Source organism: Chelonoidis abingdonii, chromosome 22 (assembly GCF_003597395.2).
Source record: "Chelonoidis abingdonii isolate Lonesome George chromosome 22, CheloAbing_2.0, whole genome shotgun sequence".
Lineage (NCBI taxonomy): Eukaryota > Metazoa > Chordata > Testudines > Testudinidae > Chelonoidis > Chelonoidis abingdonii.
Window position 1 is genome coordinate 17,342,588 of NC_133790.1, and position 71,193 is coordinate 17,413,780.

The 71,193-nt window shown below is 47.8% G+C and overlaps 2 protein-coding genes across 10 annotated transcripts in view; one reads left to right on the top strand and one right to left on the bottom strand.

The window, feature by feature from the left end:
- GNB1L (G protein subunit beta 1 like) overlaps window positions 1-99 on the top strand; it is a 49,618-nt gene extending 49,519 nt beyond the window's left edge. For 3 of the 4 annotated variants that reach the window (XM_075059842.1, XM_075059840.1, XM_075059841.1), the window contains one exon: window positions 1-99. This exon is cut by the window's left edge and continues 1,727 nt beyond it. Coding sequence is in view for 1 of the 4 variants with exons in the window: in XM_075059843.1 (XP_074915944.1) it covers window positions 5-34 (30 nt within the window). In the remaining 3 variants the exon portion in view is untranslated. The other variant, XM_075059843.1, reaches the window with a different exon arrangement.
- Window positions 100-16,742: 16,643 nt separating this feature from the next.
- TBX1 (T-box transcription factor 1) lies at window positions 16,743-41,422 on the bottom strand. Of its 6 annotated transcripts, none has more exons than XM_032777151.2 (9): window positions 41,094-41,422; window positions 35,170-35,292; window positions 33,111-33,534; window positions 27,220-27,321; window positions 24,266-24,437; window positions 23,121-23,276; window positions 20,180-20,247; window positions 19,833-19,933; window positions 16,743-17,232 (listed from the first exon to the last, which is right to left on the bottom strand). In XM_032777151.2, the coding sequence occupies exons 1-9, from the start codon at window positions 41,116-41,118 to the stop codon at window positions 16,814-16,816; spliced, it is 1,590 nt and encodes a 529-aa protein (XP_032633042.1). In that variant the 5' UTR covers window positions 41,119-41,422; the 3' UTR covers window positions 16,743-16,813. The 6 variants fall into 6 exon arrangements, with proteins under 6 accessions (XP_032633042.1, XP_032633069.1, XP_032633060.1 ...); XM_032777178.2 differs by lacking the exon at window positions 41,094-41,422 and adding an exon at window positions 35,439-35,749; XM_032777169.2 differs by lacking the exon at window positions 41,094-41,422 and adding an exon at window positions 35,424-35,749.
- Window positions 41,423-71,193: the final 29,771 nt, after the last annotated feature.

Sequence of the window (71,193 nt, forward strand, 5' to 3'; positions counted from 1 at the left end):
CAAGCCCCAATGTTCTTCCAATTACAGAACATAAAATATACTGCAACAAGGCTTTTACTAATAAAACTCTGCACTTTCCGTTTAAAGTGGTGTCACACACTGAAATGTGTCCTGCATTTCTTTGGTTATTTTTCTGTCTATAGTCAGCTCTGTGGAGGTTTATTCTGCAAGTGTGAGTCAGATGAGGCCTGATTCTGGCATCTTTGAGCCAGTCATTGGGAATTGCAGACGCTCATTACATCTAGACGGTATACGTGTATATGAAACGATCATGCCAGGATCTCTACATATCTTCCACTTCTCAGGCAGAAGAGAGGGGTCTGTGCTCAGCAATCTCCATAGCACCATGTTCCTGAGATCCACAAGGAGCCTGACTGAATTATACAAGTTTCGGACGGATTGCCATGTTAGTCTGTATCAGTAAAAACAACGAGGAGTCCTCTTTGAATGATACAAGGAACCTCACAGTTTTCCTCCCCACAAAGCAGGTGGGGACTTATGATGGAAAAAAAGCCACTGTTTCTTATTCTTTTATATTAAATTGCAGTGGTACCTCTCTGATCTCAGAGACTCACCTAATCCTATAACAGGACACCTCTTGCTGAATTCACATGTATTAAGGCCTTGCACCTATTGAGATGAATGGCAAAACTCCTACTGACTCCAGTTACACATGATTAAACCCTAGGAGGTCACCCTTCTCCAGGAAAGTCCTTGGTTTTGATAGAAGTTTTACCAGATTAAAGATTCAGGGCCAGACTCATAGTTGCTGTTTGATTTGTAAATAAACAAATCAGATAAAGAGGGGTTGGGAGTATTAAAGTGAATGCTAAGGCTGTGTCTCCACTGCCACTTTCAGTGCTAAAACTTCAGTAATTTGGGGGTGTGAAAAAACACCCCCCGAGTGACAATGTTTTAGAGCTGAAAAGTGCCAGTATAGACAACGCCGGGCTCCCAGCAATAAAGCTACCACCCCTCATTCAGGGTGGTTATTTTTTATCACCGGGAGAGCTCTCCCCTGACGATAAAGCGTGACTACACTGCCCATGTCACAGGGCTGCCTCGGCCACGCTATAATGTGGGCAGTGTAGACATATCCCAACTTTCAGACCCAATTTACTTTTCTCCTCTATGTAGTTAATGTTTCCTATGTAGTTGCTGTCGCTTTGTTTTTGAGTTGATGAACTCAATCCATGTCAATAGAAAGTGAGCCTTTGTTCATCTGTGCTAAGATATTCCATCTGCAATGGAATCTTTAAAAAAAATACTTCCAGCTTTTTAAAGAATTGGAGTTGCACTGCTGTCTCTGAAACATGCTCGAGTATGTCAAAACCTGATCCAGTACTTGCAATGGAAATTGTAGGGTGACATGACACCTAATCTTATTGAACATTCTTTATTCATTAACAGCTCTTTCAAGCCTTCTCCAAGCAAAGATTAATAAGCAAAGCACTTGCTAATTGAGAGTATTGTTCGATCTGGGCTTGTAGTTTAATCTCTGTTCACTGACAAACTTACCAGCAGTCTATTTTTCTCTGGCCTTAAAGGCAGCCTTTGTAGTCAGAGTTCACTGTCTATCATCGTTGTGGAGATGCTCAAAGGATTCTTAAAGTAGCCTGATATTTACTATTTACTAGCTCTTTGCAAATATTCTTATATGTTCCTTCATGATCAAATTATCACCCTTTGCTGCAGTAGATGTTTATATTTGTTTGACTAGGTAGTTTAAAAAAAAAATCTCAATCCTGCATAAGAACAAATTAAAATTAAGGAGATGAACACAAAACTTCCATCCCTCAAATAGCTACACCCATCAGGGCATGGAGTGTTATTAACTTTAAGAGGAAGGAGGACCTGTATGTGCAGATCGACATGCAGGAATAGGATTTGTATTTTGCCTCTTCAACCTGCACATAGTAATGAGTACTTCATAGGTGAAAGAGTTAATCGGCACTGTACATTAGCAATGATATTTTACTTTCATCATCCTAATCAATTGTGGGGGGTTAAATGCATTTTTTAGTTTCCATCTAAGTTACTGGATCTAAAGATTTGCTTGGATACATTATCTGACTGCACAGTCTTGATCTGGATCACAACTTTCCTGAAATTTATAAAGTTATTTACTTCAGGATCAAGACATAAATCTCAGTCTCAGACCTGAACTTTCCCAAAGTAAAGACGTGTTCAAAACAAAGTGTTGGGTTGGGCCTGTCTCCAGGACTATAAAAATGTCACATCTACCTGATCACATCCAAGAAACTAGTATAAAATATTCCCAGAAGAGTTAAAATTCCTTCTTAAAATGTAATATGGTCATGTTTATCCCACTGAAGAATTCACTTGATTCATTTGCTATCAGGAAGGTTTTGAGTAAAGAACCACCACAAACCGATGGAGTTAGCCCCTGAATCTCACCTGTCAGAGAGGAATAGGACTAGCCTGTACTTGGCTTAAAGGAGTCAGGAGTGAAGGTGATGACAGCTAAATTGTTGCAAAAAGGCTTCCTCCCAAGAAGTGGTGTATCTGTCACCCTGGGGGAGGGAGTGGGAAGCAACCAACATTCATAAGCTAATTGAAATAAATCCCAAACACTAGCATTTGTACAGCAATTACATGGAATATTTATCACCAATGGGATGAATGCTGACCTCTGACCCTCAGATGTTGCCTGTAAATGAATCCGTTAGTTCCAAGCTCTTCCTCTGCTCTGAATGTGGTGAGCAGGGTGTTCTCCTTCGAAGTGGAGATGAGCTAGGGAAGAGGAAGATAGCTCACCCTAGTCAGTGTGAGGGCCTGTGAAAAGAGCAAATTGTAAAACCTTCCCTCCTGTACTCTGAAATTGAAATTAGTGATTACTAATGGTGGCATAAATCACACACTGTGGATCCCTACTGGGACTGTTGCAACTTTTTTTAAAGATGGATAGCTTTAAAGTCAATGCTGTGTTATGGTTTCTAGTATGTTTAAAATGCACCTTACAAGACTTGATTTTGTCCAATGCTAGCAAACAAAACTACAGACTCATAAACTTTTTCTTCTCTTCAGTGTCCCCAGTAGAGCTAAAGAGGTGAAATAACTCACTAGTGCAGCAGCCAGGTTAATTATCTGAGCAAAGTGCAAGAATTGCTGAGTGGAAGATCAATGCATTTCCTTACCTAGCATTGTCACTGTGGTGTGAAAATGTGGATCACTGTGTCCTGCTTGGTTGAATAGGACATGATGTGTTAAGACAACAATATGTGTTTCAGCCAAGTGGTGATGCATGCAAAGCCTTAAAGCATGACTTTACAGTGTGCTCCCACGTGAATTATGGAGATGAGTTGGTAAAAATGCAGGGACTTTCTGTTATTCACACACTGTTTGGAAATTCTAGTCTGCGTCCCAGTGCTGGAGGCATTTTTCCAGCTGAGCATGTATCTTTCCTTTGCCACATGGCAGCATCAGTTTGGCCTTTGAGAGCAATTAAATAGTTGTATGCAGCCACAGAGGACAACACACTCCCCAAACAGCTCTCTCCTATTATTCACACCTGTTAGGCCAATTTCATAGCTGGTGTACTGTCACTGAAGCCAATGCGGTCGCTCCAGTGATGTAGTTGGCCTATAACTCCAGCACTCTTTTGTAGCATTAGAGGTACTGAAAGCATTTCAGACACCACAGCACAGACGTTGTGTGACTAAGGTCCCTGAAGGAGCGGTTAAGTGCCTAAGTCAACATTTAGGCACCACTGGCTTGCACGAAACCACTGTTTAGCTGCACCAAATCTGTGGGCACCCGTTTCTGCCAGAGGACGTATGCACAGCTGCCCAAGTCCTAACACTGCTGAGCAGCCTGGCATCAAGCTTATAGCTAAGGCTCAGAGGGATTCCCAGACCAGGTGGCTCCTTACCTGCCTGACCTGTGGAGCCTGATTTAGGAGGCATGCTCTGAGCACACCGCACCTGCACAAAAGATGGGGAGGGGGCGGATTAAATATTCATTGGAGCAAGGATATGACTCCTCCAGAGTGCCCTCACCACCAGGCTATAAAGTCATTCTTGCTATCACTTTCTGGGCTGATGATGCCTGGTTTTGCATTTCATGCAAAGTGGAAGAGATTGTGAGCAACCCATCCCAGAATAGCCCTGGCAGCCTGTCTTTTAGGGTCAGAGTAGCAGCCATGTTAGTCTGTATCCGCAAAAAGAACAGGAGTACTTGTGGCACCTTAGAGGCTAACAAATTGATTTGAGCATAAGCTTCTGTGGGCTACAGCCCACTTCACTGGATGCATAGAATGGAACATATAGGGAGGAGATAAATATACAGAGAACATGAAAAGGAGGGAGTTGTCCTACCAACTCTAAAGCTAATGGAGAGAAAAAAGAAAAGTTTGTAGTGATAATCAAGATAGCCCATTACAGACAGTTTGACAAGAAGCTGTGAGAATACTTACATGGGGAAATAGATTCAATGTGTGTAATGGCTCAGCCATTCCCAGTCTCTGTTCAAGCCTAGATTGATAGTGTCTAATTTGCATATTAATTCAAGTTCAGCCGTTTCTCTTTGGAGTCTGTTTTTGAAGCTTTTCTGTTGCAGAATTGCCACCTTTACGTATGTCTTTTAGGGTTGTCAACTGCATCACCGCTATGGTGCTTGTTTTCATTTGGTCCCTAAAAATGTTTGCATAATGTTATCGGATACCAGGATTATTTGGGTTGAAGCAGCTGTTTCCTCCTTTTGTTGGTGTGTGTGCTTCTTAGATTCAGCTGCATTTACTCAGCCTAGTAAAAGGAAAATCTTAGACTGAGCAGTTTGTACCAGAGAAATGACACCTCTATATTTAAAGCACATGCCTGAGGAGGTTCATTCTAACTTTTAGCTATTAGTGGTTTATTCCCTCTCAATCCCATCCATCATGCAGCCTTTGGCACTTTAATGTATTATTAAACCACATAGCTGGGATTGTAGCAACATAATCCCTGAATTGTGAATGTTTTGCCCATGTGATTAATGGTGTGAAATATATCTGTGCATGTTTTACCAGCGTTATGATGTGTGTTGCTTTATTCTGACTTTGCCCCAAGGAATCTGATGCATAGTTCAGTACTGTGGCTACAAATATGTCCCTTAGGTGATCCAGAGATCCTGGGAAACCTTAAAGGTTCCCAAAACAAACTAATTCTACAGTATCCAGCGGTACCAGATTCTGATCACAAGCCTTACGAGGAGCATTGAGGTGGGGAAGAAGTCTAGCTAGAGATTTGTCCTGGAATTTAGCTGTCCTTTTGTACCAGTACACTAATTCCATCTTCATACTCATTTGCTCTCTTTATTATAATGTTTTCAATGTATTAAGAAATGGTGCAAATTGCAACCTGAAAAGGGTCTTTTAGAAACCATGGACACACATCTAACAAATGGTTCAGACAAAACTGTACCTGCCTGAAGTTGCCACTGTACTGCAAACAGTGGCAAATCCAAATGTTACAATAATGTTGGTAATAGAATTCATACCTCCTACCCCAGGCAGCACAGGTCCAGCCACTTGCACTACAGGAGAATCTCCACTATCTCTTAGGAGTGTAGGGCCTATGGCACACTCTTGAGCAGTTCTGATGCCTTCCAGTAGGAGAGAGTGGTACGCGTTTGGTAGCCAGTTTGTTACATCATGTTACAAAGCCCAATATGGAATAGATGAGAGAGGCAAATTATGCTTGCACCTTTGTGATTAAGAATGTTTTGTTTAGAAGTTCTAATTTAACAACACTTATGAAAGCTAGAGAATATGGGACACATTCTGCTTCAATTAAGTTTCCCCCTGAATGTACATTAGAACTTCAAAAAAGCAGCATTAATCACATCCCAGCATTCTGGACAGCCATGGCACTATCCCTCTCAGCTCCCATCAGGAGCAGAAGTAACCTGTGGACATGTGGGATTGAAGCCAGATCAGAGCATATGCAGTTTGTGCCAAAATGCACAGCCAACAAAAATCAGGAAATAAGACTTCTGCCTGTTACCAGCCCGAGCCATGGCTTTTCTCATGATGCATACAATCCCCAGTTGTGTAGCAATATCTGCTGGAGAGACGTCCAGGCATACGTATCGGAGGCAAGATTAATGGTTGGTTTTACACAATCATTTTGACATTGTAGAAAATGCAGACATGGCATCTCTCTTGGTTGTAATTAAAAAGCCTGTAATTAAATCTTAAGTGGATCCCCACCTACACTGCTTTTAACTTAATGCCTATTGTAACCTTTGTCTTTTACTTTTTGCCTTGGGTTCTCGATGGCATGCAGCCTTGGCACCAAACTCACCAGAGAGCGTGCATCTTTAAAGGGTTAGCACGTGTGCCCATCTGGTTTGAAGCAGCGAACAGCAGCAGGAAAGGGAATTGATTCAGAGACTCCCTTCATGTTTGCTGACATGTGCAAAGTGATGCTGAAAAAACAGCTTCCCTACTCCATTTTCCCAGTGCTGCCCCTCCCCTTTAAAGGGGGTGAGGACTAAGGAGGAGTGGGCTTGTTCTGCCTCATTTTGAACCCATCAAAACATGATGGGGTTTTAGCACGTGACCTGACAGCTACTACTATTGAGCTTTGCAGTCTGCACCAGAAGAAGTTGGGGAGACACTGAAGTACTGGGGCAGAATAGAGAACGAAATCCACGGAAAGGAGCAAGTGACTGGGCAGGGAGCAGCAGAGTGAAAGGCAAATAACAACGTAGAAGTCTTGACCAGTTTAACTAAAGCCATCTAAAAATTGATGTTGCAAACTCCGGATGCAGATGCACTTCCTGATGCATCTGATGAAGTGGGTTTTAGCCCACAAAGCTTATGCTCAAATAAATTTTAGTCTCTAAGGTGCCACAAGTATTCCTGTTCTTTTTTCTAACAGTTTTAACACCTTGCTCATAGGGATTTAGCTTACTTTGGTAACTGATGGGCATGCAGTTATAGACCAAGGGGCTCAGAGCACTTTACAAAGACAGATAAATATTAATGCCCATTTATGCTGCATGAGGACTTCATGACTCCACCATTAAAATCACCTGTTGTAACTTCTAGGGAAACCACCTTCATATTATGGTCACCTTCAGTGTGAAGTATTTGCATATAGTTCTCAGCCTGCCAAGGCCCAAATGTGGGATGTGCTGTGGGACAAAGATCCCAAATGAGATAGATATGCAGGAAACTTAAAATGTGGTGGGAGCTATTCATAGAAAGGACTTTTCCTGAGCTCAGTTTCATTATTCTTTATTTCTCACTCCTGAAAGGTGTGAAGTGCTGATCTTTGAATAGGGACCAGAGAGCTCAAGTGCCTGCTTTATTTCAAGCCAAGTGGAAGTCCCATCACTTTAATATATTCGAGCATGTGCTCCTGCCTTGTTGCATTGGGACGGAGGTCATCAGCCTTACAGGGTTGAGCCCACCTTCATTTTCAACAATGAAAGTGAAAGGACACCATAAACTCAGGTAGAAGGCAGGGAGCAATGGAACTAAAATGAGTGGTAGCCCCAAAATGAGTATGGGCATATGGCATGTTTTCTCAGCCTCACAGGGGTGATATGCAACTTAATTCATTATCATCTTGAGATCTTCAGATAGCAGTTCAAGTGCTATGATAATATAGCATTCAGTCCTGCTAGAAGTCTCATTGACTTTAATGGAAATTTTGCATACAGAACCTTTGCAGAATTAGTCCTTAAGTGTGAGTTTCCTGGCTTTTGGTCTCTGTCCCTTTTCTATGTGAAATGTATATATTTACCATGAGTACAAGAGTTTGCTTATTGTAATTATTTTATTAAGACTGCTCTTCATAAGCTTTTCTTTTTTTAATCTGGAAACATTTTATTTCCCATATGGAAAGAACATATTTATCATACTTTACACAGATTATATTTGGCTAATCCTTTTGCATATATATGCAAAACGTGACATATACAAGGCTATTTGAATTTCATAAAACAGAAAAGCAAGGAAATGAGATATAATAAGTATATTACACAAATGTGTGTTCCAATTTACTAACCTATAGTATCTTTAGTAAATGATTTCTGGGGTTTTTTAAGTGTTTTTTTTTTTGGCACATGAGGTTTTTAAGCTCTTAACCACTGAAATCAATGGAAGTTAGGAGCTTAAATACACACTAGCCCCCAGATCCTCAAAGGTTACTTTATTGACAAATGATGGATTTAAATACACACTAAATTCATAGTAATAGTCACTGTTGAAAGGTAAAGATCTGTTTGCTTTTATCAGATCATTTCAGCCCCTCTGGTAAATTATGTATCTAATTTACAGATGAACTGGACAATTAGAAATGTAATTAGAAATGGAAAAAAGTTAGTTACTTCTGTATAGCGCAATTTATCAACGGCTTGGTTCTTATTTGAATCATGATGTCATCCCTCTGAATTTTTTTTAATAACACGAAATAATGTATGAACACCGCTGAATATTGTTGTATGGAGAGTTATTCTGGAATCCTACACAAAGATATTTCCTTACTTAGACATCTTTGAAAGACTACAAATCTTTTTGTGTGTCACATCATACCTTGTTAATATGTACGTTTTTTTCAAATCAGTTGTGTACATCTGCAAATTCATGGGAGATGCAATGCACAACTTGCTCTGTAGCCGGCGTTTGCTCTTTAGCCACAGCTCTGCGAGATAGTTCAGTTTTCAGAGCCAGCCAACAGCACGAAGATAGGGTGGGTGCGTGGGTGTGTAAAGGGCGCTTTCTTTAAGACAGCAGTGTGACTAGGTAGAAAATAACCTGATGTTCAGAACTCATCTAACTACGGAGGCAGTTCTAGATCTGACAGTGATGTCAGCCACAGCAGCCACTCAATCTATTCTCAACTTCTAAGGCTGAGCCAGGAGGAAGTAAAAGTCGCAAGAATGTGGAGGAACCCCAAGGTTGACTTTTCTCAGGCTGAAAAAGAGATAGACAAAGAATAAAACTAAATAACCTGAGATGCTTGGGTGGAACAGGCTAGAAAGGTGCTTTATAATTAGCCTTCCTAGCCCCCTCCGCGCCCCGGCTATTAGCGCCCTTTCACCAGTGGAGACGGGTCCACAAAGCGGTTGTGACTTCCCCATGGTAGGATGTGACTGAAGCGAGCAAGGACCTTCCCCTCTGCCCCTGCGGGTGTTGGTAAAGCCCCATGGCTGGTGCTGAGCCGCTGCCTTTGCTGTGCTCCCGGACCGGCAGGGACGCGCCCCGTCTGGAGCAGCCTGCCTGGGGGCGGGCCATGCCGCGGCGCTTGCCGGCCACCGGCTTCTCCTGCCGCCCGGGCACGGGCCTGGGGCCAAGGCGCTGGTCTAGCCATGGGGACGGCTCGATGGGCCTAGCAGCGGCCAGGCCCGGCGGCGCCCGCTGGCTCTTGCGCGCGGCAGGGTGGCGCTTCGCTCCCTCGAGAAAACGCTGGAGGCCAACGGGTCGCCGCAGCGTGGCTGGTTTCCGTCCCCGGATCGGCGCGTTCCGCCTCAGCCTCGTGCCCCGTACACAGACCCGAGACGCGCCGCAGGGCCGGGGGCCTGGCCGCCCCGCTGCTGGGGGAGGGGGCAGAAAACGGCCCCAAGCACCTGAGGGGGGCGGGCATTGGTACCGCCTCGCCCCCCCCCGAAAGTTGTCTGCCCTTCCCCCCACCCCGTCTCTCTCCCTCACACACACCCCGTCTCTCTCCCTCACACCATTTTTCGCTCGCTCTCTCGCTCACACACACCTGTCAGTCGCTCTCTCAGCCCCTCACACCTGTCAGGCAGAGTGTCTGTCTCACACACACTCCCGTCAGCCTGTCGCGCTCTCATTTGCCCCCCTCCACTGTCACGTGTCTGTCTGTGACTGTCTCTCTCTCGCGCGCGCGCGCACACACTGTATCTTTGTCTCTCTCGCTCTCTCGCTCTCACACACACACACACACACACACACACTCTGTCAGTCGCGCTCTCAGCCCCTCACACCTGTCAGGCAGAGTGTCTGTCTCACACACACTCCCGTCAGCCTGTCGCGCTCTCACCCTCCCCCCCACTGTCACGTGTCTGTCTGTGACGGTCTCGCTCACCCCCTTCCCCCCCCGCTCTGTCTGGTTCTCTCGCAGAACTACACACCTGTCAGGGCGCGGGTGTGTTCGTCTGGCTCGCTCGCTCTCACACCCCCGTCAGTGTCTCTCCTACCTCCCGGGTCACCCTGGCTGCCTCACACGCCCTCGGCGGCGGGCGGCCCTTCCCCCAACCGCCCAGCCGGGGGCAGGGGGGGGGTCTCCCGTGGGCGAAGGGGGGAGGACTGGAATGGCGCCGAGCAGCGCCCACCCGGGGGCCCCGAGGGGGCGCCTGCCCGAGGCCCGCTCCACTCTGCACAGCAGAGCTGGGAGCAGCCGCCCCCCTACCCAGGCGCGGCGGCGGCGGCGGCAGCCAGGGGAGGGAGGCTGCAGCACGGCCTGCACCCCTCGCGCCCGGCCCTGCGCCCAGTAGCCGGGGCCGCGGCTTCCCGAGCCCGCCGCAGCGCTGCCAACAGGCCGGGCCCGGGCGTGGCAGAGCTAGGGAAGCCCCGGCTGGAGCCGCGAACACCTTGCTCAGGCCTCGTCAGCTGAGGGGGACGAGCCCCGCCTGGGGTTGGCTCAGGGCCTCAAGCCACCTTTGACTGTCAGCGATCACGGGAAACCACCGCCGCCAGGGTGGAGCCTCCGGGGCTCGCCGGCCGGAAAACAGCGGCCTTCCCGCCACCCCCCAGTAAAAGAGCCTGGACCAAACTTTTCAGAAGTGGGGGCCTGAAGCTAAGCGCCGATTGCCGTGTTTAGCCAGTGAAATCGGGAACCTAGTTGTCAGCGCTGCTGCGCGCCCACCAAACTCAATTAGTACCGCTGAGCGTGGCACCTCCCAAAGGGGTCCGGCCCATGCCCTAGCTGGCACATTTACGTGGCTGTGCCTTGCGTGCAGCGGCATATTTCCTCAGCAGCAGCTAAATACGGATGTACATTAGGCATCCACTTTTGGAACGGTCCCCAAGGTCTCCTGGGAGAGTTTTGCCATTGACAGCACCATACAGCTGCATGAGTGATGGGCAGCTTGATATAAATAGGGTGTGTCTCTATAGTACAGTGTAATAGTTGGGAACAATCAGCATGTGCCTTTGTAGTGTACATCCTGCTTAAACCAGCTAGTGAACAGCTAGACAGCAGGTCACATGGCTAGTGTGATCTTAAACAAGTCCCTGGTTCTCCACACCAAAGCGTTGCTATAACATTTCAAAGGCTTATTATTAGGGCAATGCATAATATAAAATCGTAGGGCAGCTAGTCTAGCCTCTCCCCTCATGCTGAGGGAGGAACAAGTAGCCCTAGACCATCCCTGACAGGTGGTTGCCAAACCTGTTCTTAAAACCCTCCAATGCCTGCGATTCCACAGTCTCCCGTGGAAGCCTAGTTCAGTACTTAATCATCCTTATAGTTAGAAAGTTTTGCCTAATATCTTCTCCCTTGCTGTGGATTAAGCTGATTATTTAGTTTCTTACCCTCAGTGGACATGGAGAACAGGGCTTCCATTTAGGCAGCCTAGGCAATCACCTAGGGCGCCAGGATTATTGGTGGGCGGCATTTTGCAGGAGGGGGTGGCAGGTGGCTCCGGTTGACCTGCCGCAGTTGTGCCTGCGGAGGGTCCGCTGGTCTGCGGCTCCAGTGGAGCTGCTGCAGTCGTGCCTGCGGACGGTCGGCTGCTCGCGCGGCTCCGGTGGACCGCCTGCAGGCACAACTGCAGCAGCTCCACCGGAGCCGCAGGACCAGCACACGGGGCGGTGAAATTGCCGTGCGCCTAGGGCACTAAAACCCCTAGCGCCAGTCCTGATAGAGAACAATTGATCTCGGACATCTTTAGAACAGCCTTTAACATATTTGAAGACTGTTATAAGCCCCTCCCCCGTCTCCTTTTCACAAGACTAAATATGCCCAGTTTTCTTAACTTTTCCTCATAGGTCAGATTTTCTAAACCTTTTTATCGTTTTTGTTGCACTCGGCTGGACTCCCTCTAATTTGGCCACATCTTTCCTGAAATGTAGGGCCTAGAACTGGACACAGTGCTTCAGCTGAGGCCTTACCAGTGCCCAGGAGAGCAGGACTGTTATATCCAGCATCTTATATGACACTTCATCCCCCTTAAATGGTATCAGCCTTTTTTGCAATTGCATCCCCTTGTTGGCTCCTATTCAATTTGTGGTCCACCATAACTCCTAGACCCTTTTTAGCAGCACTACCACCTACTCAGTTGTTCTCACTTTTGTATTCATATATTTGATTTCTCCTTCTTAACACTAGTACTTTGTACTTATCTTTATTAAATTTAATCTTAAAAAATTGGAGAATTGGTCCAAAAACAAAATGATTTTGAATTCTAATCCTGTCCTTCAAAGTGCTTTCAACCCCTCCCAGCTGCAAATTGTATTTGCATGCACTCGCTCTCATTACCCATATCAGTGAAAAATATTGAATAGTACCAGGGCCAGGAAAGACCCACTGTGGTGCCCTGTTAGACAGGGCTTCACAGTTTGACAGTATAACATTGATAACTATCTTTTTGTGTGTTTTTTCCCAACCAGTTGTGCAGCCACATAATCATTTTATCAGACCACATTTCCCAAGCACAAAGGCTTCCATGCTCTCTGTGTGTAGCACAGAGGGTCTCTAGGACAGCGCTAGATAAGCCAATGTGCTCACTACATGCAGTGTGTAGAGAAACAGCAGCTGATATGCTAGACTTTAGAAGTACCTGTTGATTTAGGGATGCAGTACCCTAAAAATCTCTTGCCTTATTATCTGTTGTGAAAGGCATGGCCAGTTCCTTCTAGAACAATCCTGTGTTATAGGATGGACAGAGGGATTAGCCATTAATGAGGCACTGCAAGTCATAAAGGCCCCAATTCAGCAAGATGTTTAAAATTGCCTACTTTTAAACATGTGAAGTCAAATTGGATTACTCTCATGCTTAAAGCGAAGCATGGCCTTAAAGAGCTTGCTGACTCCAAGCCTAAATCCAAGGGTGGGAGAGCTGTGGAAATACCCTTAAACGTTTATAATTCTAACTATTCCTAAATATGCATTTTCTCTCCCACCCTTTCAGATGCAGAATTACCTTAGTGGTCCTTGTTCTAAAAATGCTGAGGGGATAGCAGTTTGGTGATCTAAATTTCAGGCTCAGATATGCTTCCTAGAGTCAAAAGTTTAAACCCTAACAAAGGCTTCATCCTTCTAGAGGACATAAAATAGAATTCCATGCAGTTAAACCAATGGACAGTTTGTTCTGCATGGTAATTATAGAAACCAAGCACATTTTGTAAAAGCAGGGCTCAACCCTAGTGTCCTTACTCAGTTTCCTTTCACTCCTCTCCTCCATACTGTTAAGTGCATTAGGAACAAGTTTGTTACCAGTCACTACCCCAGGACTGGCTGGATTTCCCTGCTACAGTGAGACCATAAGAAGGGCCATACTGTGTCACACCAATGGTCCACCTAGCCAAGTATCCTGTCTTCCAACAGTGGCCAGATGCTTCAGAGGGAGTAAACAGCATAGGGGCAATTTATCAAATGATCATCCAGTCCCAACTTTTAGTAATCAGAGATTTAGGGACAGCTGGAGCATAGGGTTGTGCCCCTCACCAGCTTGGCTAATAGCTATTGATGGACCAAACCTGCATGAACTTATCCCAGTTATACTTTTGGCCTTCACAACATCCCCTGGCAATGAGGGCCACGGGTTGACTGTAAGTTGTGTGAAGCAGTACTTCTTTATGTTTGTTATAAACCTGCTGCCTATTAATTTCATTAGGTGACCCTAGCTTGTGTATTATGTGACTGGGTAAACAACACTTCCCTATTCACTTTCTCCACACCATTCAAGATTTTATAGCCTTCTATCATATCCCCCTTTAGTCGTCTCTTTTCCAAGACAAACAATCCCAATCTTTTTAATCTCTCCTCCTATGGAAGCTACTCTATACCCCATATCATTTTCATTGCCCTTCTCTGTACTTTTTCCAGTTTTAAGGTATCTTTTTTTAGATGGGGCGACCAGAACTGCACACAGTAGTCAAAATATGGGCATACCATGGATTTATATAATGGCATTACAATATTTTCTTATGATCTATTCCTTTTTTAATGGTTCCTAATATTCTGTTATCTTTTTTGACTGCTGCTGCACTATTCCCAATGACTACAAGACCTCTGTCCTGAATGGTAAAAGCTAATTTAGACCATGCCATTTTGGGTATACAGTTGGGATGACACTTTCCAATGGGCATTATGTTACATTTATCAACATTGAAGTTAATCTGCCATTTTCTTCCCCATTGAGCTAGTTTTGTGAGATCCCTTTTCTAACTTCGCAGTCTGCTTTGGACTTAACTATCACAAGTAATTTTGTATTATCTGTAAACTTCTACCACCTCCTTGTTTACCCCCTTTCTCCAGATCATGTTTGAATATGTTGAACAGTACTGGACCCGGTATGTCTGTATTTGGGGAAGAAAGGTGCCATATACCTGCAAAAGAGTTATTGTTCTAGTGTTACTTGCAAATGAAAGCCTAATCCTGCAAATTGTTCCACACTGGTATATCTCTGCAACCATATGAAGTCTCACAGGGCCCAAGGATCTGTCTGGTTATGTAGAACAACTTATAAGATCAGAGCCAACACTGCCTCTTTTTTTTTTTCTTCGAAGTGACCTCACTGTATGGGGAAGGATGTTTTGACTTCAGAACATACAAACTGATCAAACACACCCCCACACACAAGCACAAAAAAGAAGGAAAACCATTTATAAGTGTCACTGTCCAATGTCTTTTCAATTTAACTGTAATAAGATTATCTACACATATCTATAAATATCTACAAGTATCTACACTGTTTGCAGATATGACTCTTTGGTTGTCTTGACTTTTTCCTACACTGCAACTATTATGAAAACAAAACCAAAAACGTTTGTATAATCTCTGAAAGAAAAAAATAAATATAACAACTTCATTAAACAAAAGCTTTGGCACTAATCAATGTCCAGGTAACAAATCATAGTGAAAACTCTGAAATAACATCGACAAAGCAACAGGGCATGTCAGAAAGCAGTTTCCAGCTGACTAATAATATGCACAAGTCTATTTCACATCAGCCTTTTTGAGAACAGTTATTATTGTGTAGTCTGACACTAAAAATTTCACAATTCACTGCAAATGTCAAATAAAAACACATGGTGCTTGCATAAATCTTCACAATTGATCCAAATTTTTGTGATGGAAAAAGTTACAGAAAATATTCACATCTGCCTATGTATCTTCTGGATAGAGCCTATTGCTGAAGACTGGCTATACATTACTATGTGATCTTAACATTTGCCACCTTCACAAGGTAAGGAATCCCTTTTCAAAAAGATACCAAGAGAACACTGTGGAATTTGCAGTGTAGAGGCACAAATATGGATGAATCAGAGGACATAAAATATAACCCTTCTCTTTCCACAGAATTCTGTGGAGCAGGGGGAAGAGGATGGAGGCACTTATAAACCCACATGGTCAATTAGCCATTAAATCCTTCTCTGAAATACAGGACTGGCCTGACAACTGGTGGAACACCAAGCAAAAACATAGTCTGGATATTCATAATGTGTAGCTGGAGACATATGCCAGAAGCTAAATTTTGGGATGTGGACCATCTCCACAAGAAAAGCAACCTGAGGGAAGACATAAAATGTACTTTCCAGATGTAAGAAGGGGCACACAGCAAGCAACCAGTTGCAAAATGGTCACTGTAAGACTGCAGCATATAGGGCCAGCCCCTGAAAAGCATGGGGGTAGGGGGTGAATCCTCTAAAAGGCCAGGCTGCAATAGAGAGTATTAACAGACCAGGAAATCACCAGCCAACGTAGTGTTGTAGGGCAGCTTTGGTGGTGTTCTCATCACCAGCCATCACCACCCCTCTGAGAATACAAAAATATGGCCCAAACTTTGTCTTTTTTTCTGGATGCTTGTAATGACCTTAATACCGATTGTTGGGAAAAATAAAAATCTGTAGCACTGTTCTTGGCCTTGGGCTACATTAGAGAAGCACAGGGCCCCAAACAGTTGCTTGTGTATAAAGTTGCCCCCTACAACCTCATCAGTTATGAAGAGATGGGCCCTGGGAAGGACCTAGCTGGAGGTCACCTGGCAACATCAAAACGTTTCCTAACTTTAAGCCCTACTTCCATCGCTAGTCCCCTGGAAAATAGGAGGGGGGAGGTCTAAAGCCGAGGGAGCCCCAGTCCTCCCACAGCAGTTAGTCACCACAATCCCACTTAGGTGGATCTCACGAGGAGTAGGATCAGGCCAAGGGACAGCAGGTGCCCAGGGCCAGCTGCGGAGCACAGGACCCCGCCTCGTTCGGTGTTAACATGATTCCCCCCCAGAGCCCACATGGGCCAGGCCTGGGCGTTGGGAAACCGAGAGTCTGCGGCTGGCTCTGCCGCGGGCGAGTCACCCCGGCCGGCCTCCGTCCCGGGGCCTCGGGAGCACGGCGGCCGGGCGCGCGAACCATCATCAGTGCGAGGGGCCGTGAGCGTCGCTCACACGGCAGCGGGACTCGCCCCCCTCTGGCTTTGTCCCCGGAGCAAAGCGAAGCGCCGCGGCCAGTCGGCGGATTCCCCGGCCCGCTCCGGCCCCGCCCCCGCCTGCTCTCTCCGGCGCCGGAGCGGGTGGGCAGAGCCGAGCAGCGGCCCCGCCGGCCGGGGTAGGCGCTCGGGGCGGCCGGGGGGCGCACACCATGCAGGGCAGGGCAGGGCAGGGCGGGCAGGGGGCGGGCGGGTTACCGCGGCCCGTAGTCATAGCTGGGCGGCGCGCCCGCCGAGGAGTACACGTTGGCCGCCGGCGGGCCCATGTGGTGGTGGTGGTGGTGGTGGTGGTAGCCGTGGCCCCGGATGCTGGGTAGGGGGTAGGGGGCGGGCCGGCTCTTCGCCCCCAGGTAGTGGTCGTAGGCCGCCGCCGGGTACTTGTAGGGGTGGTGGTGCAGGGGCTCCGAGGCGGGGGGCTCCAGCCGCAGTTCGTGGTGCGGGGGGCTGGGCCGGTTCCCGGGCGGGCTGCTCAGCTGGACGAGACCCCCCGCGCCGGGGACGGGCAGGGCCGGGCTCAGCACCCGCGACATGAGCTGCTGGTGCGCGGGGTCGGCGTGGAGAGGGGTCCCGCTGGCCGCTTCCCGCTCGTACTCCCGTCGGCTCTCCGCAGCGTCTGCAACACAGCCCAGGACACGGAACAGGGCAGCCGGTTAGCGCCTGGCCAGGGTCCCCAGCGCCCCCACCGGCCACGGGCACCGCGACACCGAGCCAGCCTCCCACCCCAGTAACTGACACCCCAGCACCGAGCCAGCTCCCCCCCGCCGCTGACACCCCAGCACCGAGCCAGGCCGCTGCCGCCCCCCCCAGCCACTGACACCCCAGCACCGAGCCCCCCGCACCCCGCCGGCCACAAACAGCCCAGCACCGAGCCAGGCCGCCCCCCCGGCCAGACACCCCAGCACCGAGCCAGGCGCCCCCAGCGCCTTCCCTGAGATGTGCTGCCTCAGCCACTGTCCCAGCACCCTCCCCGAGAGCCACTGAGCCCCCAGCACCGAGCCAGCCCCCCTGCCCAGCGCCCCCCCAGCCACTGACACCCCAGAACCGAGCCAGGGACCCCGAGCCACTGACAAGAAACCACCGAGCCGCCCCCGACCCCGACCCCAGCTACTGACACACCCACCACTCTCCTGACAGCCACTGACCCCCCCACCCCAATCACCCAGTCAGTGCCTCCGGAATGTGGGGGAAAGGGAATCCCACAGACACTGACCCCATCGTCTAGCTACTGATCCCAGCACCCTCCCTGCGCCTCCGGCAGGCGTCAGTATCATGACACCGAGCCACAGACCCCAGCGCCTTCTCAGCCTTAGGGAATCTCCTAGACACTTACCTCCCCCCCGCCCCCCAACACCTGACCTCAGACCCCTCCCTGAGCCTCCAGGGGGTTGGTGCCCCCAGACACTGACCCACCCCGTCGCTCACTCTGAGCCTTGGGAAGAGCCCTAGACAATCAGCTCTTACTTCTCCTGGAGGTGTTCTCATGCACTGAACCCAACTTTACCCAATACATTTCAAGGACACAGAAATCCATGGGTCTTTGGGGATTCAGTTACCCTTAAAACAGGAGGATGGAGGGCTGCTCTTAAATTCTCTCAGACAAATCCTAGTGAGAATGTGCATGCCCCATGGAAACACAGCGAGCAAAAACTGCTCGTTGTAAGCATGAGAAACTTTTTAAACTGCCTTAAAATTAATCCCAGAATGAAAAGAGTCTCCTGTGGAATGAGTGGGAAGCAGAGCAGATCTGAATCCATGAGTGTCACAGACTTAGGGAGCTCGGTAGATGCACAGATTATTCTGAAAATAGGGGTACAGAATGGGAGTTATATTATTTCATGGCCTCAGTAACAACATATAGCTGCGGTATTTTGCAGCAACAGTCCAAACCTCAGCAGGGGTCAAATGCTGTCACCCTAACTCATTTTTAAAGTGGATTTGTTTCTGAGTAGTTGCACTGAAATCAGTGGGGGTAGCACAATCTGGTCTGATGAGTATTTTTTGTCCTGGACCTTTTAGTCTGCACCAGCCCCAACAATCACAAACAGGGAAGCTTGGAAAAACCTTCTCTCCCTCTCTACCCATATGAACTTTTCCATTTAACGCCACTGCAAAGACTTTATGTTAAAAAAAAAAACCCAAAAAACTAAAGGAGGAGGGAGAGAGAGGGGAAAATCCAGGGGAAAAAAAGCAATGATTTTTAAATGAAGTGTTTAAACATTGTGTTCAACAGAAATCTGTGCTCCTGGGACAATACATTCTGACTGTGATAAATAGAGCTGAATTGACTGACAAGTTTGTACACGCTTGAAATTTTTGCAATTGTGTAACACTAAACAAATACAGACTTTTCTTTATTTTAATAGGCCTGGAGTGTGCTGGGAGAAAGGCCCCCTGGTTGTCTTTGCAGTTGTTTACTCTGTGTAATGGAAAAAAAAAAATCAATGAAAAGTTCCCAGTGTGTATGCTTAAGCCATGCACTAGGTTAAATACAGCTCCTGAATATTATGGGATCTACATTGAAAACAACCAACTTGCTTTTTCAAAAGGGCAATGCATGCAAAGCATCTTTAGGATATATGTGATTGTGGCTATATCTCCATTTGTAAACTAAACATTTTGTCAAAATGGCTGAGTGAAGGAAACTCAGAATTAGAAGCATGTTAGGAAGGAGGGTGAAATATCTTATTTAAAACGGGAGGGAAAGGCCAGTGTCAAGTAGTCTAGATAGCACAGTCAGATACTACAGTGATAAAGTATTTCTTTTAAAGTACTCCTAACAGATTAGATTCAGCCCAAAATGTATGCTTTCCTTAAAAAGAAAAAAAGTTAGGATTTTTTTTAAATATAATCCCAGTTATTAATAGAAATGTTTCAAAATTTTTGTGTCAAAATAATTTAGATTTAAGCATTCCTTTTCTGCCTTGTGTTAGTGTATGAAAACCCAAGTTGAAACTGACTGTAAATAAAAAATGAAATTAACCTGTGCAGATTTACAGCCCTTATTGGTGGAAGTAAAAACAACAGACACCCAGGCAACACCCCCAACTTCTCCCCTGACCATAAAGGGTAAAAGGTAAATGAAAATTTTCAGCCTCTTGATTTTGATTAATTATTAACATATGTAAGAAGATATACCGGATATTTATATGTCCTTTATGTAAACTGAAAGTGTGTGCAAGTCTGTGAAGATGGAGGAAGATGCAGGAAGCTCACCTTTCTCAGTCCCATTCTGATGTGCAGGGGAAGATACTGGATTCCTGGACCTGGCAAAAGCACTCATCAGAGGAAGGGCCCCTGGTCTGTGATTCCTGGGCCTAGAACAGGAAGAAAAGAGCAGCAGAGCACTGTCATTGTTTCAGTCTAAAGGACCCTGCCTACACATTAGGGAATTATATTACTCTGACTAGCATGGCCCTATTAATAACTCCAGTATGCGACTAGGACCTGATCCCTGCCCACTGAAGTCAATAGGGCTACTCAGGTGCTTGAGGCTAAGCAGATGCTTAAGTTCCTTGCAGAATGGGGGTCTTAATATGGTTAGTAAAGGACAGCAGACTTACCAGTCTTCTGGGTCACAGTCTCTGAATCCTTTAGCGAAGGGGTTGCTGGCAATCTTGAGTTGTGTTATCTGAAAGGAGGGGGGAGGGGGAAAGGGCTTTGAGTGGCACTTGCAGATATTTCTGAGTACAGAGTGCCGACTCCTTTAAACTGGCTTCTGGGACAAATCAACCGAGTTTCACCCAAATAGTATGTGCAGTCCTGGTTCCTCTTGGAAAATTATAGGCACCAGCAGGTTTGAGAGCTCTCTTTGCTTTGGAATACAGACATGTGGTTTCCCTCTGCTCGAAAATGCAGCATTGTATGCTATCTAATATGAGTTCAAGGCGAAGGGAGAGGCAGCCCGAGTCTGCTGCTAAAGCTGTGTAAATGCACTTGTAAGAAAATGCCACATTATATGGGTCACGACCAGAGCAGCTAAGACAAATCACTGGATAAATCATACTTATGTATTTATTTAATTCGCCAGGGAGAAGGCAGGACATTTTCTATATTTAAGCAAATCCACGGATAAAGTATGTGATTGTGAGTTTCCGGAATGGGTTGAAAAACAAACTTTAAGCCCCTCAGTGACAGTTCCAGCCTTAGAGGTCAAACTGATAGAAAGCAGGAGAGAAAGAGCAGCTGTCCTGAGCCATCAGGCAAATGCCAACTTGGGAGGGATGGGGGAGCCCCTTAAAGGCGCAGCACCCAGCTCTCAGCCCAGACGTATTTGAATCCGTGGGTTTTGGATGTTGTCCAAATAATAATTGTGGATTTTTTTATCGGTGTAAATTTGTTTATTTTTAAAAGCTTGAAACAATCACAAAGGGTGGGATCTACACCTTTTGCTTCCTGGGAATAGGCACTATTAACTGCTAACAAAAATATAAAAATAATCAAATAATAGATACTAAAATAAGCGGCATAACCTTCCTACAAGACCCAAGAGCCTCAAAGGGAAGAACAACTCTGGCGTTCAGGCAGCTCTGGGAGTTAGATAATATTTTACCTTGCACTATTGGGAAAGATCCTTAATTTGAAACCCTATTTATAGACACGATTTGCTTCTCGGTTTATACTAAATGGATGTTATATTAAAAAGCGACTGGATTTAATGCTACCCAAAATATGTTCTCTGATTTGTGTGTTCCTAACGAACAGATCTAGGGTGGCGAATGCAGATAAGTAAAATAGCATATTTGTCCAAACAAATTTTGAGTGACATTTCGCAGTGTGAAGGCTGTAGTTTCCCAACGAGCCCGGGTCTCGGGTTTACATAGGTAATGATGTCCCTCTGGGTTTGAGGAAGTTTTCTATGGAGTTAAAATTGCAAATCTGGAGCTCACGCAGCTTCCTCAGAGTGCAACAATGTAGCTTTGGAGCAGGGCTCCCCGAGCTATCAGATTCCATGAAAAGTCAAAGAATGGCTTTAGCAGATGGATAGAAGGACATCTCCCTAGACACCTACCACAACTCGAATGGAGACTCAGAGACTGACACTTAAAAACCACAGTTCAGCTCAGCCGCCTCGTGCTCCAGACCTAGAGAAATCTTCAGCGAGGCAGAAAAGGCCAGCAGATTGTTTCAGGGAAAACAGGCAGAACTCAGTAAATGCTATTAAGCGGGTAGGCGGTGGCTCTGCTTGCCCATAAAAGCTAACTCAGGCCTGTTCCAAAGTCCAGCGAAATTGACTTCAGCGGGCTTTGGATCAAGCCCTAAATAGTGTGCAGTTTAAAGACTTATTATTTGGTCTCCTTGCTCCTTTTTCTCTGAAAGGAGGAGGAGAGCTCTAGATCCTAGGCTTTGGGGCGACTATAAAATAATTTAGTACCACAGCTTGTTGTACACATGAGAAAATTAATGCTTAAGACAGAACGTGTGTTTCTAATACAAACAGCAATTTAGCTTCTCTACAATTATAAATCACTCAGATGACTGTTTAAATAATAAAACTGTATATTTAAAAGGTTATAGATTATCAATCCAGACTAACTTGTGTTGTAGTCTGACATTTCAGATATTAAATTGATTTTGGATCCAATGATCAACCCAAAGCAATGGAATGATGTCTGTGTTCCCTTTGTTATAATCACATCTTTGTTATTCATGTTTTATTTGGTTGCCCACTGAATGCTTAGTCATTTCTACTGGATCACACATACATATTTTCCCCTCTTCCCCTTAACTAAAGTCTATAGCATAGTAGCGTATTTGCTAAGAAGATTTTCCCTCAAACTCTCCTTATGCTTTATTATACACGGTAATATGAGATATACACAATTCTCTGGAGAACGTAACAAGGGGGATCCGTCTAGCAATCCCTGTTTCAGTCAGTGTCTGTGACCCCGAAGGGCTCTTGCTTCACAGTTGCTGTAGATTTAATTAACATATTTTTCTTACCGAATCCGAAATGCACATTTGCAATGCTGCTAGCGGGGGAGGGGGAAGAGAGAGAGAGAGTGTGCGCGCCTTTTTAACAAGCTCTACATATTCTAATCGAGACAGGCAGCAAAACAAACAAACAAACTCAATATGGCTCTTCACGGGCGTGTTTTAATCAATGTGATGAAAAAAAGTGCTTAAACCCAGAGCATCTGGCTGCTCTGATTAGAAACTGAATCTGAGTTTTGCAGATCTGGCATAATTCATTTTTAACTACTTTTTTTTTTTTTGCATTGAGTTGCTTGAAAACCTTATTTAGAAAATCATGAGATTTTTTTAAATTAAAGAGAGAGTGTTGAAAGGCAATTGCATTTACCCAGCTCCAAGAAGCTAAAGACCCAGTCTATTTATTTGTATACCGACAAAGTTTCCGTTGGGCTGATATTACCTTTTAAGCATTGACTGCTCTGAATTAATACCCCCGCCCCTCCTTCCCGGATCTCCATCCATCAAGGGGAAGGTTTTGATAAATGAAGTATCGGAGGGTTTGTGTCTCAGTAATGAACTCCAGATCCTCACCCTGTGATTCTGATAGGCGGTCACGGCGGTGAAGCGGGTCTCCTCGAACACAAATGTTTTAAAGTTCTCCTCCGCATACTTCTCGCTGTCCTTCCTGGGGTCCACGTAGACCACATGAAAACGGGGCTGGTATCTGTGCATGGAGTTCAAAATGATCTGAATGATAAAACGAGCAAGGAGATCATAATTGATTCATTCTACACCAGGCCGAGCGCTGAGAGGAGAGCACCGCGCTATGGGTATTGCACTCCTCCCTGCACAGTGTCAGGCTGGCAGCCTGGAAATGGGCTCCTGGGGGGGGGGGGGTCAGAGAAACAGCAGGGTTGCAGCTCCTCTAAGGCTACGTCGGTGCATAATATTGATTCGGGTAAATGAAGGATTGATTCTTGCTATGCAGTAAAACGCTCCATACAAGCACTGCAGAAGGGGGCTCCCGTCTGAGCGGGATTCCCCAGCGAGCCTGCCCCCTTGGAAGAGGCGACCTCACGGGGGGCCAGGCAGTTCTGCAGGGAACAGAGAGGAGAGCTGCTACAAACCCATAGGATCCACTATTCAATATAAAGGAAAGGGGGGAGGGGGCAGTTCAGCAGCTGGGGAGCACTGAATGGAAATAGGCGGGAAATCTTGGGACATACCCAATATATGGAACAGGAATGGCAGGGTCAAATGGCTTTCAGAAAAGACCAGTGTTTAGTGAACTCTGGGCTCCAGCCTGTTTTCCTTAAACACCCATTGTTCCCAGTGCAGTCAGTGCCCATCGCTCTGAAGCCAGTGGAAGTGGTGGGGATGCAAGGAATGAGGGACTCGGGCCCTCAAGGAAAAGTTCAAAGCTAAACGTAAAGTGTCCTATGCCTCCTCCCTATGGGCCCGATCCAACCCCTGGAGTCAGCATTGGGGCTGGCAGCAAATACGACATTTGGGGTGTTTCCAGTCAGAAGGGGCAGTTACTGAAAGGACCCGATCCACCATTGCCAGATCCTTTCTAGATAGTTCAGGCATTTTGACACCAGGTCTTATTCTAGTTAAACCTGTGCCTCGGGGGTTTCTTTTCGTGTGTTCAAGAAAATCCACGTGCTGAAGATTTCACGGGTGCCAGTGTCCTCCCCTTTCAGTGCCCCCGATTGGTTCCCCTCCCTAACACTTACGTGCCCGTTGTCATCCAATAAATTGTTGGTCAGCTTCAGTTTATCGAAGGATACTATTTGTTTCATCCACTGGGCTCCTTTAGCAGGAGAGTCGGGGTGATAATGAACTCTCCCTGGAGTAGCAGGGTCAGCTTTGCCGGCCACCAGCCAGGAGGAGCTGTGGAAGGCATATCTGCAAAGGAGAGTCAAAGCTCTGTCAATGGTACTCCTGATCCAGTTGGTTAAACATGTGCCTGGTAACCCAGAGTTTAATCGGAGTTCTGCTCTGGACTAGCCACGTGGGCCAAGCCCTTATAAAAACTCTAGGGTTCTCTCAAGTCTTTCCCGATCTACACCATGGCGAGGAGAACACATGAGGGCTGATCCTGTTCTTAGCCAAGTCACTGGTAAAAATCCACTGATTTCAATGGTGCAGGATCAGGTCTAGTTAGCTAAGGCCAGATGCTAACACTCCTACTCACGTGAGCAGTCCCATTCAAGACAACGGAACACTGGCTACTCTGCGTGAGTAGCCATATCAGCATTTAGACTCTAAGATTTGAGTTAAGTATTATTTTTGTCGGTGGATTCCCTATAAAAGCCTCTGGGCTGCTCTGGGAAGGGAAAGTCTAGTTTTTGCACAATTAAAGCTAGCTGGAAAGCGAGCGGAACAGAAGGAGAGCGTTTCCCCACTAATGAACGCGGCCTCTCTTTCCCAGAAAGCCAGTGGTAAAACGCCAGACTTGTTGACAAACAAAAGGTTTTCCTAAGCTCTCCGGTGGAATTCGCAAAAATGAAAATCTGCGGGACAGGGAAAATTTATAGCTATCTGCACATATGTGGGATGGAAGCCAGAAATGCTACCGAATAAATAAAATTTAAAAAGTGAAAGGGCACCCTTTACACAGTAATGTTATGGCTTTAAGTTAAAAGTGGACATTTATGTGCAGTTTAATAGCGGCTCCAGAGTTTAGCAGTCTTTCAAAGTCCATATTCAACGGTAACATTAAAAACAGAGAGCAATCTTCTATGCACGTGTTTACTTTAAAAGCTAGTGTATGCACAGGGGGAATTATACACCATTGGACTTGAGCAGAAACATTACTTTTTTAAAAAAGATATTCTCAATTGGATGTTACATATTCCATTTCCCCTGACAAGCAAACATTTCTGTAGCGCCTTGAGAATTTGGATATCTGTCTAAATATTTATATATTCGACGCTGAGATTCATATGCACACTGGCTTTTAGGCGTTCTGATCTGAAGCGAATTGGATAATGAGCCTTTCACTGTCTTCAAATTAAAGGTGTTACAAATCAACTCGCATCATTGATTTGTGAGCCGCCTATTTCCTAGGTCGCCTTCCTATGCGCTCACTGAAAACAGAGAAAGAATTTGGAGAAATATGCGGTTGGCTTTGTTGGTGATTTTCCAAAGTGGCCTCAGGGTAGGACAATACAAGCTCTTTCCAGTGAAACAGAAAGAAAACTAGTCTCGGAGGTTAGCGAACACGCAGAGCAATACCCATTCCCTTGCTGTACACAATCACCCCCCAAAAGTAAAAGCCTATGGGGTTATTTCACACGAGGTGAAAAATGAAACGTGATTCTTAAAAGGAGCTCTCTCCGACGTCGAATCTCCAAGAACATTGACAAATAGCGAACTCTACAAACACTTTTCCTCCTAAAATCGCTGGGCTATAGTTATTGTGCTGAGAAAGCAATTTCACAAGCAGCAATTACCTTGTTTTAGAAGACTGACATTTCTCCCGGCAGATGTAGTTTATGAACATAATTTTAATGTTTTTTTTAATATGAGAATTTGGGGTGAGTTTTTTCCCCCCCAGAGATAAGTAAGCGTCTCAGAGTCATGGATTAAAGGGATTTTTTTAACCCACTAATATCTATGTTTGGACTGTGTGCGTACCTGTAGAATATCCTGTTAGGATGAGGGAATATTTTACTTTAAAATAGGTTAGGCCGAATTCTGCTCTCAGTTATACCGATCTAAATTCGAAATCACTCCTGAACTCAATGGAGTGATACGGAATTTACAGCGAATCACACCGAATCTGGCTGGCTGCTCCCTGGTCTAACTACAAAAAGAGGTGGCACCTTTTTATTACAGCCCAGATACTGTATTTTAAAACAACCCCCCCCCCCCGTCACCACCACGTGTGGTATTTGGAGAAATCTTTCCTTGCAATGAGGAAGCCGCAACGGATTCAAAACAACAAATCCAGCGTTTAGATTCCAAATCGAGTCCACTAGACTTTTAACTTCAGCCCAGACTTAAAGCACATCGAGATTCAAACTAACTGTCCCCATGATAGAGAAGAATGCGTCTATCATTCGAGTCCTGGGGCTAATTAGGTGATGTCAAAGACCCTGGACATTTGAAAGCCAGGTCAAAAGGGGAGCTGGAGGGCAGGGGAGTAGTGTGAATCCATTGCTGGGACAGGAGATATAGATTTAATGGCAGAAGCCAACCTAGACCCGATCTATTTTTTTAAAATACATATTTAACCTTTTTCTGCGAGAATTACTCAGGCTGTAGTGCATGAACTCCAAGCACTCGTGTAGCTGTAACCAAGCCTAATTTATGAGCTGTGTGAAATATTAGGAGTAATTTTAAACCCCAGGTTCAAATACGTTTCAATTAAAAAATTCTCTCACTCAGCATCTTGCGCTGAGTAGACAGTCACCGGGGTGCGTTTCACACCGGAGAGCTGCAGGGGGGTTAAGAACAAGGCAGGGAAGGGAGGGGGAATCGTGTTAGCGTTTCTGTTCTCGCTCCCTTCGCCATTCAAAAGCAGGGCTGAGCCTGGTCCAAAGCCCACTGAAGTCACTGGAAAGGCTCCGACTCGCTGCTTTGGGCACTGAATCGGGGAAATATCATTTCAATGTGTCTCTTCCCCTCGGTTCCCCATCGCAGTCCCGGCTAGAGGACTCAAGGAAACGCTTATTTTACTTGCCGATATCTTTTGTCGTCCACGGGTACAAAATCCATTAACAACATGTAATCAGCCATGGGGTCCATTCCAAAGATCTTCACCTGGAAGGTGGGGAACATGCGCCTGGGGCACGAGAGAAAAAACACAAGGCGTGTGTCAGAACAACCGCTAGCTCCTCGCCTGCAGCAACCGGGGACTCGCATCTGGTCACATTTCACTCCGTTCTATCTGCATGGGGATAGTTTCTTTCTTGCAGCTAAAACCCTTTCCTCCCTTCTGGCTGCAGATCGATGGACCGAGCACAGAATAGGTGAGGAACAAGGGTGAGTTAGAAACAATGTATTCATCCCTGGAACCGGGGGAGCTGGAGGACTTTACAGATCACAGGTTTACAATATTGTGGACTAGAATCAGATCGCAGGGACGCTGAAAATGCGACAGATAATGGGAGTGGGGGTTCCAGTGAACAGACATAGGGCCCAATCGTGAACGCCTTCCCCAAACAGACCCACCAAGATCAGCCCCTAGAGCATGCATGAAGTTAAGTTAGCCCAGTATTTTTACACTGATGTCAAATTGCCTTCTAGGAACCGGTAAAACTTTACTATTTAAAGTCTTATAAGGAGTCGCCGAAGGCCATGAAAGAGCTGGAAGCCGCTGAGAAATTAGATTCAGTTCAAAATACCACTATGAGTTAGCGAGTCTAGATGAAGCTAACACAAGGCTCCCGTGTTTTAATAACGAGCTGTTATTCCTGGGGGCGGGCTTAGAGATGCGCCAGGCTGGCGGACAATCCGAGCGTCTCTCTAAAAAGCTGCAGCTCTTGGTGGCGCTGTCTGTGTCTCCCCCCACCCCGCATTTCAATAGTGTGTGAGCGAGGGGTTACTTTCCTTGCCATTTGGCAACGTCCCCCCACCCGCGAGCTGTCTGCACAAGGTTGAAAGCTCGTTAGTTTCAAGAGTCTCTTGCAGGGTTGTGCACAAATGCCTGATAGTTCCCCGGGCTGGGTGTGTGTGTTTGGGGGGGCTTTATAAAGGAGCTCCCGGGGCAAATCTGTCCGTGAACTCGCACATAAAACGTTGGCTAAACATTCAAGTTTGATTTCTGTGATTATACATACAGCTATAAACCCTGTGAACAATCACTTAGAAATCAGAATGTCACTAGGACCAGAGAGTGGCGATCATTTTAAATTCCCTTTCGGGGTCCTTCACACATATCTCCACAGCTCATGCTCCCTTTCCAAAAAAATCAAAACAAAAACAGCAACACACACACTCACAAAGAAAAACAAGCCAACCAAAAACCAACACAGACACACACACCCAATAAAACAGACGAAATCTGTGCGGGTAAATAGCAAGAGAGGAAACCCCCCCTCAACCTCACACACACAGTCCAACTGATCCTAGGGCATCTCTCCTATTAACTCCCAGCCGAATAGCACCGCTCTAAAGAACTGCTGCGTTTGTGGGGTCTGAACACGCGTCCGAGCTGCTCACACACTGCAGGGAACGGAGAGGCTCCAGTTTTGCTGCTTCTCTCTCAAACCCTCCAGGAATTTCTACCTTTTCACACCCACTTTGCTCGTTTCCCTGAAGTTAAAGCAGGAGTGAAGTGTGTGAAAGTGTGTGTGCGCGCGCTGCGGGCTCTGTATCCCTGTCTCCTCTCCGGGACTAGCTGGACTGGTGCTGTTGCCTCCACAATGGCAAAGGAAGACACGTGAAATACGCCCAGAAGCCCTTTGAATTCATTTACTTTCTCGCCAGGCTAGTGGGGTAGCTGAGTTTCCAAGTGTCATTTCTGGCATTTCATCCCAGCTGTACCGAAAACACACGCACCAGGCCAATGGGGCTGAGTCCGTGTCTGTCCTGGGGAGGTTCAGAGCGTCCCCCCAACTCCTTACGTTTCCAGACGCGATAGTCACTTGGTTCCCACAACGGTGCTTTCTCCTCCGACTCTCCCAGCGCGCAGGGACTGGGGGACAGAGGCTCCTTTCCAGCGCCGAAGGGGCGCAAGGCCACCAGCGCTCTGCTCATTTGGCAGCCGACTGACCAAATCTGGTCTCGGCATCTGTACGTTTTCCAGCGAGGCGTGCGCTCCGCGGCACTGTCCCCAAGCCAGGCAAGCGAGCATGGGACATCTCCCCTCCCGGCCAGGCTACCGAGAAAAGCGGAGAGGGGCTTTTGTGGGTCTCTCTTCCGCATTTCCCTCTCTTGACTTACACCAGGAAGGGGCTCGTTCTGCTTTGGCACCTTGACCTCCACACACAAAACCACCCAGCAATGCGTTTGGAGGCCAGAATTCGCCAAAGGCTGCGAGGTAAAGGTGAACTCAGAGGAGCTAGTGCAATGGAATATCTATCCCGCCCCCCGCATCCTAGTACGGAACAAATGCGCCGGGTGCTTTTGTTCCGTTTAGAGCCAGTGCTGAGGGCTGGGGGGCTGTTTACCCCAAAGCTCTGGTCCGCTTTTCCTTCTGTGGTAGGTTTGCTTGTTTTGCAAGGCGAGCAACCAGCGTGTGAGGGTATTGCAGAAAGCGCGTGCAAAGGAATTTTAACCCACCCGCCTTTAAACTTATCCACACTGAAGCTCCACGGAAAAAGTAAAAATCTACATTTAGCAAGGAGGGTGACTAAGAAACAGAGCCCGCTTCCCTTGACTTCATTGGAACTCGGTTTACACAAGTTATTTCTATTACACATTTTTTTTTAATCTCCAGTAAATTTTAGCCCAGTCCCAAACTCATAAATTCCCGGAGTTTTTGTAACAACAACAATTACTGCTGCTTATTCTAAACTGCCTAAAACGACACAAGCCTCCATGAAAACACAGGGCGCTGCAGAAACCAACGGGAGGTAGCAAGCTACTTAAGAAGCCAATTGTGACGCTTTTGGTTGTTAAAGTTATACCAGCTCCCGAGGAAAGCATAATATTGTCATAGGTTACTGATTTGTTTTAGCAAATCAACACGGACATTTAAACCGCCCTCTGTTTAAAAGATTTAAACCCTTATTAACCTTAACTCCTTTTTTTTTAATGAAGCTTTAAACAAACAATTTAGCTTGATAAACCCCAGCTAAAAAAACACCTAAGGCCAACAAAGGCAACGGTGAAAAGCAATGAGACCATTAACAGGGCGCAGTAGGGCTACCTGGAAGTAGCAATCTGCCTTTCAGATCTGTTTGCGTGTTATATTTTGCCACCCATTTTACATCCCTTGCTCGGTCAATTAACCCGTTCGTCATTTAAACCCACTCTTCGTTTTAATGTCAGCTCCGCACCTGGACAGTTATTTCACAAAGTCTCCTGTAGAGTCCTTGCCGAGTTATTTACAATACCGCAGTTCGGATTTCTCCCTCTGTCTCACCCACCCCACGCTGGTCTGTAAAATCAAAGGGACGCTTCAGAGCTAAAAACAATCCTGTTTTCCCGAGAGGCTCAGCTGGAAGCTAAAATGGCCTTTTCTGTTCAAAAAATTAAAGCGAGAGAGACTCGGATGCGATTTGTATTCAGTGACGGCGGGTCATGGTGACACTAAAGCATTAGGGGAAATAAAAGGAACAATCCTGGGCAACATAGTAGCGGCTGCAACCCGGAGCGAAGAAATCTCCCGTCGGAAGGGCTAGTCAAACCCAGAGCCCCGCCGCGAAGACTAGGAAGGAGACTATACTCCGTATAAGGCCCAGCGCTGAAGGTACAGGGTTGGGCAGAAAAATGCTTTGTCTACATGAGAAAAAGCACACGGGGGGGTCTGATTTTCGGATTCTCCCCATCAACCCCCGCACTGCAACCGGACCAAAGTGGTGACACGAGCCTGAGCGCTACAACGCTCCTGGACCAGGGTTTGGAAGACTGATTATTCCCCCTCTCCCCGCCATAACCCTTAAAATCAACAGAGGCATCTGGCCTGTCTCTGGCCTAGAAAGCAACAGCCTGGCTTGTGTGCGTTAGAGATGCTGAAATCTTTGCCTGGTGTATTGCTCACAACAGACAACAGCTCGAAGGACACGGGGAATGATTTGCTGGATTCCGCAGCCTTTTAAAGGTGAAGTTACAAGGGGTGCCATTTGCTAACCTGCTCATCAAGGTATTGCTAAGCGATAGGATCCACAACATCAGTAACGGCCGGGGGAGTCACTCAGACTACAAGCCACAAGTACAAACTCCGATGGCTAAAGTCAAGCCAAGCGGGTCTTTGTTACCGCTTGAAGAGCGCGTCAAAAGGCCGCACAGAAAGAGTGACAGGACAAGGTGTTTGCAGACATGGCCCCAGCGGGCAAAGGTTTTAGGAAGTCTTACAAGAGAACACATCGCAGTGAACCCTCTTATTCTCTCTCAAATGCTCCAAGAAAACGATTTGCTCACAGCAGCTCAATACCAACGCAACTCAGGGTCAGTTTAGCTATTTCTCTCGAGATCACAATCCGATGGTGTCTAATTAACAGACAGGGTCATAATCCTGCCCCCCCCCCCCCGCAAGGGTAGCTGTTGAATTAGCCGAAGCATAGAGCTTTCCCTTTTAAACACGATAAAACGTTTGCTTCCTTTGTTCATTTAGACGACGAAGCTTTATGCTAACTGGGTGTGCTGCCTGCTTGGGTTTACACGGATGGGTTCGATCCGGCTTTGCTCAAACTGGTAAACTACGCACTGAAATGGCTGGGAGATTTACGGGAGAAAAGGATGCTGGATGGGGCCCCATAATTAATATTCTCAGTGCTGCTAATTTGTGGATTCCAGAGAGGAAAATGTGGAAAGTACTGGAAGGTGAAAAAGAGATGCTGTGGCTTCTTATCTGTAATCTCCTCACGCCTGCTCTAAAAACATCCGAGTGGGGATCCATTTCTGCCCCAGAAATGTGTGACCAGAGGTGAGTGTTAAACGGATCCTGCTAATCTTGTTCGTAAATAACAGTGTCCTCTGCGAATAAATCTGATTTTAAATCTCGCGTTTGAGTGTCAAAGGCAATGTTAATGGTACTGACTCCATTGTAGTACAGTAATCAGTCTTCGACGTGTTACATAACTTCCTCTCTCCCCCCTCCCCCCACAAACACAACTTTCCTATTCGAATCCGTGCTGGGGAGTTGTGTACATTTGAATGCACTGGTGTTAACTCGGGTATCTGTACGGACTTTCACAAAACATCCAAACTCTTCGCTCCACAAGAAAATTGCCGATTCTGTTCTTAAAGCAGCGCGGGGCTCGAATGACTGTGTTGGGGGCTAGCAAGCTGATTACCCCGACAGAGGGGATTGTTTAAAAACAAACAGTCTGTTTTATTCTGAAGAGAAGTCTTTGCTCGCTAACATTTCACAAGGACCTATAAGGTGGTGGCTCTGACGGGAGCTCCACATTGCTCTTTTAATGTAGCACTAACGTGTACGAGGCACGAGTCAGAGACCGAAAAACAACAGTGGTTCTTTGGGTCTGGATCTAGCCCCGCAGCGCTCCGCAGAAAGGGCCGGAGCAGGGCACCCGCACAGCGAGGAGCAGCCCACGGGGCGCTCTCGGTTATTTCGTTGTCACACCGGGACAGTTCCCGCTGGCGGGGCTATAACCGTTACGATGTTTTAAGCGCGCAGTAAAAACGTATTTTCCTGTGCTAGTAAAACCGATCACAAACAAAAAGCCGAGGGCGCCCTAGGGTAGGCGAATTGGATGGAAGCGGGGTTCGCTGGGCTGACAAGTCTGGGTGCAGGGCTGAGCGGGGCACCGGGAGAGGGACCCTTGGCAGGGACACCTCTCGGATTGCGGGCTTTGGGGCGCTCCGTGCGTGCGGAGGGGGGGTGAAATGACTTACACACACACACACACACCCCAGCACAAACCTGCGGTTTAAAGCTCGCACTGGCTGAAAACTCCCTCCCTGGGCTGCCGCAGCCCCTGCGAGCGGGAAAGCGCCACTGACCTGCCCGCCTTGGTGACGATCATCTCGGTGCCCAGCTGGTTGAACTCGTCCCACAGTGCCTTCATCTCCAGCTGCACGCTCACATTGGCCACCTTGGGGTTCTTCTTGACAGGCGCTTTGGCCGCCGGCGCAGCTGAGCAGCCCGAAGCAGCCGCGCCGCCGCCGCTCTCGGGTGGCTCCGGGCCGGGCTGCAGCGGGTTGGGGCCCGAGCCCGGGCCGCCCCCGAACCGGTAGCCGTGCTGGTGCGGGTGCTGCTGGGCCGAGCAGGGCTCGTAGTGCGGCGGCTCGGGCTGCCCGTAGGGGTCCCCCGGGGAAGGGGAGAGGTGGTAGCCGCCGGAGGCGTTCAGGCTGCTCAGGCTGTTGGCCGTGAAAGCTGCAACATCGCAAAAATGGGACAGCTGGGTGAGCCAGGGGCTGGAGATGGCTGAAATCATTCCAAAAACAGGCGGTCAGGGCTCGGCTCCGGCTCCCCGCTCCCCCTGCTCTGCGCGCCCGCAGCCGCCGCGCCCGCGTCTTCACTGCGCTCCCCGGGGTGCCCTCCCTCGCCCCAGCCCCGCCTCCCCCCTTTGGGAGCTGCTCGGCTCCCCCGGGCGGGCTGAGCTCGCGCTGCCAGGAGCCGAGGCGCTGCAGAGCCCGGCTTATCTCTGCAGAGGGCCTCCCCTCGCCGCAGAACCGGTTCTTCTTTCTATTTAGATAAGGCGCTGCAGGTAATGGGCCTTTCCTCGCCTAGGGACTGGAGCCCTGACGAGTTGATTGACAGAGGAGTGCGCCTTTTTAATAGCCCGCCTGACACCCATTTTTCACTCCAGAGCCAAATAAATAAATATAGGCATGGCCCACAGGACCCTCCGCTAATAAACAATCTACGCGCGCACCGTGCAGGGAGAGCTCCATCCCGCAGCAAACAGGCATTGGAATCACAACAACCGCCCAGTCCCCGGGAAGCGCTGGAATTTGTATTCTACAATTGGGAATACAATATTATTTGCTTTGCATAAGCCGCAGGACTGAAATATTCCTGGCCACACGCTCTTGTCTCTCTGGATGTTTGTTTTTTTAGATTATTATCCTCCCCCTAGCCCCTCACCCCCATATATTTGAGAAGAATTTTTTAAAAAATCCCAATCAACTCTGCATCTGCACTTGAAAAAGCGAGAGAATTCCTAGAGGATGCGTCAGTAGCCTGCAAATCGGTGATTTTTAGCCCTTTTTCATTTGAGGATCCATTTTAAATTTTGTAGGGATCAGCAGACCCCTTTGGACATCTTATACATCATCTGCGGACCCCGAGGGGTCTGCGGAATACAGGTTGAAAGCCACGACTCTCGAGGGATATGGGTAAAACTAACAGAATGGTCACTGATCGGGATAACTGAATGATAAGATACCGAGAGAGAGTTTTGTGTTTACAATAAAGTGAGGGAGGAAATAAAATCATTTAAAAAGACGAGGGTGACCAGATCTTTCTAAAGAGCTTTGACATGAGCACAGTATTGTTTTAATTGCGGGTTTGGGACGCTAACAAACGGGTTCCAAGCTGTGCTGTCTGATTTAAATCCCCTCGCAGTCAAAACGTCATTAAAAACAACACCGATCTTTGATAAGCCTTCCTAGGCCTCTGCCCTTTCCACCTCGTTTTGTCTCGGAAATACTGTCTTTTTCCCTCCGCTGTTTCTATTATTTACTCACTACAGCTCAGGGCTGGTCTTTTAAGTAGCCAGGAGTTGATATAACCAGTTTTTTATTTCCGTTTACCGGTTGCAAATATTATTATAATTATTTTAATATTTTGACGCTTTGACGCAGTCATGGTAGGGAAATCGGCTGCAAAATACACATTCCCCTACTTACATTCAAAACAAAACCCCGGCACAACTACTCAGAGGTAATTCCCCTAAAATCCTGCATCCCCAGGATTTGCTCCACCCCGCTTTTTTTTTTTTTTTAAATGCATTTCCCCTCGCGTTCCAGCGGGGCTTTGACTTCTCAGCTCCCGGGCTCTGATTTGCAACTGCCCCAGCCCCAAGGTGAACGAAGCTCTGGTCCCGGCTGCACTTACCTTCCATGTCTCTGGTGACGGTGCTGAAATGCATCCTCTGCGGGTGGGAGCCGGGGCTGAAGTGCTTGCTGAGGCCACAGCTGGGCTCCTCCAGCGCTTCCTTCCCTGCGTGCTCGGCGGCGACTGAAATCAGAGAGGCGATACTGAAAGCATTTGCCTTGGGAGACAGAGGGCTGTTCTCGTCCATAGAGGAGACCGATGCAGCAGCCTCCCCCACCCCCTGGCCTCGCCAAACGCTCCCCCCGCTACCACACCATCCAGCCAGGCACCATGCGCCGCCAAGATCGAAGGGACCACAGGAGGACGCCGGAGAAGAAGTTTTCAGGGCGCTTCCCCCTGCCCGTCTGCGCTCAAGATCCCTTCGGCGTCTGCAGAGCAGGCGGATCGGGCCCCGCCAGGCGCTGCTCCCGGGCGAAATCGGCTGGTTCCGCAGCGTCCTCCCCCGGGTGATTTATCGATGGATTTCTCGCCGCTCTTCCTGCCCCTCCCGCTCGCAGCAGGGAAAGTGGCTCCCTTCAAGGCGCGCGGCCCCGCTCCGGGGGCGGCTGATGTCACATTGGAAGCCTGGCGCGTTCGCCTGCAGCGGCGGGGGGGAAGCTGCTGCTGCCGCTGCCGCTGCCGCTGCCCAGAGTCTGTCAAAAGGCTCGGGCGGTTTCCGCGCCTCCTGGGCACAGGCAGGGAAACACCGCCGCGCGCACGCTGCGGGGGTGGGGTAGGGGCAGGTTGTATTTAAATGGCCCCCTGTCAATCACGGCGCCCAGGCTGCAGGGAGCCGGGAAAAGGAGAAAAGCGGAACGTCACTGCGGATGTCCGGTCGAGCTAAATACTCAGTGCCCCCCCCAACCACGGCCCCCTCCAGTCAGGAGGAGCTTTGCCACTCTGCCGGTGGCTGGACGCAGCTCCCACCACACGCAGGACAGTGACCGTTCTGAAGCCCTTTCTTTGGCAGCACGCCAGCCAGGACTGCAAGGGTTTCTGCTCGGGATGGAAAATCAGGCTCACGGTGCACCGATTGTTATTATCCGCAGTGCTTTCTCGGGCAGACTCCAGCCAGGACGTTCAGCATTTTGCTCACGTCATAATGAATTCGTAAATAACAATAATTAATAAATCAACCGTTCATCATGATCAGCAGCATTGTCATGGGCCGGGCCGCAAAGACAAACCAACCCTGTGTGTCCTCTCAAGCTGTATGTGTGGTACAGATTATTATTATTCTAGCAGAGAATCATCGCCTTGGTTGGTGTTTTTTTTCCATTTCAAGCGATTTTCCTCCTTGCTGAATCAGAAAAAAAGTGTGACTGTGGTTTGTTCTTTAACATACAGTCTGTTGATTTAAAGATTTGACGGAGACGTACTTCGAAAGTTTGCAAAAATGTTTGTGTGAACCGGCTTCGTGTATCATGGTATAGTTCGTCTTGATTCACAAAAAAATAAACGGCTTTCTGGGAAAAACCCGGTAGTTAGAACAAGACTTTACAGACAGGTGTTCCATAATATACTGTTTTCAGATTATATTCAGATTATTAATCTAGATAGCTAGATATATAAATCTGCTTAATTGGCAGTCACGTGCAAAGTTATCCTTGAAAGGATTTCACCTTTATCAAATGCAACGTTGTAAGGCCAAGCAGGGAAACAGTATCGCCTTTCATTGCTATAACAGACCCAGCATATGTGCAATGCGATACTCACTCCAACCATATCAGCCCATAGGATAACCCAATGCAAACACAGCTTGTTTAGCAGGATCTCCTCCTCTGCATCAAAAAGGCTGAGGCACTGGACCCGAAAGAGTCAAAAACTGCACCTCTGGTTGCAAATTGAGGAACACAGCCGAAGTCCTGCCAAGTTGCTTCCAGGTGTGTGTCCAACGTGAGACCCATGGGCGCACTCCTGAAAGTCACAAAGCGTTGGGGAATGTTCTCAGAAACAAGCCGGCAGTGTCGCTGGAAGAGCCAGTAGGGAACGCAGTTCTGATTGCATAACGCCATCAATGCAAAGGTGGTGCACTGGGTTTATATATAATTGCCCTGTACATAGCCTGAGGGGTCGACTCTCACATTGAAATCTTATTATCTTTGGATGCGGTAAAATATGTGCAGAGAGAAGTTCCAGAATCCTGTTACATATTTGACCTGTGGTTTTCAGCTTAAGGCTTTACATTATATTATGTTAGATATTATTGTACATTGTTATTTCAGTCAGCAGCTTTTCAGTTCCCCGGTCTAATAACTGAGCCATGGAGGGGGGACAGAATATTTGATATGCCTCCCGTCTTTTGGAGATGAATCGCACTGATTTTATGTACACGAAAAGTGGATTCAAAACGGCAACAGTAAAATCGTTGGTGTGACAAAGAAACAAATCTAAAATATCTTACTAGACCGTTTATTCTAACAGAATCTCTACTATGTGCGCGGAGCGGAGGACTATTACCTAGAAAACAATTCCATCTCAGCATCAGAATTTACTTCGGATTTGCCTTAAATGTCCATTTTCATGGAACCGAATTTACAAGCATCTAATTTTATCACCCAGTCGAAAAATCGCTAGGTGAAAAGTAAATATCTCCCAGGTGCGGGAGGAAAAATCCACCCAATCCAAACCTCCCCAGCTATTTTTAAAGAGGAAACATTTCACAGGGCCTTAGCGTTTCCTTTTCTCTCTCTCTTTTTCACTTTCATTTGTCTGCAGGAGCAGTTTTATCAAACCCCTCCCGAGTCCCCTGTAATTTGTTTTGCTAACTTCACGGAAGGGCTGCTTATTAGGATTTCTCTCTTTTCCATGATACACTTTAAAGAAAGGGTCTTGGCACCACTCTAGTCTCCGGCGAGCTCCTTTCTGACTTTGTGTTGGTAGAAGTCTCAGTTAGGAGCGCTCTGTTTTAACGGGACTAGGCTCAATCCTGCTTAGTCGAACACTTTGTCAATGGAAACGGTGCCTATAAGGGGGGATCGACCTGACCCCGCTAGTCCATCACGATCGTTAGATTAAGTCTGCAAAACTGCGTTACACTTGGAAAGCGGCCGCGTCTTCAAACCCTCGGACAGCGCCGAGCACCTCGGTGAACCAAAGATCAGCTCTTTGCAGGTTTCAAAGCAGTTCTCTCAGCTTTAAAATAATCAGCCGGTGGCTGGTGGGGGGAAGAGATGGAGGAGATTTCCGATAACACGTCAACGTCTAGGATATTATTTACATGACATCTCAGAGTTATTTTTCTATTTTACGCCACTGAAAATGTCCCAACACGGATGAGCCTCACCGGCGCGTGAAATGAGCAGCTACTCAGCCATGTACCCTTGCCTAGAGACAGGAGCAAGCTTCCTCCGTTACTTGCCAGTCTTTTGCACTGGATTGCCCTGAAATCCGGGCTGCACTAGGAAGTCATAAAACGCCATCAAGAAATGGAAGAGAAAGCCTCTGTGTTCAGCAATGCCCTGGAGGTTAAAAGTCATAAACCTATCTACAAGTGGAATACTTTCACTCGCCGGCTACTCGCTAGCCGCGCAGTGCGCGGAGCTTGTGGCCAGGGTTTACCCAGTTGACCCTCTCCGGGTCCCCAAATCCTAAATAACCCCGAAAGCCCGGATCCAAGGACAGCGCTCCAGGGACACTTCCCTCGCTGTTGGGCAGAGATTAGTGACACAACGGGACAGTGGCACCGTCACGCGCCCCCAAACTTTTCACTCGACCTTCTCCGAGCAGCTGCCCAAAGCAGCGAGTCTACGGAGACGTCTGGTGAGATCGGTGACACACAAGGAACTGTAGGCCGAACACTGTGAAACTGGCGTAAATTCGCAATGGAGGAGAACCAGGCCTTAAAACAAAGGGACTCGGTACTAGGGTGTGAGATCTCAGTGGGAAATACTCCCTGCTCATCCTTGTAACTCCGGCGGACGGAGGGAATCCTCTTCAACAAATACAGGAGAGTCCCCAGGCACGCCTCAGCCTCAGTAAGGCTGAGGGCGAGCAGGCCCTTGGACTAACTGAGACTAGCTGGGAGTGCAGGCCCAGGGCTTGGAGACTGATCTGAGATAAGAACGACATGGGGCTGCCTTCCTGCTTCATGTGTGTCACCTACCTACCGCTACAGAGCCCCTAAATCAGGAGCTATCCCGGTAATAAAAGGCAAGAGTCAAGCCTAGGGGATGAGGAGAGGGGCGCAGGGGGAAACCCCTTGCCAACAGGAGTCAAACGGAAGGAAAGATGCAATGAGCCAGAGTTGGGGGTTTTTTGGTTAGAATTGTCACGCCGGGATAAAACGATCCCCGCCAGATTGAATCCAATGGATACAATGTGAATTCCTCGGCAGAGACTTTCCTTTCAGGCCCTGCCAGGCGGATGGCAAAAGCCACTGGTTCTTCCAAAAAGGGCCACGTTAAAAGCTCGGCCTGGTGGTTTCCTCCTGGCCCTATGGCTTTGGCTTAGTCCCCAGGAGTCTTGTTTAGAGGCGCGTAGCTTTCTGCTCTTCGCCGTTTGCCCGCTAAGTGCGGGTTTCCCCGCTGCGCTGTTGATTTTTGCGGATCTGCCTTTAGAGCGTTCTGCAAACGGGACGGGAAATTGAAACGGCCGCTCATGGGACCCCGCTGTAAACTGCGACATTAGAGGATGAGAGCGAAGCACAGAAAAATAAAATCACCTTCGTCCCATGCAATTTCCGAACGGATTGTTTCCCGTTTCCTCTCGAAATTGCTTTCCAGCTCCGAACTATTGGCAACTGCGCGCTGCAAAAATAGGTGCTGCGGCAGATGCGTACAGTGAGAGAGGGGTTTCTGTATCTTTAACCAACTGGAGATGTCGTAAACAAGCCAGGGGAAAGGGTGGCCAGTTCACGGCTAGAGAGAGCGTTTAAAGCAAGGAGAACCTTCAGTGCCAAATACTCCGCAAACCAGAGCTCCCAATATTTGAGTAGAAACCATTCTGCATGCAGCTGTTTAGTATTTAGCATTAGAGGGTCCTAACTAAGGGGATCAGAGTTACCTGCTCACCTTCCTCCCTATGTAACTTTCGTTTGGTTTCTGCTGCGGCTGCCGGGCAGCGGAGTTTATCCGTAGGTACTAATATCTGACGGGTCAGAGCAGTTCCCTGTCCCTTTTGCCGTGAGAGGACAGACGTGCCATCCCCACCCCACCACTTTCGAGTCCGGCTTGGCCAGGACAAGATATTTTCATTTATTTAATTTCAAAAGGTGCCCCCAGGACCGGAAGTGGGGCAGGCTGGCACGTCCAAACGGGGGATCGCGGGGTGCGCTCGGCTTCTGCCTTAGCTCCTTTCGTCAACAACTCGAGCTAGCAACAACAACGCAGGTCTCTTAACCAAGACATTGGCTGGTTTCCCCTTTGCAAAGGAGCCATTGGGGATGTGGGCTGCCTTCATGCGTAAGGCAGGGGACACCTCCGCTTACTTTCTATATCACTCGGTAGCTGGCCCAGGATTGCACTGCAAGGGGTTTTACATGTGATATACCTCCCCCCCGCCAGTTGTTTGCCTCTCTTGAACCAGGTAATTGCACACGAAAGGTCCACTCGCGGTTAACCATTTCCTTCCTCATGCTGATGACATCAGCTAACAATTGACAGTGTCACAGTGAAGCACATTCTCCACTCCGGCCTTTACAGAAAGCGCTAGAAATGTTTATTTCTTACATCCTCGAGATTCCCACGAAGGAAACACAAATACATCCTTAAAAACTCAGCACCACATATTTCCTCTCAAGGGGTCACGGCTTAAATGCCTGCGAAGGCAGGCGGGAGACCAGATAAAGGCAATACTCGATTTTTTTTATTTGCAATCCCCCACCACTCCTTTGATGTTTCCCCAACTCCCAGCCATTCCAAAGACAGGCAGCAATCCTCCCCCAGCCTGGAAAGAGTTAATGCCGCCTACGGAGGGAGACGGCTGTGAAAGAAAGGGATACTCACGACACCGCTCACAGAGGGTCAGCATTCGCTGCAGCTGCTTCGGGTCTGAGCCCCGGACCCGGGCGGTTGCCCTGTTTATTGGGATGCTTCCCCCTGGGCTAGAGAGTGGCGGGACATTTGCGTCCCCATTATCCTAAGCAGGGAGCACCCGGAGTTAAACCCCGCCGGCGGAGGCTGGGGTCTTGCCTCACGCCTGCCCCTGCAGCCCCACTGGCTATATACTCCTGCTCCTGCGAGGGGCTAGGACTTGAGAACGGGCCGCCTGCCTCTCCCGGGCGCAGAGGGGACAGCGAAGCCGCAGCGAGTGGCACAGGGCCCGGAGTGCTGTCAGTGAAGTTCCCCGGCCGGCTGCCCCCCCCTTCACCCCCCCAGCCCCTGCGCTTCCTGTTGGCTGAGCCTCTGGCGCCTCTCCGCTCCGCAGCCAGGTGCTCTCTGCCTGCCCCGGCAGCTGTGTCACGCCAACCCGGCCCCCGCGCACTTCCCCCCGCACCCGCCATCGCTCAGCCGCCCGCACCTCTGGATGGGAGCTGGGAACCCAGATGAACGAACCCCCCACCCACACTTCTGCAAAGGGATGGACAGGGCGGCGCTGGGAAGCGAGGCCTACAGGAATCACTCAGCTCCGGGACCAGACGGACAGGCTGGCGGGGGCTGAGGAAAGGAAGGAGCAAACTCCTGCGGAGTCCATCCCCAAAGTAGCACTGAGTGGGGCTCCCCAGTTCAGTGGAGCGCCTGGCCAACGCAGGGGAAAGGATCGAGCCGAATCTGTTCTCTGCCAGGTGGTGCTGGTCATCCGAGAAAAGTGCCTAGTTATTGCAAATCCCACTGTTGTTTGCCACTTCTTTAGCCAGATCCCGATTGTTGTGATCCAGTGGTGTCTTTCCCTTCCCTCCTTTGACCCATCTTCTCTTTCCGCCCCCTTCGGCCTCTACCCCACTAACCCCCTTTTCCTTCCCTCTTCTGCTTCTCACTCATGAATACATAACCCGGTCCGTGCTAATGCGCTTCTACCGACTCCATTGCCGGGCAAACCCGTTTAGTTTAGAGGGCTACGCCACATTAACCCACACTAGGCTTGCCTGGAAGCTCGGCCCTTTAAAACTCTTTCTTGTGCCACGTCCGCGCCGCTCTTAGCTACACATCACAGAGGTTCCTCGGCTGCCTGCGGCATGCAAAGATTCATCCCCGACCAGCGAAAGAGGAGCTGACCCAGCTGAGCTGAGGTGCTGGGGGTCGGGAGATATCCCAGACAAACTGCGATCGGACACTGCAGGATAAGTTACTGAGCTATTGCTTGTAATGTGGACTCACACTCACACTCACACAACTGCAGCAGTAATTATAGTCTGGCTGCTGTGCAGAACTGGCACAGGAAACCAGCTCGTTCTACAGAGGCAGCTGGATTTTGAAGAATAATAAATAAATACACGGGGGCATGTCTGCTGCTAGTACAGAAAACTGCGATTTGAGAAAGGATTAATACCAATAAGAGGTTTTATGTGTTCTTACAAAAACAGAGCGGGAGAAGGTAAAACAGGCGGGAATGTAGCATCACATCCACCCGCCGGTAGAGCTGGCGGTGTCATCTGTGTCTTTAAACAATCAGTCCCCAGCCCCTCACTTTATTTGTGCAACATACAGTTGCTGCGTGAACTCAATCTCCTGCCCGCTGAAATGCTACTTGCCCATTTCAGGAAATCTAGGCAGGACCACGTGAGAGGCTTTGGCAAGCACAGGGGTTATCTGGCTGTTTAGAGTGGTATTGGCTGTTTGGGAAGGGAGGGGGGAGATGGGGAGAGCCAGACAGTGTAAGCCCCCGGCTCTGGGAGAGCAGGAGAAATCGGGGCTTAGCTAGATTTGAAAACGTCCAGGGCAAATGGATTCGTTTTAGTCATATTCTCCATACCAGCAGCAGGAGTCAAATCCCATTCACTACATAAAACAAGCAGGTTTGTGCCCTCAGCTGTAACGTTGGTTTAGAGATAGTTGTTTGTGTGGGTATAGAGGCGCACAGCACACAAGGATCTTTCTCTTCTTTCCTGCCACTTCCCTATTCAAAGTCCACGACTTTTCTAGCCTGCTTCCAAAACTCGCGGCTGTCCGGGTGTCTGCTGTGCAAACTGGTCTCTCTGAGGTCCGCTGACATCCTGTCCATGTACCTAAGTCTTTGGTCTCCCCCTTAGTCCTCCTCCGTCCAGGACCATTGCAAGGGCCAGCCTAGCCTCCCGCAGCTTGTCTTCAATTGGGACAATCCGTATCGATCTCCTTTTCCATACACATGTACAGATCGGTGTATATATGTGTTATATGTATATATTATATATACCACATACACATACACGTATCGTAGCTCACATTCTTACACCTAACACGGGTGTATACAATTCACACACGAGTGGTGTTTAAAATCAATAGCAATTCTGGAAGGCTCTATTAAATGACAGAGACAGACGATTAAAACCTATAATTTTGCTCCGTATTTAGAAGTATTTTTGGTTCTGTAAAATGCTAAGCAGTCCTGGTCCCGGATTATTGCAAAGAGCGTCAGCTAGACATGGGGCGCCCAGCTATTCAAGACTTGGTTTTCTCTATCAATAAAAGATGTAAGGCCGTTCTGCTAAAAGGGAGGGTAGCCCTGGAGTTATTTGTCCACCATTTTAAGAGGGGGCGAGGAGGGGATTTCCTGTCATGTGACAGTGCATGGACTCCCCCCCGCCACGTGGAAAATGTGCATATGTCCTGTGATTCGATATACTTATTCGATTACTTGAGTGCTCGGCGATCTTTTGTGACGCGAGAGTGAAATGCAGAAAATACAATTCAAAGCAGTTTTAAATGCACACTCCAGTAGAAGACCAATTGCACTAGGGCTTTGGGATGAATTGCACGTTGACTAGACGATTTCTTTGGCTTTCAGTGGTTTTGTCACCGCGAATCATTTAATCAGCAACCTGTTTAATTTTTTTTTATCTTTCTGCCTAATGGATCCCCGTGATACATTAAAATTAAGGTGTTTTGTCTACTAAATAATCCTCTCCTACAAAGGTAGATAAACATCTAGCTGCAGCTCTGTCAAGGCTTCTGATCATAAAGCCCTTCTGAGTGACAGGTCCTTAGGATATTGACATATTCCGCCTCACGATAAAATACACTTTCTTTGTCACGTCTATTAAAGAGCCTCTACTCCAATACAGTTGAGTCCCGGGTCCTACTCTCTCAAACATCCACTCGTGTTGTTAGGAAGACACTGGGGGAAAACCCTCCTTTAGCCTCATTTCATTAAGTCGGTCACATAACTCTCCCACTGATTTTCGTGGGAGCAGAATTGCATCTTTCCGGCTAATCTGCTCGTATAAACCTCAGTTTTGCTGCAGATAGCCTGCGCTCAAACACTGTACTGGGTGCGTTTAGAAATTCGTAGCAAGCGGGATGTATTTTTTAGATGAGCATCGTTTGGATCTGCGAGGTTTCAAACTAGACTTGATTCTAATTGACCCTCAGGTAGGAATCACTTTGCTAAAGATCAGGAGGGAATTTTCAGCGAGTGAAGGAAGATCTGTGACTTCGGAGCGACGGACACCGGCTTTGACACCGACAGTCAGCTTGTGGATCAAAAGACTGTAAAGATTTTCCTCTAATGCCCGACTGTATTTGAAATTGCCTGATTCCAAAAAGCGCCGCGCATGTCCAAGAATGTTATTTTAAAATCGAACTTAATATATGGAGTCCTTTAAAGGCTTCCCCCAAATCACTATTACCTACGTGTTGCCGGTTTTGCGGAGGACTGAGAGTATTTTTTAGAGGAATCATGATTCGCTGCCCAATCAACAGCAGAAACAATTCGTGGGAAGCCGAATCTTTCTCATGAACACTCACAAGAACGTCCAGAACATTAATAGAATCTGTAGTTTATAATGTGTTCCTGTAGTTTCTCCGTGCGCTCGGATTGCTAAACGCAATCTTGCTGTCCCGGGTAGTGTATATGGAGCAGGCACAGGGAAGCCTACTTTCTAATGAGTTTTCGCATTCCCTTCGAGCTCGGGAGAGTTTGGAAACATAGGATTTCAACAGAGTCCTTTGCTAACCATCCCAGGTATTGAAAATTCCGGGCACTTCTTGTGCATAATTTAAGATTTTTTTAAAACATTATTTGCCTCCACTCGTTACCTGTCTCACGATCGTTTTTCCTGCTCTAGCTATATTTGCAGAAATGTAGGACAGGCCCTGAGAAATCCCCACTACCCTGAGCTGCTGCATATCCCTTTGAAAAAATCGAGGGAGTGCAAGGGGTTAGCACGGGGAGATCTATAATGTTGTTTCTCGGGGTGAAGCTTTGCAACTGGAATAATCAGCCTTCCTTTATTTTCTTAAATCTCCCCAAATACGCCTCCCACCTTTCACCGTATAGATTCCGCTTTTTTTTAGTTTTGTTTCCACTGAGGGGTATTTTAATCTAAATTACACCCGTCCGGACAGCACACCGCACATTCTGTCTCACTATACAGGCAATGAACCTCATTAGTTTTATCCTCTTTGCTAACGGCATCGGGCAAATCAAAAGCCTCATTCAGCTGAGTTCCCTAGTCCAGCAGGTGTGGGGCCACACGCGATTTGCTACAGTTAATGGGCCCTTTTTAGTAAGTGTTTGTTTATCCCTTCTGCTGTTGTAATAGTGTTAATCAACACTACCCAGCCAGCCTTTCACGTGGCTACCTTCAAGAATGATTCATTGATGCTTGGGTTTCCTGCGGAGCCTTGATAGAGCAGATAACGGGGTACCTGGCACAAAGTGAGCCATTGAGAATAACTTTAGCATGAAAAGGACAAACAAGGAATAGAGGGGAAAGGCTGGGGAGGGAGGGAGGGCTGGCACCAGGAGCAGAAGCGATCGGTGCTGAGCCTGTCAGAGTAGATGGAAGGTGGGACCAGGCGGGCTTCCCAGCAAGTGGTTAAATTCCAAAGGAACCTACGTGAGAAGCAGAGAGTTCAGCTCCGTTGAGTAGCTAAGCGAGCCCTTTATCCCCCCTTCTTCCCGAATTTGCACAGGATCATAGAGATCCGTGCGCGTGAGAGCCTAGCGAAGGAGACCCCCCAGACATGCTCACCTGAGAGCTCCCTGAGCACACCTGAGTGCTTGGCCAGCGAGCGGGCCCCGCAACGGAGCGGGCTCGCAGCTCGCCGCCCTGCAATCCCGTCCTTCCTTCGCTAGTGCTGCGGGCCCTGCCTCCACCCTCTCTGTGCGTGCGGCACAAACTCGGGAAAGAGCCACGGGCTGCTTGAACCCACGCGCGTGGTTATTCCTGCCCAGCGCTCGTCACATCCACGGGGTCTGCCTAGACTCGGCTGCCGCTGTGGGAGGTTGGAAAGCTTAGGTCTGGGTGGAGGTGAAAACCTGCGCTCAGCCTCTGGCTGGGGGGACACCAATAATCACAACTTATCAGTATCCTGACGTCCACAGCGCGCTGTGCGCACATTAACGGCAGTAGCTGCACGCTGCTCCCGGCAGAGAAGTGTTCTCCCTTATTGACACTTGGGGAGAAACCGAGGCACGCAGCTGAAGGTACTAGCTCCAGCTCACATGGCAGACCGAGCCATCGAAGCCCTGTCCCTGTGCTTTAAAGCCCATTACACGCCCTTCCTCGCCGATTTAGCGGCTTAGAATTAACCACGGAGCCTTCTTGTCAGGTGACAACGCCTCAGCTCTCTCTAGGCTGGGACGTTCTGCCTCCCAGCCTCAAAGATCTGAATGGAATAAAAGCGTTGTCATAAGGAGCCTTTTCGCTTTGTGTCCGGCGCATTTTCGCTATTCCAATATTCTGCGGCAGTTTGTCACTAGCGTGTAGACAGATTCGAACTATAGCGTGTTTATTCCTCGCGCGGACACTCGCTTGGTCAATTTCGGTTCTGTTTGATTTGCTATGGGGATTTTGGTTTTATTTTATTGTGCTAGGAGGCTTATTTGCCACAGGTACAAACCCAGAAAGGTCACACACTGAGGAATTCTGAGCCATAAAACGATCAGCCTTGATTCCCCCTCATGTCATATTCCCCAGCACATATAATTACACCGATTTCTTCTCTTGATCTCGTTATGCGAAAAGACAAAAGCAAAACCACGCGGACTGAAAGCTTGACTTTTGTGCTCACGCTGTTTTAAGGCGATCGCTTGTCTTTCTACCAGATTGTTGAAATATACAAGACTGGTTTTAGTGTCAGGATTGCAGAGAATGTTGGGCTCTTCTCACAGATACAGGCGCCCCCGCAACAGATCAGGAGTGTCTCGACCTCATTGAGTCACCGTCAAAAGCACAGACCAAACGAAAGAGAAACAAGCGAGACGGCTTTGGGACAAGTCCATCTTTCTACATCCCCACCCCTTCAGCGGCCGGATCTCTGTCTCTCCTGTGCAGCCCCGGCTCTTAATCCTTAGTGCTACTTTTAAAAAGCAAACTAAGAATGGTTTCAGCATGGGAACGAAAAATCCACCCTTTAAGGTTCTTTGTGGCAATTCTGTGTGTGTCTTTCATCATCTTTCTTTGAAAATAAATGACCATTGTTCGGCGGTCTTGGGGGGAGAGAAGGGGTGTTTTTAGGGAAATTGCTTTTTCCCTTCCAAATCCAATCCCGCAGGGAGGTTTTATTTATTGATGTGTTTTTATAAGGAGACCGGATGTTTGTAAAGCCAAACGTTTTGGTTTTTAAAAGTGTTTTTGTTTTTATAGGGGCGCACACCAGGCAGTGATGTATTTCTTAGGACACTGGGGCGTTCTGTACAAGGGAGATCGCTCTCTGTGCGATCGCTTTGCACAATGGAGGAGGCGTGTGTGTGTGTGTGTAAATATCCGACTTTATTTTTAACAAATCCCTTCCGCCGCCCTTTAAACAAGAAACTCGAAAGGCGGAATACGTACCTGGCTCAAACCGAACGCAGCGACGAAACGTAACTGTAATGGCTAAATGGCTTTGCAGAGAGTTTTGCCGGAGAGTGAGGACTGCAAGTTTTGATCTTGGGGTTGTTGTTAAAATTTTAACCTTATATTTTAATGCCCTTTAAAAATCTCAGCATTTATTTAGGGGGCAGGACCCCATTTTCCCCTCCTTCCATTTTATATGCAGAAAAAACAACAACCCCAAAATCAAAACCAACAACTCAAACCTCAGCACAGCACCCAGCAGCTCGCAGTTAAGTACGTGGTCCGATTTTCCAAGACGCTCCCACTGCGATACCTGAAGATGGTGGCTAGATTGAACCGCTAGGAGTTAGCTCTTCGGGGCTCTCAAGTTTTTGAACCCATAGCAATTTAGTATTGCAGGTGGGGAGACAGCCAAAGCTTTTGCAAGTGCTGGGATCTAATTTTTTACTTAGTCATTATAAAAGTGCGGCGAACCTACAACTTAGAATCAAGGGAGTTGATCAAGTAACGATGTTGGATTTGCACAAGCTGTTTGGAAAACGAACAAAAAAACAATGTGGCGGTGGATAGGATAGCAAAGTCTCTTCTGCAAAGCTCGGAAAAGTTGGGTTTAGAAACGAGGAATAGGAACAGAAGGAAACCCCTGCCAAGCGGCCAGGTGAAAAGTACGAATTGCACTAGAGAAAAAAGCAGGTACCCCAAAACTGTCCTTTTACAACACTGGTGTTGGCATTTTTGTAAGTTAGGTCGCATCCCTCTTGTGTTATTCAGTATTTTTTGGTAGGGCTACCCGTTCCTCTTGCAGTCATTGTCAGCGTCTTCTGACCATTCAGAGAATCAGTAGTGTACTCCCAGCATGCTCCTGCGTGCACGTTTCTGTCGCCGGGCAGCATCCTTCCTGTCCCCGTGCGAGACTGGAGCAGCTTGGCTGAGCCAAGTTTGGTCTGTGGAAGCCGGAGTAACATTTGCCTGGTTTTTACCAGCGAAACGCAAGGCAATTCATCGGGAAACACGCAAGGCCTGTGTCAGTGGCCAGACAGAGAAGGAGCCAAGAGAAACGAGAATATATTGAAAACGGATCCTGCCGGGAGTTGGGAGACCGATCCCTTAGCCCGGCAGGAACATTACCCCCACACTCACATGTGCACTGCCCTATAGACATAGGGCATTATCTAGGGCAATATATAGACATTCATATGGATTGTGTTTTGGAGCGAAGTCGGTTTTTTTAGGGGAAAAACTGATTCTGAATCCTTGGCTTTCCTCGCAGCACACCAGGCTATGGAAAGCAACGAGAGCTCACAGCTTCAGCTTTCTCACTGCTCGCCCCAGCAAGTAGCTAATCTCTTGGTCTGCATTCCCCGGACAATGCCTATCAGAGCTTGCAACCATCGCCAAACTTCCGACAAAGAGAACTTTGTGTGTAGACAAACACACACACACAGATTCCTCCATGGAGAATGAAAATCAGACAGATAGACATAAATATTGCCACTAATTGAAAGATGAATTCGACTTAGTCCTTGATTTTTTAGTTTAGAAGGCTGGACAGTGCAGAGATTGTTTCAAACTAACAGGACTTTATTAACACCTCTGCTTTCGCCTCTGTTTTTTGCTGTAGTTTGCCAGCAAATATGACCTTTCCGTCCTTAAAATCAGCGGATACAGCGACAATTCTGCTGCCTTGGGACGTGTCAAAACCCGCAGGGCGTGTTCAAAGCCAACTTGCTCTATAAATAATCACAGCAAAATGGGGTCCTGTCTGGCTTGTAGCTGCAAATGAGAGCAGGGGCGGCTCTAGACATTTCGCCGCCCCAAGCACGGCATCATGGCGCGGGGAGCGCTCTGCCGGTCGCCTGTCCGGCGGCTCCGGTGGACCTCCCGCAGGCGTGCGTACGGAGGGTCCTCTGGTCCCGCGGCTCCGGCATGCCTGCAGGAGGTCCACCGGAGCCGCTGGGCCAGCGGACCCTCGGCAGGCAGGCGGCCGAAGGCTGCCTGCCTGCCGCCGTCCCGGTGACCGGCAGAGCGCCCCGGCGGCATGCGGCACCAAGCACGCGCTTGGCGTGCTGGGGCATGGAGCTGCCCCTGGATGAGAGCGCTGGGAGCCCCCATCCCCGTAAATGCTAACAAATGTATCATTTAGCTGCTATTAAACCGGCTCAGGTCCGCTATTAATCGGCAATTGAGATCAGTTCGCACATAATAAATCATGATGTTTGCAGGGCTCACTGCATCCCGAGTTCCCGCCGCTCGCCTCGCATTGTATTCGCGGCCAGGGCGTGATCCCGGGATTAAACGCGACACTGTGCAAATATTTGTATTTTAGCCCAGAATTAGAGAGGCAGGAAACCCAGTTTGATAAGTGGCAGGTGAGAGCGGGACCGAAAAAAAAGAGGCTTTAGAGTGGACCTGTCACCCAGGCGGCTAATTGGAGCCCAAACTGGTTTGTATTAAATACTGCGAGCAAAATCCAAAACCCGCATCTCCTTCCACGTGCCCCCCTACCAAAAGACATCTGTAACTATCCCGGGAGGCATGAACCTTCGGTTGATTTTCACTGGCTCGGTTCGGTCCTGGGGTGGTATTTAACGCCGCCCGTATACAACCGATGCCTTTAATTCCTTTCCGCAGTGACCTATTTTATCGCGGTCCCGCATCAGAAACGGCTGGAAATCAGGTTGGGGAGAAACTGGCGAGCCAAAGGATCTCCGCCTTCTTCCGAATTGAAATGAGTATAGAGAAGCATTAATTTCCATCGCTACAGATCAGGAGCTCTGTAGAAAGGTACCAGCAGCAATCCGCGTTCGAACGGACGGGGCTTTGCTTTAAAAACTATATTAGGAGCAGGATCCGAAGGAATCTCATAGCTAGAGAGAGGATTACACTGAATGGATTGATTCCCAATCAGTACAGCCGCGTCAGGAATGGAAATAAACTTTAATTCGATGTTAAGATTATCTAGCGAGGAGCCGTGGAGCAAAGCTAACCGCTCCAGACGCAGAGAAATGATATAGTGTCAGATCATTTCTTAGAAGGCTTCGGGGTTTCATCCGTCCTATTGTTTTGATTATGTAACGGAAAATATATTCCCTTTGATGACTGTAGCCATTAAAATGTTAACTGACAGAGAAAAACCCGCGCAGGACAATATTGTGCGGTGTTTGGAAATTGAAGTGCAAACCTGATTTTTCATCGAGCAGACAATGAGCGCCTTGATGGCGCTTTTCGGGCGCTGTTTGCACACCTGATAGTCTTACTTTAGTGGCTTTGCTAAATCAGCCAATGCCCAGGACATAACAAGATCCGGAAGAACGAAAAAATGAGCCATACAACTGTCCAGTGCTTGAAATCGAGTTGCTGGAGCTGCGGCACTTCTGTAGCAATCACTATCTGGAGACAGAGAGAGTGGAGCCAACTTTCACTAAAGAGTTTGCTGCGGCTTCCCTAATTAGTACTAATTAGCAACTAAAATTCCTGAATCAAATCAAACCCGAAAATCCCGCTATTTGGATTTAAACTTTCTTTTCTCCCTCTCTCCAATACCGCATAAGACATAAGGGCACGATCCGGAATGACTCCTGGTAAAACTGTCTCGTTTATCTGCACATTAAGCCAGACACGTTAAGACGCGTCAAGGATCAGAGGGGGATCCCTGTTAGTCTGGATCTGTAAAAAGCGACACAGGGGTCTGCGGCACCTTATAGACTGAACAGAGGTATTGGAGCATGAGCTTTCCTGGGTGAATACCCACTTCAACTGACTTCATCCCGGAAAGCTTCTGCTCCAATATGTGTTAGCCATTAAGACGTGTGTAGGTCAGGCGCGGTCAATAGGCGAACCCGTAAAATATTTATCAATGTACCTACCTATTTGTAAATTTCGTGTGTGAGAGAGAAACGGATCTTTAATAGGGCAACACCCTGGTAACTTTCTTTCCAAAGAACAGAGTTTCCTCCATGTTTTGTGTGCAAAGGAATATTATATTTAATGAATGAAACGATACAACATGGAATTGCTCGATCCGGGTTGCGATCGCCCCTCCACTGAACGGCCGCTGGGGAGTTTGCCACAATGTTGCTGCTCCCCTAAAGATTTCTAGGAATTCGCCTCCTAAATGGTGGACAAAATCATTCATAAAGGACCATTTTACCAAATCGCCCAGCACAGCCGAAGTATTTATTATCTAAATGTCCCTGTGTGGTCTGCGCTGACAGATCATTTGGGGCTTTGCGTTTTCATAACGCCGGCGGGCAGGAGAAGAAGAAACCGAGACGCTGGGCGAGGGGACGCGACCTGGGGTAGCAGCCGCCTGGCCCCGCACTCCCCAGCTGGCGATGCACAAGCGCGAACGCCGCGCTCCCTCTGCCAAGCGTCCCAAGCAGACACCAGATCGTCGAGGAGTTTGTTTCTGGAGCCAGGTTCATTCAAAATAACCCGCTCGGCCAGCTCCCGTCCCACTGCTCTGCTAAGAGAAAAGGGGCTTTTCAAGGGCTGCCAGCTTTTGCTGCCGCCCGTGTTACCTGGGTTCCCAAACCTGGGGTGGGGGCAGATCTGGACTGAATGTATTTGGTTTCGCTTCGAATGCAAAATGAACCCTCCGCAGCTCGGACACCGCAGGGCTCACCGCCTGCGGGCGTCCAAACACTGCTCCCCCCGACTCCGGCTGGGCAGTGCTGGGTTCTTGGGGCAATGCCGTGAGATATGTGTGTGTGTGTTAATTTTCGTCTTCTCTGGGTCTGACTTCTGTCCTAAACACCGAGGGCAGAGAGGAACTAGGACCCCCCCCATCCACAGCTGTTCCATCTCCAAAGCTGGCTCCTTTCCATGCAGGGCGGAGCAGCGGCAGGACAAACGGGACAGGCCCTGGGTGGGCGTGGGGGAATAAGCCCCTCCCGTATCCCCAGCGGGTCTGGGCCCAAACCTGCTGCCACTTGAGGCTTGCAGTGGGCGCAGGCCCTGGACTGTGGGGCCTTGCTCCTGGGGGACAGAGCTCGGGGCGGCTGTTCACTCCCCCCGCCAGGGAAGGGCAGCTGGGGGGGTGGGGACTGGCGCGGCTGGCTTGGAGGGGTTCGTTTGGCGTTTGCTGTTAACCCGGTTCGACTCTGGGCTGGAAATCGAAGAGCGGGACCGGGCGCCCCTGTGTAACTGGGGACGCTGTGGGGTAAGGGGGGGTGACCCGTCCCATGCTCGCTGCAGCCCGGTGATGGGCGGTGCTAGCTTAACTAAGCGCCCGGCTAGCCCTGGCTGGAGCCTTTCAAACCAGGCTGCAAGATGCTAGGCGGCCGGGGTGTCAGCCTCCCCACCAGCCGCCCGCCGCAGCTCAGCGCCGGGGCTTGAGTTACTGCTGACGCCTGGTGTGAAAGGCTCGGAAGCATCGGCGGGTTCCCGATCCGCCTGCGCTCCGCGCTTGTCCTGCTCCAGCCCTGGGATCCAGCCTGGGACTGTCAGAGCGCGGAGGCTCCCAAATCCTCCCCTCTGTGCCCCACTCAGGGCTTGATGAGAGCCCGGGCTCCTACGCGCAGCGCCTGTGGACCCGCAGTTGCTGTTTTCCGTTTGGCCCACACGGCCCCTGTGCGTGTAAATGCTGCTCAGGGGGTTGTCCGAGATTATCACCCGCGCAGACCAAGGTGTGTGACATGGTGAGAGCTGCCCGGGCCCGGGACACTTGGCAGGAGATCAGAGGAGAAGTGGGGTGGGAATGGGCTGGTTGGCGGGGGAGGTGGAAAGTCACCCTCCCCCCCCCAGGAGGAAGGTGAATGGCGTCCGGACAAGGCCTAGACCTGCAAATGAAACTGAGTCCGGGGCAGATGTTACTTTGGCACAGTTTGAAACTTTCCTAGCGCAGCCATTATCTATGGGGGCGGGGGCGGGGGCGAGAGAAGAGTCCATTGGCTTAGATCTCAGTTTCTTGATCTCTAGCAAAGAAACCCCCGTGAACCGCCCCCAAAAGCTGCGAGGTTCGCTAACGCCCCTGCGTCTTTGTGGCCCCTTCACACCCGCCCGCCCCCTGGTCAGTAGCAAGGGTTGCTACTGGTGTGACAATAAGGAAAAGCAGCCCCGGCTTGTCACCGCAATGTCTCCACCACACGTGCGGGTGGACAAAGGACCTGTTCTCTTTCCGGGCTGGCCCGTAGAGCCTGTCACACTCTGCCCCCATTTTCAGCCCGTGCGTTTAAACCAGCCCCAAGGATTTCGACCTCCTCCGCGCCTTGAGGGGTCCAAGTCTGTTCAGATCCCCGGCGACTGGGACAAATCAGGCATCACACACACAAGAGCTCGTGGTATCTTGGCTAATCAACATCACCTAAAATGCAGCCAGGAGCTGGGGCAGGACGGCGCAGGCTCGTAGCTTCAAACGGGCTGGCGCTGGACTGAAGATGGGGGTCTCTGTGCCACTGTACTGACACCCACTGATTTAACGTGAAAGAAGAGGAGTGTCCTGCAGGTCTCTGTGCCTGTCGGACACGCAGGCCCGAAGCCTGGCACGGTCTGGCTCCTTTTCCCAACGAGCCTGGTAGCAGATCGGCGAGTTCCCAACCCGAAAGGTGCCAGGGATGGGGACAAGCATTTTAAACAACCCCTGTGCGCCGCTGACATCCACGGGGGGCTTTTCTGTGCACCGCGAGAAATGAAATCCAGCGCCTCTTGCTCCGAGCCCCATTGGCAAATCTGCGGTACCTTCCACGTGGTGAGGATCGGGCCCAGAGCTCGACGCCGATTGGCTGAAATGTTGTGTTAGTTCCGGGCGCACACAGCTGGCGGGAGGGCACCGGGTTTCGGCATAAACTGGCCAAGATCAGCACCCACGGACCTAGGCGCTGAGTAAGGCCCTGATCCGTGTTTCCATGGGCGTCGATGATAAAACTCCCCTTGATTTCAGCTGGAGGAAGGTCGGGTACATGGAGCTCCTGGAGCAGGAACTGGCTCTAATGGATGGCCCAGGCTGACACAGAAACTCGGGGCTGCAGTCACTGGTTCCTAGCTCTGAATGGTCGAAGCAAAGCTGCAGCCCTACAGAATATGGGTGTCTGATGCGGGGTGAGGGGGGGTTGGTGCGGGGTTAGGGAGTGTCTGATGCGGGGTTAGGGGGTGTCTGATGCGAGGTTGGGGGGTTGGTGCAGGGTGAGCGGGTATCTGATGTGGGGTTGAGGGGGTTGGTACGGGGTGAGGGGTCCCTGATGAGGGGTTAGGGAGTGTCTGATGCGAGGATGGGGGGTTGGTGCAGGGTGAGGGGGTGTCTGATGCGGGGTGAGTGGGTGTCTGATGCGGGGTTGGGGGAGTTGGTGCGGAGTGAGCGGGTGTCTGATAAGGGGTGAGGAGGTGTCTGATGCGGGGTTGGGGGGGTTGGTGCGGGGTGAGGGGGTGTCTGATGCGTGGTGAGAGGGGGTTTGATGCGGAGGTGGGGGCTGCCCCTGAAATCAGTCAGTAGCAGAGCGCTCCGCTGGCCTGTTTCACTTAGCAGCTTCCCTCCCTTTCGGCTGGGCTGAAGTCGCACTTCTCACGACTGCCCTGCAGGGTGGCTAGTGGCTCGGACTTCATCACCAAGGCCCAGGAGGGGGCTGATGACGGGAGCCGTCTCAGTGGTTAAACACCCGCCACGGCGGTGCGATCCTGCTTCTGCAGCCGGAGCCCGGCGTTTTCCCTCCCTGCTGTAATAACAGAAAAGCGGGCGGCGTGGGGCGAGAGCCCCCTGGGCGCAGCTGAGTTGCCGTCGGCCTGGGGGCTCCATGCAGCAGGTTACTGCCGATGCCCATGGTGGGAAATGAGCAGGGACAGCGCGTTCTTCGGGAGCCCCAGGGCGCAGCACTTGTAGTTCGTGCTCCGGTCTGGGGTTTCTTCTCCCGCTGGGCTGCCTAGCGGCTATTGCACCCCAGCAGTCACCAGAGCTTCCTTATTAAACCACAACAGCGGGAGAATGAACCGAAGCCGCTTTGCCACAGTGCAGCCAGTTTGCTGGGATTTGTGGCAGGTATTTTAAACAAATCCCCCTTCACCCTGTTCCCTAGCGGCAATGTACGCACAGAAACCCCTTCCACCCCTAAAGCCGACCGCAGACACTGGAGTCTCCTAGCGAGAAATGCCCTGACCCCCCGGCTCTATCTTGTGCCTCTAAAACTCTCCCCCAGGGCGAGCGATTTTGTTTAAATCGGGGCAGTGGGACTTCCCTTGGTGGCTTGACAAGGGCTGACCACTGGCAGAAGTAATTATTGGAGCCCAGGAGCTAAGTCCCCCTCGCAGATGGGAACAAATTGGGCTGATCTAGGACTCTGCTGGGGAAGAACAAACAAGCAAACCCCCTGTGGCCGTTCACACTGTCCAGAGCCACTGCCAGTCACTAACTGAGTGCTAGAAGCCAGGCTCCAGATCTCCTTCTCTAATTCCAGTGTGGCTAGGATCGGGCCCTAGATGTTTTCTATGTAATGCTAAGAGGTGGCTATTGAGAAAGTCCAACCTGCCCCCAGCCTGCTGCTCCTGGCAGGTCTGACTCCCTTCTCTGTTGGTCTTCACACGCGGAGTCCCACCCTGTAGTACTGAGTGGCTCACAGAGAACTGGGGGTGGGGGAGGCAAAGCCAATGTTTCCAGGAGCCAAGTGACCTGGATAACAACAGATCCTCCTCAAGTGCTGCTGCTGCTGCTTTGGGCCAGTTGTCCTTTGTTTCTCCTCTGCTCTCCTGTTTTCAAAGGGGTGCGCAGGGTCTCCAGAGCTTTGGATGAGAGTAGCAAAGAGCCCTGTGGCACCTTATAGACTAACAGACGTTTTGGAGCATGAGCTTTCGTGAGCGAATACCCACTTCTTGGATGAGAGTGGAGCTAAGATAAGACTGAAATGTAAAGCAGTGAGTGGGCCAGATCCCAGCCGGACATCAGTGGGCATTGGCTTCGGTAGAACTTCTCAAGAGAGCCCAGCCGAGGCTTTGGAGAAGGGAAGCCAATTGACTAATGTCCAGTCTGATCCAAGGCCCTCTGAAGACTCTCCTTGGAGCAGGCACTCACTCCAGTGGCCTCCCAAGCACCTGGCTATGTGTATGTCTGGCACTGACAAAAAAGTGAATAAAAAATGTAAGTATTTTGGGTCCCAATGTGCTGCTCTAGTCTTTAAATGAGAATATTGCCTGGGGTTAAAAAGGGCTAGCTACACACACCTGGGATGTGGGCCACCACCTGCTATGGTAGTAGTGGCATCCCACAACTTGTGTTGTCTCCCCTCACTGTTGTCTTCTCTCCGCACATTCTTTATTATGGTCAGAGCAGATTATGAACTTCCACCCAAATCCCTTTTGGGCCTAACCCTGTCTGTAGCTTTGTGCCCTATAGCCTCTGTATTTGGCTCAAGACCAAACTGTCTTGCATAGCTTCCATCCTTTCCATTCTCTTTAAAATTGCATGGAAAAAATGACTTACGCTAAATGAAATGAGACACCTTTATTCCAAAGTAAGTGTCTACCCACTGAAACCACAAAAGGGGCAAATTCAAACCTAGTTATTTCTGTATCAGAAATGGACCAGTCTCCAGACACCACAAAGTTCAGCCTGGGTGTGGGATGTCGGGTTCCTGATAAATCCCACTGTCAGGTTAGGTTACTGAGAACAACAGTAAAATAAAGCTGTTGGTTATAGCTAGAGCATGTCATCAGGGCAGATCATTTTCAGGCCATCAGCGAAACATTAGCAGATTGAAGTATAGTCAATAGGGGAAAACGGTCTTTTTTACATGAGGAAAAAATATAGCGTTTTAACCTAAGGTGTGAATTTAAACACATTCAGTTACAGTGAAAGTCCCTGTGTAGACACTCTTATCTTGGTTTAAACCAGGCTTAGTTCAATTTAGTTTCAGTTGATCATGCCTGGTTTACACAGGAGGACCTCAGAGTTACCAGCACCTCGGGAATGGAGGTTGTTTGTAATGCTGAACAAAATATTCTGGTTGTTCTTTCTAAAATTTACAACTGAACATTGACTTAATACAGCTTTCAAACTTTGCTGTGCAGATTAAATTGAAACCATCTTAATTTAAATGGTACAAACACAAAAACCATTTCTGTACCTTGTCAAATCTTTCCTTTTGTTTTGTGCTAGTTTACCTTTAACATAGTACTCTACCATGTTTGTTTCTTTTTTCTTTGTCTCTGCAGCTGCTGATTGTGTAGTTCCTGTTCCCTATGAACAATGTGGTTGATTGGCGCTGGTAACTCTGGTGTTTGTAACTCTGAGGTTCTACTCTAGTTCATTTCAGTTAGGGATGAGATTTTTTAACCAAAACATAATACTGGTACAACCTGTAATTTGGACACAGCTATGCTGGTATAAAGGCACTTTACAGTAGTATAGCTTCTTCTTCCTCCCTAATGGAATAAACTATCCTGGTGTAAGCGTCTTTATATTGGTATAACTGCATCCACACTAGGGAGGTTGTACTAGTTTAACTAAACTGGTATAAACAATGAGGAATGTAGAGACTAACAAATTTAGTTGGGTATAAGTGTTCATGGGCTAAAACCCAGTTCATCAGATTCTAAGAACCTCCCGCTTGGTAAGGCAACTCCCATCGTTTCATGTATTGTGTATATATATCTGCCTACTGTATTTTCCGCTCCATGCAGCTGATGAAGCGGGTTTTAGACCATGAAAGCTTATGCCCAAGTAATTTTGTTAGTCTCTGTAGTGTGACAAGGACTCCTCCTTGTTTTTGCTGAGGCAAACTAACACAGCTACCACTCTGTAAACTGGTATAATTAAAGTGATACATCTTGTAATTGTTAAGACCACCTTAGGATCAGGTTTAAGCTAAACCAAAATAAGCCACTGAAGTACATGTCCACATGTGTTTGCACTGGTTTCACTAAATTAGTTTAACATCTGATTTGAGTTAAATTGGTACAAACTTCCAGGTAGCTAAATCCTACGTTAGAAGGAGATGCAGGTTTTACCTTTGTTCCTGAAGCCCCACCCCCCAGCCAGTTTATGTGGCTTTGCAGTGAATTATGACTAATTTAAGAATGTTTTTCTCTCCCTTGTTGCTGTGTGAAATATCTACCTAAGCAGACAGAGAAACGGCACCCAAAGTTCTGTCAAGTGCTCAAAGTGAAACTGAGAACACAAAGACCAAGAGGATTAAAGATAAACACAGAAAATAGAGACAAATTCAGTAATGTCAAGTGTTAATTCAGACTAGTGTATAGGGGTAGAAGTGGGGACACAAGAGTTTTTGTAAGTTGCTGGGTGTCCATAGCATTCCAAATCTTCTGGGAAACTTCCATCAGGATTGGAATAGGACGTGCTGGCTAGTTGTTAAGAGTACTGAGTTAGGAGCCAGGATTCCTGGGTGATATTTCTAGCAGTGCCACTGATGTCCTGGGTGATCTTGGGCAAGTCAGTTTATCTCTGCACCTCAGTTTGCCCTCATTGAGCAAGAAATGGTAATATCTAGCATACAGTGGCATTTGGGAGACTTGCATGAGAAGCTTTGTTCAAGAACAGTATCATTCATAAATACCCTGAGGTCTGAGCTTTCTCACTAAACTTGTCATTTACACTGGTGTGACAGCCGAAGAAGACACTCAGCATTAGTTTGTGGGTTCCAACATTGTGTCAGAGTAACCATGCATGTACTCTACAACCAAACAATACTCAATACAATAAAATAAACATTAATAATCTATTTTCTTGTTGGCTATTCTTATTGCAAGTAACATTGCAAAATCTTACTTCTATGGACTTGGGTGAGCTATGCATTTTAAATGGGAGAATGAAATCATTCATAATTTCCTCATCCCCCCATTATCCACAACTGACATGGTCAATTTTCAGGAGAATTTTGCATGGCTGATTGCATCATATGTGGAATTAATACAAAACCTGGCTATTAATGATCAGCAGAGCTCAGCTGATCCATGTCAACACAAATGACAGCAGCAGCACAATTTATATGGATCCCACTGGTATAACATGTCGGTGAGCGGATTCATGGGTATTTCATTTGAAACACCACAAACTTGACCCCAGTACCAGGAGGAGCTGATTGCTTAGTGAACATCAACTACTTCTTCTGGACCAAAATCCAGCATAAAAACTACCCAACTATATCTCAGAGAATGCTCTTCTTGCATGAATCATGCAGCTGATTATCTGGAGCTTAATCAGCTGCAAGGCAATCAGACTCTCCACTCTCACCACAGGCAGGGCATGCATGTTAAAAATGCTGGAGAAAGTCAAAACGTTAGCAGTTTCGATCAGAGCTGAACTGCAAGCCTTATTAGCAAATGGGCCTCTGTTGGAATCTGTGTTGTTTAATACCTGCTGCATTTGGTGAAGCAAACAATGTTATTCTGGGAGACTGGGTTAATACTGGATGCCTGTGCTCACCATCATACTGCACTTAGGGCTCACTTCCACTGACACCAACAGAACGCTCGCAGGCATTCGGCTCAGATGACATGCAGATCTGAAGGCAGTAAATAGAAATGCTGGCTTTGCACATGTCCTTGCGTGTGTGGATGTGTTTGTGCGGGGAGCAGATTCATGGACACAATACAGTTGGATGTAGATAAGAGCCAAGGCAGGAGAGCCTAGAGTAAAATCCAATGCTATAGAAAGAGGCTGAGATAGATAATCCCATTTATTCTTCTATGTAGAGGTCTTCGTGCAGAGTGCCATTAAACACTGTACAGAGAGACAATGTGGATTACCCGGGTATTGTGAGGCTTAACGGTTATAAAGGGCTTCAGTTGGGAGGTGTTAGGTAAATGCTAAGTGTTATTATTGTTGTATAGGAGGAAAAGGGGAAGCGATGTATGAAGATAGAGTGGAGGAAAAGGAGAACAAAGAAACTGCAGCTGGTAAGTGGAGAGGCTGAAGTTGGCTTTTCCAGTGAAAGGAGATTTTCTTGAAGAATATAGTAATTGAGGAAGCATTAATCTGCACCTACAGCAAATGGAGCAGATTCAAGGTGAGTTTGGAAGAGACGAAATAGCTCGCCGGCTCCGAGGGACCCCCAGCCTGTGAGTCAAGGGGATGGGGTGGATAGGAGGTCAAGCCAAGAAAAGCAGAGTGAGCAGGTGGGGGAGATGGCAGAGGTGAGGGCAGAGGAATGGTGAGCAAGAAGAATTTGTAACCCAGGTGGATAGACATGAATTAGATGTAGTCTGTTCTGGTCTTATTTGCCTTCATCACTGTTGTATCTGAGTACCTTCCAGTAGTGCAGGGATTCTCAAACATTTTGAACATATTTCAGGCTGTGATGACCTCCACACCTCAAAAGTGACAATCACACCAGGCTGTGCCATGCTTACTTCTGCACTGCTGCTGACGGCAGAGCGGCCTTTAGAGCTGGCCACCTGGCCAGCCGCTGTTGGTCTCCAGCCATCCAGCTTTGACGGCAGTGCAGAAGTAAGGGTGGCAATACCATGAACCCTCTACAACAGCTTTGTGACCCCCTTTTGGGTCAGGGCCCCCTGTTTGAGAAACCCTTCAATAGTGCATTAACCAATGTGATTAACTTCTGTTGCATGTGGTTAGTTCTTTTTGTTATCCTCTTCCCATGGAGAGAAGTGTGTGCAATGGAGTGTTGCATTTTGGTAGGTTTTGGGGTTTTTTTGGGGGTGGGAAGCCAGTGATGACATTGGAACATGGGGGTTGAGAGCCCAGAAAATATGATGATGGGCCTTCTAAATCTGTGTAGAATAAATAATAAACAAATACAAGCCAATCCTTTGAGAGGCGCTGATCACCTGTGATTGATAAGAGTTGTAGGTGCTAAGAATCTTTCAGGATTTGGCCTGAATAAAAACATGGTGCCACTGTCTGAGATGTGAGAGCAGTCTAGTCACTGCACTCTGAACCCCATGATGATTAGGGAGCAGGGATCTGCGGAGTCTGGCAAAGAAGAAACTGCAATAGGAAGAATGGGAGCTGATGAAGGCACAAATGAACATTTCAGATGGAGCAGGATGTCGGCAAGGGTGAATTACAGCAATGACCCAGAAGTGGCAAGAAACAACAGATATGGCTGGAAAAAATCAGTTTGGAAAGTTATCATGAAGTCCTACTTGCCCCTAGAGTATCAAATTCAAAGAAAAATTCTGGCCTTTGGGACAAAGTAAGTGAGTTAAGGAGAGTGAAACATGGAGCAAAGAGACTTTTTTACCCAGAGGGAGTCGTTGTTGTCTAGTAGCTACAGCAGCAGGCAGGAAATTGACACTGAGAATTCTATTTTTGGCTCTGCCAAGGCTGCGTGAACTTTACCTCCTCTTCTATCTACCTGTCTGCCTCTCTCTCATATGACCCCCATTCTCACTGTCTGAGCACCTTCCATTGATTTAAAAATAGAAGTAGCAGCCTCTTTTGTCAATTTCTCCTGCAGGCTGGCAAAGCATGATTAGCTGATAGTTTTATGGAGTGGGGAGTGGGAGAGAGGGAGAGATTTGCAGGTGTGTTGGGTGTTTATGTGTGTGCGAAGAACCTTGCCTCACTTTGCCCATTTGTAAAATGGGTATATTAGTGACTCTAACGCATACTATTTATTAGTTGTAGCATCTAAAAGCCCCGGCCTGGATAAGGGCCTCGTTTGTGCTTTGTGCTGTACAAACAAAGGGCCTCGTTTGTGCTTTGTGCTGTACAGTGCAGATATTTGAGGCTCTGTGCCTCAAATATCTGCACTGCAGCTGGGGAGGTGTCTCCCAGCCCCAGCAGACAGATTCAAATTAGCTTGGCTTGGCCTAGCACACTAAAGATAGCAGCCTAGCTGTTGGGGCACTGGCGAAGCCATCCAGACTTGGACCTGAGCTTAAGCAGAGCTAGTGTGAGTCTGTCTACCCAGGCTGGGAGGCACACTCAGAGCTGCAGTGTAGACAAACCCCAAAGCACTTACAGTCTAAGTCATAACCAGCTCACAGGATTTAATAAGACCAGGAGAGATGGCAGAGGTGAGCTCAGAGGGATCCTGAGAGGCCTTGGAGAATGTGAAAACTACGAGAACAGAATTTAATTGATTTACATTCTATTCTATTCTATTATAATTAATTAATGCCCATAAAGTACTTTGAAACCATTGAATGAATAGTGCTACATACGTGCACAGTATTATGTGAATCTAGGGTGACCAGATGTCCTGATTTTATAGGGACAGTCCTGATTTTTGCGTCATTTTCTTATATAGGCTCCTATTACCCCTCACCCCGTCCCGATTTTTCACATTTGCTGTCTTGTTACCCCATGTGAATCGTCAGTAATAAAATGTGGTGTCACCAGGAATGAATCAATATACATACACGTGTGTAAAGGTGGATTCCATAACCCATTGCACCTCTAGCTATTGGTGCAACAGGTTATAGAAGGTATGCACCTCCGCAACAGGCTATGGAGTCCTTTACAAGATATTGATTTCTCAGTTTTGGCCGCAAAGGATTAGTGCATACATTGAAGTGCATATTCTAAGTTTATGAAGGAAATTGACTAAGTTGGAAGTCATAGGCGTGTCTGCAACAAAGAGTCTGTGAAGGCCAGGAGCACAGTGTTCAGCTAAATAGACTTCAAAATTCACTTTTTTCAGTTTTAAAAACGCAAGCAGAAAATGTACTAAGGACAATACAAACCCTTGAAACTCCCAGCAAATGACAGCCCAGGGATTGTTTACTTTTGTCAGCCAGCTGGCATCCCCATGGGTTTGAAGGCTCTGAATATTCCATCTGGGCACTTCCTTTGCGGTGGAACACACACTGAGCTGCACCCCCTGGGGACGAGGAGGGGAAGTGAGACAGAGACAGAGAGAGCACAAGTAGGAGCAGGCTACAATAGCCACAGAGCAGCAGTTAAAGTGCCAGTGTTTGAAAGTGTGCTAAGAACAATCGAGTTGCACTTTGATTTGTTGGCATAGCATAGATCTGGTTTTGCTAGGTGTAAAGAGGTTCTAGATTTCATACAACACCCAAAGAATTCACGAACTGCAAAGCAGGACTGCTCAGAATAATTACATGATTTCCTCCACAGGGAAGCAATGTTTACCTTCTGACGGGAACATCCAGGGCTCAGAAGCACTAGGCTTATTTTCAGGGTTAAAAACAAATTCTTTTTTCCCCTTTTATGAACATAATGGCTGCTTAGGGATTAGATCAAAGCAGGATGTGGATGTGTGACTGTTTAGATGAAGCAGGCTGTATACCGGCTATACAATGAGTGGGGATGTTAGTATACACATGGACTATTCTTGGCTCTATTTGTGTGGCTGGAACTAGAGAACTCAAACCTGTATCTAGTGGACACAAGTATAACTAAAGACTTTTCTTGGGGTTTATATTAAGGTCCCTGCTGTTTGTGGCTAGCTGAGTGGTGAAGCAGTTAAACATTTGAGGTGACATCCTGGCTCCAGTGAACTCAATGGGAGTTTTGCCACTGATTTCAGTGGGCCCAAGATTTCAGGCTTGGGCTTTCGAATGGTATTTAAAAGTTCAGGGTATGTTTGCAGCTGCCAAGGTGAAAGGTGGCAGAGGAAAGAAAGCCACGGGGCTGAGGGCACAGGCCACGTTTGCTCATCGATACACTTCAATCATTGCTAAATAAAGCTACTGCAGTTTGCTTCCAGACACATTCACTAAACTTTGCTACAGACCATCTAAGGCTCAAATCCTGCCATGCCAGGGATCCAGCTTCCCCGCATTTGGCACTTGGCATGGTGTAGTTGCCTGGCTGCTTTGCTGCCACTACTACAGTCCAGGGGCCTGAGGCTCTGCCTGCTCCCCGTGGAAGAAGTGTAGGCCTGTAAATCCATGGGGTGGGCAGATTCACTGGCCACACCAGCCAGGCTTCCAAATCTCTCCTTTCTGTTCTGAAAGAGTCCCAGCTGGGGACAGCCAGCCTATCCCTCCCCCCAACCCTGGCAGCAGAAATGCTGTGTTTTGCTGTTAGGGTACATGCCAGGACTTTTTGCATTCGTTACCACTGGGGCAAATACCACAGCAAAAGTGATAGCACTGTCACAGCATCTCTAGCCATCAGAGGCGCTACAAGACAGGGTACTTACATCCACTACATCTTCTTCAGGTTGAATGAGCTGATGTGTAATGTATGCTCTAGCCCAGTGTTTCCCAAAGTGTGGTATGCGTAACCCTGGTGGTATGTGAAAAGGTTTCAAGGGGTATGAGGCCTGTTCACCCCAGCTGGCAAGGGGCCAGCAGTGGGCTGAGCCTGGCTGGCGGCCGGGACCCCAGTGGCAAGGGGCAGGCAGAGGGCTGAGCGGGGCCGGCAGACTGAACCCTAGACCCACGGTGGGCTGAGCGGCTCAGTCCGCTGCTGGCCTGGGTTCCGTCTGCTGGCTCCTGCCAGCCAGAATCCATGCCGTCGGTCCCACTCAGCCACTGCTGGACAGTGGTCCCGTTCACCCCGCCAGCAGCAGGCTGATCTGGGCCCCAGTGGCCGGGACCCCAGCTGGCAGCAGCGTACCAGTAAAAATCAGCTGGTGTGCTGATGCAAACCATGCGTGTGGCGTTACCGCAGCTCAGGCAATACATGTGCCTTTGTGGCGTGCGCAGTCATACTGATGGATAAAAGTAAATAACCACTCCTGGCAAGTACATACTTGGTGTGTATTAATATCCATTTCTCTTTTTGTTAAATCCATTTACAACGAATCACTGGCTAAAAACGGGAAGTTTGAAATGTACAAAAGAAAATTATGAAGGAAATACAAATGTTAGTGTTAATTACACTGAAAAATGCAGTGATATGGCTACATCAGACAATTGTGATGACAAAATTAGTGAACCGTGTGAACCATCTATAAGTTTATTAAACGTATCAGCTGCAAAGAAAATGAAAAAAGCCTGTGAATATTTTGAAGAATATCTTAAACTGGGATCTTTGTGGACTAGCGATGAGGTGGAGGCTGTTCCACTATGAGTGATTTGTTACAAGACTCTCACAAATGAAAGTATGAAACCATCCAACCTAAAACTCCATTTTGATAGCAACGTAAAGAATACGAGGGAGAACTTGTAGAATTCTTCGAAAATAGGAGCAAAGATCTCCAAAAGTCCCAGAAAGCAATTCATAATGTGACGGGAGGTGAAAATATGAATGCTTTGGAAGCTTCATATAGTGTGGCGTGCTTAATTGCAAAGTCCAGAGCTGGTGAAGTGATTGGCGAGACATTAGTAAAACCTGAAGCCAAAGTAATGGTGCAAGTAATGACTGGAGACAAGGCTAGCAAAGCTATAGATCGTGTTCCCCTCTCAAATAATCATCATAAAATCACAGATATGACCAAAAATGTAAAGCAGCAATTATTGTCAAGAGTACAAAAGAGTCGCTACTATGCACTGCAAGCGGATGAATCCACTAATGTTGTGAATTTAGCTCATCTTTTGTTGGTTGTCAGATACGAGCTGAATAATGAAGTCTACAATGATATTTTGTTCTGCCAACCTCTGCCAACACATACAACTGGAGAAGCTATTTTTAAAGTTTTTGATGACTTTATCAAAAGCAGTGACTTGGATTGGGGTTGTTGTGTTGGAATAAGCACGGATGGTGCCAGAGCCATGATTGGTTCGAAGAAAGGAGTTGTTGCTTGTATTCAAGCTGTTGCGCCAGAAGCAAAATCGACTCATTGTTGTATTCACAAGGAAGCACTTGCCACCCAGAACATGCAGGCAGATCTAAAGCAAGTACTGGATGAAGCTGTGAAAATAATCAATTTTGTGAAAGGCCACCCTCTGAATGCCTGGCTGTTTTCTCAGCTTTGTGATGAGATGGGCAGTGATTACACACAACTCCTATTTCACACTGAAGTGTGTTGGCTTTCATGTGGAAAAGTTCCAAAACGCCTGTTTGAGCTGCGAGAAGAACTGCAAGTTTTTTTAGATGAAACCTTTAACCTGCAAGACCGTATACATGACTGGAAATGTCTATGCAAACTAGCATATATTGCAGATATCTTTGCTCATTTAAACAACCTCAATCTAGCCTTGCAAGGGAAACTCATATCCATATTCCATGTTCAAGACAAAGTGAACTCCATTGAAACTGTGGCATAAATGTCTTAGTCGTCGTGAACTGGATTCCTGTCCATATCTTCATGACTTAGTAATAAACTCAATTAATGAACTTGATAGTGATGTGTTGCAAACCTTGAAGCAGCATTTGGAAAGCATTTGGAAAGCTTGCGAAAAGATCAAAGGTGCAATCTGAACTGGATTGCATCTTTGAATGGATAAGGAACCCTTTTATCATTAATGTTTAAACATTGCCAAATAACTTTTCTGCTTCAGAAGAAGAAAACAGCTCTTGGAGCTGGCTTCAGATAGCTTCCTGAAAACAACATTTGAGCAAAATACACTGACGTCATTTTGGTTGGGGGTTAGCTCTGAATATCCAGCTCTATCGGACGAAGCTGTCAAGTGTTTTCTGCCTATTCCCACCTTGTATTTGTGTGAGATTGGATTCTCTGTGCTGGGTGGCATCAAAACAAAAAAACCAAAATCGTCTTATTGACATGGAGCCCCATCTTCGTCTTAAGATCGCAAACATCGAGCCAGATATCCCCGCGATAGTGTCTGGTCGAAAGCAGTTCCATCCCTCGCACTGAATAGCTTGGTTTGTACTGAAAAATTTCCAATACCGAAATAGTAAATATTAAAATGAGTGCTTCCTTCACTACTCTAACCAAACCAGTGTACTTTTATTTCAGAATGACACGCATTCACCATATATATATATTTACACTGTTCTGCCAGACTGTTGATTCGCTTCTATTGTTTTAATTATTTCTAGTACTATTTCTATATGTAACTATTATTTCTATTAAAAGTTTTGTTTCAACTGTATGTAATACAATTTTGTATTTATTTCTAATAAACATTTAATCCAGAATGAAACAAATTAGGAGTGTGTTATAAAAATGTGGCTACCACCCCCAAATTAGCTTCATTGGAGAAGGGGTACACCGGTAAGACATATATCTCAAAAGGGGTAAGCACGTGTTGTACATTTGGGAAACACTGTTCTAGCCCATCCCCTACATTAGAGATGGTGTCATCTAAGAGTATCAGAATCATACCAGGGCCAAGAACTTATCATGAAAATGGGTACCCAGTCACCCCCCATAATCCTACTCCAATTGTGTCCATAGCCCACTGGGAAATACAAAGCGTGAGATCTTGGTGTCATTGAACATAATGGGAATTTTGCCGAGGGGGCAGCACTTCACCAAAAGATGAGGCCCGTTCCAAAGGGGAGGTGCAGGTTTGTGAAATAAGATAGGAGCAGGCACCACGCTCCCTACTTGGATGCCTACGTACTAGTGATGGGCACATTAGAAACATCTAATGGAGACTGAGAGATACATGATAGGCCCCCAGCTCTCATTCCACCAGGGCTTGTTGCTGGGAGTGGAATCACTGGGATTTAGCACTTTAGTGCTGGAAAGACATTGCAGAACAGATGCTTGGTAATGAGTGACATAAAAGCTTAACATTTGTACGCTTCCCTCTTGGCTCTGATGGTCTCTGCCCCTGGAGTTCCCCAATCAGCAAGACACTGAGCTTCTTGAAATATTTATTTTATGGCCCTCGTATCACAAACCAGACCAAGTCTCTTTGAGTTGCTTGCTTGGCATGGGGGCTGACTGTGTCCCCTCCAATGTATGACAAAGGTGTCAATGTGATTTATTTCCCTCTAGCTGTCAGGGAATTAGGGGTAGACACATACAGTGCCACAGTGACTCAGGAGGTAGATCGCTAGCCAGAAAGCTGTTTTTGATCATGTGATTTTTTTTAAATAAGGATGGACAAAGATGAGCTGATGTATTTTAAACAAGAGTTTACAACTATAACTAATTCATCTCAATCATTTTAATATAATGAACATTATAACGTGCAATATGGCCTGGTGGTTGGAGCACTGGGCTGTGCGTTGGGAGACCTGGGTTTGACCCCCTGCTCTGCTAGTCACTCAGCGTGTGATGCTGTACATGGGGGGCTGGACTAGATGGCCACTCAAGATCCCATCCAGCCCTATGTGGCTACTATTCTATGTCTCAAGCTGGGCACTCAGAAATGGCAGCACCCAAAATTTTCAGGTTTTGACAAAAACTGATCTTGGGGGTAAAACCAATCGATTTCAGCCCAACCCATTTTTTTTTCATTGCTGAAAACTGAAAAAAAAAGGTGTGTGGGGGGGGCGTGTCAATGGAAACCCCACACATTTAATGGAAAGTGGATGTTTCCTGTGGAAATGTTGGTTTTGATGAAAAAAAGTCATTTTTGTAAAAAATGTGTTTTTACTGAAATATGTTGACCAGCTCTAGTTCCCCAATTCTAACATACTCCACTGATGTGCAAGGAACATCTTTCTTCTAGCATCACAATCCCCACAGACAGAGATTTAAGAAATAATTTAAAGAAACACATTAAAACTCACTGAATTCACTAACAATCAGAAAGAAAACAATTGCCTATCTCCCATTGACCCTGAAGTCCTATGGCCAAATTCTGGTCTCCCTAAAGTCTATAGCAAAATTGCCATTGATTCCACTGGGGCCAGCATGTATTCTTGCGTCCATAAATCGCATGATTCAAGAGGCACTGACTCAGACACCCTCCTTCAAGAAGAGTATTTTAATTTCAGAACTGCCTATATGGTGGCTGTTCTCTTCTTTGCCAGCATAGCTCAGCTCACTTCTTCCTCTACAGAAGTAGCACAAGGACAAGCTAAAAAAAAATTTCCTTTCTCATCAAATAAATTCCTTCTGGAGCAAAGAAAACCACAAGCTCTGAGCTGATGCCCTATCCCGTGATCTGGTGGTTTGCTCTGGCTGGAGGCGGCAGCTTTGGAAAAGCCCAAGCCCATTTCCTGCTACACACATTGCAGCGTGTATCCTCATTTCAGTCCTGGAAATGCTTTGATGGATATTATTAGGCAAGGGAAGCATTTGGAACTCTCCTCTTCCGTTCAATCCAACCAAATGATTCCAGGATGAAAGGGGCAAATTGGAAGGGTTTGTGGCTATGGCAGTAGGGTTTCTCCTTTTAGGACCCCAGGTTGTGCCTGCTGCATGCATTTAGGGAACAGCTGAAACAGCCTTTTGAGCCCTTTTGCCAGTGCCGCTTGCCCCTGGGTTTTGGGGATGCTGTGACATTTCTTTCAGTCTTCCCTGTCAAAGGAGAGCGAGCTGTGGTGGGAGTGCCCAGTTCTCAGCATTCCTTCCATCTTTTCTTGGCGCTTGTTGCTGTGACTCATTCTGCGCCACATGCTGGATTCCAGCTCCTGGCTGGCCCGTTTCAAGATGTGAAGGCTGGAGGTGTAAAACAAAACTCTTTCTGATTATATTCCTGTTTAGCTGCGTTTCAAATACTCTGACACCAGGAGGAAAGTTAAAGCATCCTGCAGTGTGGTTTGCATTGGCTACGCTTGCTGAATATTATTCCTTTCTCTTAGCTGCTGAGTGGCAAGCCAAGAAGGAGTCTGGAGAGGTTGCTTCCTATAGACTTCTATCCGTCTTTAAAAAAATTGTTCAGGTTCCATTTATGTGAATGTTATTCAGCAATTTCATCTCCAAAGCACTGCAAGTCACCAGCATTAACTAATGTGCTCCTTGCAACATCTTTGTTGAGATCTTGAAGTCTGTATCCTCATGGCTGTTTGCCGGATGGGGAAACTGAGACCGACAGGGCTAGTGGCTTGCTGATTTGGTGTGGGGGAAATCCTGAGTGCCAGGCCTATGCTCAGACCACTAGGCAATGCCCATCTCTTTTAAATCCATATTTACTGACCTTTTCAAGAGCCTAGATAGTCATGAATGCAGTTGCGCCATGGTCAAATCTATTCAAGTGAGCAGAGAATCAGGATTAGCATTTATTAAAATTGCAGCATATGGATTTCCAAATCACAATGCATGAGTTATGGCAAGGGAAGTCTGGCAGAGAGTGGAAAGATCTAACTTCTGAAAGTGACATGATGGTTTTTTTTAGGGGGGAGGCAATTAATTTTTGACTCTGCATTTAAATGCTTGAGTGCTTTAAACTGAATTAGTTGACCAGCATTGGGAGCCATCAGGGAAGGAGCTTGTTTTGTCTATTATCTTGTGGTGTCTTGCTCTAGTATTATACCTGTGTAACAAAAGTCGGGAATCCCTCACGTCAAGTGTTGCTGTGTTTGAAACATGGTGCCTCATCACCTACTGCTCAACTCCTTCTAA

Bases quoted from the DNA above. Each gene is read 5' to 3' on its own strand.
- TBX1 (XM_032777140.2), bottom strand. From the start codon at position 35,356: ATGGACGAGAACAGCCCTCTGTCTCCCAAGGCAAATGCTTTCAGTATC. The intron at 19,934-20,179 runs GTAAGTCTGCTG...TTCCTGTTCTAG, and splicing joins GACTGTGACCCAGAAGACTG to GCCCAGGAATCACAGACCAG. The intron at 17,233-19,832 runs GTGAGCTTCCTG...GCTGTGTTGCAG, and splicing joins TCAGAATGGGACTGAGAAAG to ACGCTGCGGAGAGCCGACGG.